Source organism: Streptopelia decaocto (assembly GCF_964273445.1).
Source record: "Streptopelia decaocto genome assembly, chromosome: 4".
Lineage (NCBI taxonomy): Eukaryota > Metazoa > Chordata > Aves > Columbiformes > Columbidae > Streptopelia > Streptopelia decaocto.
The window spans coordinates 38,479,219-38,551,307 of NC_138658.1; the positions used below are offsets into that span (position 1 = coordinate 38,479,219).

General features: G+C 38.7%; 1 protein-coding gene across 7 annotated transcripts; it reads right to left on the reverse strand.

Annotated features, from left to right (window-relative positions):
- Window positions 1-820: 820 nt before the first annotated feature.
- AADAT (aminoadipate aminotransferase) lies at window positions 821-21,699 on the reverse strand. 7 transcript variants are annotated; one of them, XM_082051157.1, is made up of 14 exons: window positions 21,651-21,699; window positions 20,147-20,215; window positions 18,400-18,568; window positions 17,206-17,338; window positions 16,490-16,564; window positions 14,876-15,085; window positions 14,438-14,503; window positions 13,170-13,252; window positions 11,820-11,916; window positions 9,416-9,477; window positions 7,030-7,094; window positions 5,386-5,492; window positions 4,621-4,722; window positions 821-3,471 (listed from the first exon to the last, which is right to left on the reverse strand). In XM_082051157.1, exons 2-14 carry the CDS (start codon window positions 20,211-20,213, stop codon window positions 3,430-3,432), a joined length of 1,278 nt encoding a protein of 425 aa, XP_081907283.1. In that variant the 5' UTR covers window positions 20,214-20,215; window positions 21,651-21,699; the 3' UTR covers window positions 821-3,429. The 7 variants fall into 7 exon arrangements, 6 of the variants coding, with proteins under 6 accessions (XP_081907283.1, XP_081907282.1, XP_081907280.1 ...); XM_082051156.1 differs by lacking the exon at window positions 21,651-21,699 and adding an exon at window positions 21,440-21,547; XM_082051154.1 differs by lacking the exon at window positions 21,651-21,699 and adding an exon at window positions 21,122-21,360.
- Between the last annotated feature and the right edge of the window lie 50,390 nt (window positions 21,700-72,089).

Below are 72,089 nucleotides of genomic sequence, written 5' to 3' on the forward strand. Positions count from 1 at the left end.
TCAAAACTGAATGAAGTATTTTCCTCAAAACCGCTATAAATTCTTGGACACCACCACTGGTGCTTGGGGAACTGACATTCAATTAGACAAAATAATTCTCTGTGTGCTCACAGCTTAATGTAGTAACTGTCATATTGTATATACATATACATTCTCTCTTCTAATGAATTCCCCATATATGTATTTTCTCAATAATTCATTAATCACAGCTGTGCTGAAGGGCTCTTTTTTGGAAGTAAGAGGGGATATTTTCTTTCAGATCAATGACCTGTGTGGACCTAAAATTTCTAAATGTATTTTATGTGGAAGATGAAGTTAAAGTTAATATTTCCATTCTTCCAGGAAAAAATCTGCTCCCCCTTGCTACATCTGTACCATTCCCAAAGGAAAAGCGGGATGCGTTGCACAGTGAATCTCAATGTGTGCGACAACACGGGCACACATGATGTATGTAGGATGGCTTGTGAGTTATATCCCTTGTATGGCAGAATTGTTTGGGTCATGTACTGTGGTGATTTGTCCAGAACTTCTAGGTGTTTTTTGTCAACCAAAAGCCTGAAAATCCAGTGGAACCGAAGTGTAGGTGCACCAGAAAGGGCAGTTAATTGCCACTCAGAAGCAAGTCTGGAGACCCAGCTGAGGCAGCTCTGCAGCACTGCTGTCAGCTCTCCCACACCTGCCCATGTCTTGGTACCATCACAGGATGTGTCTACCACACCAAGTCCTTTCCTTCCTGTGTCCTCTCATCCCCAAAGATAGATGGTGTCACTTGTACCACATGACTTAAATCCAGCTATGAATGAGAGAGGTTATTTGGTCTTAGATGGATGAAACGGAAAGGGAAAACTATACTTTAATTTGCAAGATCATTTCTTCCTATGTGAACATGTTGCCCAGCCTTTTCCTTTTGTCTCAAAGTAGGTTCCTCCAGGAACGTTTAATCACAGCAAATGCTCTGTCCTAGGAGACCAGACATTGTGCTTTAGGAGGTTCAGGGAACCACTACGTGCATACAAGATTTCACTGCCATTGTTCAGTTTGCATTGTTCGGGATATTAATTTTAGATGCTTCACTACAGTCAGGGAAAAAAACAAAATCTCTCTAAATTAAATTAGCTGATAGCAAAAGCGTCTAATGTGCAGCAGATGGAATTACATTTTGCTTACATTGAACTAAATTAACATTTAGAACTCTGGAAGTTAAGAGATGTATTATTCAACACATCAGCAATATAAAGCTTGCTTAATAATTATATTTTGAATACGTTTACTAATTCAGGTCTGGCTGAATGACAATAGCATTTGACAATGACAATAGTATTTGCGTGAGAACTAAAATCAGTCTTAAATGATGTTTAGATTTATTCCTATGTAAAAATATATTAATTAAACAGTCATGTTAAGTCATTCTGTTGGATAAAATGATTTTCTAAATTGAGCCCAAAATAAAAATTGCCTTACTGATGATAGTGAAGAGCTTCCAAAACTTCTATATGTGGTTAAGAAACTGAGTTGAAACATGAAAACCTGCTGTTAAGCAGCACTGCACAGAGGACACTGCTAGTTTAGACCCTTCCTTAGCACCATCAAACAGTGTAAAAAGGGACCGGTTAATCTTCAAAGACAGTGTTGGTGCCCTGAAAGCAACATGGGGACTGCGGGATCTCCCCACACCACGTCACCCTGTGGGTCCTGGCTGCCCAGACCCAGCGCAGCTCCACGGTGGGGCTGGTCTTGTCCACAGCACCAGCTCACCCGCCAGCAGCAGCCCCAGCCCTGCTGCTGACAGGGCACCTTGGAGGGGAATGTGGAGATGCAGGTTGGGTTGCAGATGAGGTGTGGTGGGACAACAGACCCAGCCCCATGTTTGCAGAAGGAGGGCGGAAGTGACAAACTAGCTGGGACCATATGAAGTAGTTTGAATGGGTCTGAGAGGAAAGGCGTCATGTACTGATACCAAGTCGGAGAAAATTAATCCGAAAATTATGTGGACTTCACTAAAAGTGGCAGTAATCTGGGAAGAGGGGAAACGACTGAGTTTGGATATGCTGCAAAGAGCAGGGATGGCTCACATGTGTGACTAAATTAAAAGGCTTGAGATAAACAGCGATACTGGCTGAAGGCACTGGAATGATCCTGAGGATACATGCTGGGAAGACACGCATCTGTGCTAGCTTGTTATAACACATGCTATTTATAACTAAGGGGGGAAGAGGTAGTTGAAATACTGTTACTACTAAAACCATGACTCTTGTGAGACTTCCAATTAAGCAAGGTTTTACCTGGCCCATGTTTGGTTTGGTCACCCAAGCTGCCGACGGTTTGGCTGGATCCTTGAACACATATTTTCACTTCAAAATTCTGAACACTTGCATATAAAGAAACAACCATCTACTATTGGTGGAAAACTACAGCGCTTTCATGAAACAGTAAATAAAACTGAAGTCACTAAACAAAATGGAGAATCTATACAGTTAAAACTTACTGAAAGTTTTGTACATGCTGCCAAGTATCAAATGTTTCTGATCACAATGACGAGGGGTTAGAGATCAAAACATTTCTTAATTTTTTTCATTTTGCTTGCTTTGTACATCTGGCAGTGTCAGGTTATCGTCCATCTGCTACATCCCCTGTTCAGTTACTTATGCTCATGGTTCAAAGCCGCATCTGATGAACTAAGAGCACAGAGCAGTTCTATTAGCACATCTACCCTACATGCATTTGCACACCAGGGATTTTCTAACACAGGTACTGACATGGATGCCAGCAACCAGAAAACCTTTTACAAATTAGAGAAAGAGCTGCAAAACCCATGCAAACTGCAAGGGACCTTAGGCCAAAGAGTTTCATTTGTAATCATAACCTAATTTTGCTGGATCAGTTTCTGTTTCTTCAACATCCTTACATCAGTTTTATCTTAAAAAAAGCTTCAGTAAAATTAAATACTGATCTTCAAATATTCCTGATGCCATACAGCAAGTCAAGAAGGAAAGTGGCACACAAAACCAATTCCAACATAATGTGTTGGAGGAATGTATCAGTTGGCATCAAGTGATAATCCCTAAGATCACCTCAGGTGCAACTTCCTAGGTAACTGATTTCCCTGTTTCCCAACCCAAATGGAAAACAAAAGCCAGAACAAAAATAAAGTCAAATCTAACAAAACCATGAATTTGATGGGAAACGGAAATTTCTGGTTTTGAGTGTTTTAAACATTTCTGAATTGGAATAAATTTAGGAATGCAATGTTCCGTCAAAAAATAAGCAAATTGTTTTTCAGTCTTTCATTTTTTGTCTTTTTAGCTGAAATGATCAAAAGAAACATCCACTGTATTGTGCTTGCTTTTAAAGAGTTCTGATGAAATCCAAATGTTAACTACTATTTTTTGGAGATGATTTTGATTGTTGCAAGAGCTCTGTTTAGCTTTTTCACAAAGCTTCTCTTATAAGGTCAGCCAGTCTCCTGAAGGCCTGCAAGGACACAAATACAGTTCACATTTATATTCAAGTATCACTTAAATAGGCAACACACCAAACCTGTAAAGCTACGAAAACAACCCTAACCATATACAAACTCAGTATTTTATACTGCAAAATGCTACTGATACTCTTTGTTTTCCTTTTATAACAACAGGTATGGGCTTTGACCGGACAAAGCTTCCACTTCTCTGATACAAAACAAAAGTCTTCTGAAACAGGAAGATACACATATTAATGGTCAAATGTTATTTGGGGTTCAGATGCAACTAAACAGGTGTTACTTTTAATACAAATAGTGATCTCTGCAAGAGTGTCTCTTCTAACTTAATATAATGGCCTAGAGACTCACAAGGTGAAAGAAAAGGAAGAACAGTTGAGTGAAGTGTAGAAAAGATACAATTTGACTGTCAACAGTGTGGTTGTCAGTTACTTTTACAAAGAAGGAGGAAGAAATAGGCAATAGAAGTGCTTATGTTACAATCCTTCACAACTGAATGATAGGACAACGACAAATTTTGAATTGTTTCAAGCACCTGAGTCAAATTAGTATTAAATCTGCACAAATAAATGTGTCCTATCTTTCTTCCCAGTGATTTTACAGACATAGCAAAATAACATCCAAAATGTTCCCAAGTTACATAAAATATTTGTTCCTGAGAAAATAAATACAACATATATGTCAATTGTATGACAGAAAAGCAACATTCTTTCTCATAAAGGACTTATAAGACACAGACACAAAAGAAAGCAGGTAAATCAGCCTCAGGAATGGGAAGTCTGGAGAATAAAAGATACATGATGCCTGCTAATGCTAAAACAAATAGCAAAACTTACTGTGACTTCAGTAAAGCCTTTATTAGTAAAGTCTGTTAGGATTAAACATTACACTCCACATGTATGAGATACACAGAAAAATTTTAAGTGGTCCTAAAAATTTGGTACCTTTCAGGTCATTTGGATACGAGTATATTGCCAAAGAAATAGATGACTGCTTCAAAAGTACTGCTTAATCCCCTACGTACTAGAAAAAACTACGCTAACATTCAAGAAAACACATAAGGAGAAATAAGTATAAGTAAGGGAGCATTATTATGTCAGAAATTGTCTTCATAAGAATGTAAGAAAAAAAATCTCACTTACAAGATCCATCTGGGCTGGAGAAGACAGAGAGAAGGAGGCTCTGACATATGGACTAGGTTCTGAGCTATCAATATTGAATGCTCCTCCAGGAACCAGTAACACCTAAGAAAAATTGATGAGCCACCCAGTTATCACAACTTCTACAGTTTTAAAACACTATGTTAAATTAAATTTGAGAAGGCTCACTGCAGAAACACTGGTATCAGAATATGGCTTAATATATTCCTTTTCTTCAAAATGAAAAGCCAGAAATATGCAACCTGGAATTGGACTTTTCATAACAAAATCAAAGGGCTCGTAGGTTTTGGTTACGGAGGCTGGTGAGTTACCAGGTCTGCCTTATGATCACAATGTTTAGAAGCACCAGTGAAGTAGTCTACTCAGTACACAGTACTGGCTCTTATAAATTGTAGAAATAAAACCACACTTATTTTTTTCTCGTTGAAAAGATATAGTGGACAGCCATCATTCATATAGTTAACTATATTAAAATTATACATATATATGTTGTATACATGACATCATTCTATAGATTATAATGGCTTAAATCTAACTAAGCTGATTACATATCCACATCTGAATATAGACATTAAAATATTATGAGTCATTATGCAACAATGCCTGACTTGCAGATTCAATGATGGTGCACAGCAAGTTCCCCTGCCTTTTTAAGTGTGTGCATCTGTGTAGATAGATATGGTAAATTAACTTTATCCTTCCCTCATTTCATTTTAACATTGAAAGCCATTAAACCATAGGTCATACTTCTTTCTGCAAAGCTTTTTCCATGATCAACTGCTGTGTATCGGAAACACCCTTAATTTTGATCCATAAGAACATGCCAGCAGCAGGAGGGTACCATTCTGCCAAGTCTGGAGAAAGAGAGAGAGAAAAAAAAAGGGAGTAAAGAAGAAAACTTCTGCCCGACCTTTAACTGATACATCGTAGATTCAGTGAGGTTGTAGAGTTGTTGTTCCAATGAACTCAAAGGGAATGTGGGCCACAGAGCCACGATGCCACTTGCCAAGAGTAATGTACTCATAATCAAATCTGTGTGGGCTCACTGTACTTGTGTTGGTATCCTCAGTTCTTTTACTGAAGTGATTGTTCTGGATTACATAAATCCCAGGCATTAACAAACTATATTTGTTGATTAGTTTCAGATCAAGTAAACAATCGAAAATAGTTTTTCTGATGCAGTTTCTCCTAATGTCATACTGACTATCAATATGATTTAAAGTGTAGCAAAGAGCAAAACTGTTTTGCTTTAAGTTACGATTATAGATTTTTCCCCAAAGAAAAGGAGAGCCTGGGAGTTATGAGGAGGATGGAAAGGCTTGGAGAAGATTTGTCTTAAATTATATATGCAGACTTACTGATACCTTTTGTTTACCCAGATTTCTTTTTCTGGTTTTGGACATATTTTACAATAAACTATTTATTTGACTTGACATCTTCTCCAGCTGTTCCTTGATGAATTTAACCATTGCATAGCTACAAAAGAAAGGTCTGCCTTCCATAATATTATGGCTCCTATTACTAGAGAACATGAAGACCCTATAGTCTTTTACGTAAGAGTATATTCTCACAATACACTTTAAGGTTGCCCAATGCTATCACATTGTTCTGATACTTGGGGAATTCGGACAAAGAGGGACTACCTAGGTCAACAACCCATGGTTGTCCACAGCCATGTAGAAAAAGAAGAAATATCTCATATATAAAAACCTGGAATTAGCAGGACTAAGTACCTTAATGACTGTGTGGTGCCCACATACCCATGTCCCATGGAAGTATCATCTGAGGTAGGTGGGCAGTTCTTAAGCAGTTATTGCTGATTCCACTTAGACTGACAAAATTGAGTGAAGTCACTAACTGTAACCGCATTATTGTTGATCAAATTATTTCTATGCTCCACGAGTAACACAAAAGAGGACATTTAAAGTTGATTTCTGACAAAAAAAAAATATTATCACTACTGCTATATTAATTGGTTCTATCTTCTTTTAAATTAAGGCCACTAAATTGCTATTTCAGACAGAGATCTTAAAGACAGAGATCTTAAAGACTAAGATCTTAAGGACAGAGATCTTAAAGATAAAAGGTATAAGAAAATAGTGGAGTGAAATATATGCCCTTTGTAAAATTGTTTTATACAGTAATGTGGTGAGCTTTTTTCTCATTACCATCCCATCAAAATGGGATGAATCATCCCATCAGAAAAGCATGAAAACAGCAGCACTAGATAATTTGTCCTAAGCTTAATATTTAATGTCATTGATTTGCTTATAGTGCTTATCTGTCACTTCAGTCAAGAGATGAAGAGAGATTTAGTGATTTTTCTTGAACACAAAGATGATAAATAGCTAGAAAAAAAAAAGAGTTATTAGCTGTGTTGCACTTACTGACCTTTTAACCACTTGTCAGCAGCAATGAGCATTGCATTCCGCTGGGTCCTGTAGAACTCCACCACTCTGAAAGTAAATTATCAATTCAAAGTCGTGATCCTGTAGCATTTCAGAGTCCATTTGTTTCCAAAGCTTTTCTACTTGAACAACCTAAGTGCACATTTAATGGAAATATGAGCATATCCTAGATGGGCACAAAACAGTGTGTATGAAACTTTGTGTATGTATCAAGGAATCTTGAATGCTTCAGCGTGTCTCCAACAAAGTGCTGATCAACTAGACAGAGGAAATGCCTGTGTGGCTGCTTTTTAAACTTCACATATGTCATGGAAACTCTATATTATATCCATTCTGTCTATTATAGCACTGGATACAAGCCCTGCTAGCAATATTTACCACACAAAACAGACATACTGAAGGAAATGAAGGACATACATATGCAAAAGCACAGACTCAATATTCGTGCATTTGGGTTGAATTTGCGTAATAGGTACACAAGGAAACAGTACTTCACATGGTAAAAAGCAAATCATATGATAAACATGTCATGACTATTTGATGGCTTCCCCTTTTCTAAACTTTTGAACCTATGTCCTTCACACTTTAAGTAAAACTTCCAAATAATTCAATGCCTTAGTGGGGAAAATGATCCTAACCCAGTTTTCAACATGGACAAGTCTTGTGCAGTGACTTTTGGTGACATGAAATGAGACACCTGTGATTCTGCAGTGGGAGACACAAGAGAAAGCCCGATACAGAGTTCATCAGTCAGATGCAAATGTGTTCCCTTCTCTGTAGATACACCATAGCCAGTAATTTAGATTTTTTTTATAGTCTCTGAAACAATAGCTTTGATTTCTGGATGTATTTTACTACATCTGATAGACAAACACTAACACCACTGAAGTTTCATATAGTTTTGGGGATTCAGCCTATACCAATTGCTACATTCTGCATGCAGTGGTAAATCTCACACAGTTTTCACCATATCACAAATTCTGTTGCCAGTTTTTTGCCTGTTACCATTTTACTTTTGCATTGGAACAAAATTCTAAGTGTTAGTGAGACAAGACTTCCACAAAAATGTAGCTGCTCCAAAAAACAGGCTACCTCCTACTCAAAAGCATGATCTACCAAGTCAACTTTGTCTAAATGAAATCACCTACAAGAGATAGCAGTCAGCTGTTAGGCCTCATCAGTAAGTCACCTGATAAGGGTCTAGAAGGTTATAAAGGGTTGTGGCTACTCTACCACAGGACTATTTTCATTAGCTCAAGAGGAAGAATGGTCTTCTGGTTTGAGTGAGGATGCCTTCCTGCCTACAAGACAGTAAGTCAAGAGGTGCACTTAGGATATGTTTTTCTAACTGCTGGAAGTTAAGCTGAAGTGTGGTCTGAGTGTCCCTGTAAAACTTTTTATGCTTCTGTTTCTTAGAACAGGGCAAAGCCAGGGCTGGTGTGTTTGCTGGTTTTTGGTGTGGTATGGTACTTTTTTGTTGTTGGGTGTATTTTTGTGGGGTATTGGGCTTTTTGTTTGTATTTATTTTGGGTTTTAATACGCTGGTGTTTATGGTATGGACACCAGGCAGGTGCTCAGGGGACAGAAGTGGCTGTTATAGTCAGATGTAAGAATTTTTTCCGTACTTTGCTCACATTCCAGTTACAGGGCTAGGCAGTGTCACACACTACCCACTGAAGCAGGAAGTATGGGATCCTAGTATGGCATTTGAAATAAAGCAAAAGTACTCCAAAGAAACTATGCTTGTCCAGCATAATAAATGAAAACCAAATGTGTGCCAGCCAGTATGTAAAAATGCTTGCTGAGTTAGACCTTAGCTCAGGGCTTTGTCTCCAAGTGTGGTAACAGAGGTAACGTTCAGCAGATGTAGGTAAACCTCACTACTCTCTGTAGATCTTTCCATCAGCACCCATAACCATTAGATTAAGGATGTTAGAGGGTGAATCCTGGCTGAGTTAGGGAGGCAAGAACTCCCTTTATAGAAGCTATGCTGACTCTTAACAGATTACATACTTGGTGATGTTACTCTTTGCTCTAGACCCCACCCCTTTAGCAGGGATGAAAATTTTATTCACTGACTTGGAGCTCTCAGGTTCCTCTTGAGCTCCCTTCAGATGGGAGCTGCACAATGACTGTGCCAGTGGACTGGCGGGTTGTCAGTCAGTAGTGGTAGGTTATGTACCCTGACTGCCTGTCTGCAACTTCCCACTGAGATCCTGTGGGACCCTTGTGTGAATACTGTCAGTCAGCCAGGTAACCTGGATTATCTGACATACCTCTTCTGACCTCTTTACTGAAAAGAATGTTTTCTGTAGGTAACAAGAAGCAGAATGACAGATGATGGGATTCAGCATTTGACATGACCCTACCTGTCTACGTGCTCCAAGAAACCCTTTTCTCCCCATTGCTGAAGCAGTTGTGATATCATAATCTAAAGAAATAAAACACATCATCAATACCATATTTTAAACAAGGCTATTCTGCAAACATCAAAAGATACACAGTGTGATGCGTTATTCAAGATTCCACACAGGCAAGAAATTGCATGCAGGGTTTCTTGGAGCTCTTTATAGAGGTAGCAACAGCAACAGGCCATGTAGTCCATGTTCCTGCTGTCTCCAAGGATCATAGCAGTGTTTGGGAGTTGTGGTGAGGGGAGGGAAGAATGAATGGAGAGCTAAATATGGTAATCAAGGAGAAAAAGGAAATGTATATTGGTTTACCTTCCTACCCATTATCAGCCTCTCTGCTTTAATACTGCCTCTATGATGAACTAATAGAGCTGGAAGATGGAAGCCATGTCTGCATGTGCTCCATGTCTGCATGTGCTCCATGTCTGCATGTGCTCCATGTCTGCATGTGCTCCATGTCTGCATGTGCTCCATGTCTGCATGTGCTCCATGTCTGCATGTGCTCCATGTCTGCATGTGCTCCATGTCTGCATGTGCTCCATGTCTGCATGTGCTCCATGTCTGCATGTGCTCCATGTCTGCATGTGCTCCATGTCTGCATGTGCTCCATGTCTGCATGTGCTCCATGTCTGCATGTGCTCCATGTCTGCATGTGCTCCATGTCTGCATGTGCTCCATGTCTGCATGTGCTCCATGTCTGCATGTGCTCCATGTCTGCATGTGCTCCATGTCTGCATGTGCTCCATGTCTGCATGTGCTCCATGTCTGCATGTGCTCCATGTCTGCATGTGCTCCATGTCTGCATGTGCTCCATGTCTGCATGTGCTCCATGTCTGCATGTGCTCCATGTCTGCATGTGCTCCATGTCTGCATGTGCTCCATGTCTGCATGTGCTCCATGTCTGCATGTGCTCCATGTCTGCATGTGCTCCATGTCTGCATGTGCTCCATGTCTGCATGTGCTCCATGTCTGCATGTGCTCCATGTCTGCATGTGCTCCATGTCTGCATGTGCTCCATGTCTGCATGTGCTCCATGTCTGCATGTGCTCCATGTCTGCATGTGCTCCATGTCTGCATGTGCTCCATGTCTGCATGTGCTCCATGTCTGCATGTGCTCCATGTCTGCATGTGCTCCATGTCTGCATGTGCTCCATGTCTGCATGTGCTCCATGTCTGCATGTGCTCCATGTCTGCATGTGCTCCATGTCTGCATGTGCTCCATGTCTGCATGTGCTCCATGTCTGCATGTGCTCCATGTCTGCATGTGCTCCATGTCTGCATGTGCTCCATGTCTGCATGTGCTCCATGTCTGCATGTGCTCCATGTCTGCATGTGCTCCATGTCTGCTTTCCTTATTGCTAACTATAAAGGGGCTGTAGTTGGCAGCCTGCTTTGTAATGTCTCTGTGGGCTGCCAGTATTGTTCTAATTACAAAGCAGAATGAAAATTATCACAGAATCACAGAATGTTAGGGATTGGAAGGGACCTCAAAAGATCATCTAGTCCAAGCCCCCTGCTGGATCAGGAACACCTAGATGAGGCTACACAGGAGTGTGTCCAGGTGGGTTTTGAATGTCTCCAGAGTAGGAGACTCCACAACCCCCCTGGGCAGCCTGTTCCAGTGTTCTGTTACCCTCACTGAGAAGAAGTTTCTTCTCAAATTTAAGGGGAACCTCTTGTCCTACCATTGGTTGTCATCGAGAAGACCTTGGCTCCAACCTCGTGACACTCACCCTTTATAAATTTATAAACATTAATGAGGTCACCCCTCAGCCTCTTCTTCTCCAAGCTAAAGAGTCCCAGCTCCCTCAGCCTTTCCTCACAAGGGAGATGCTCCAGTCCCTCAGTCATCTTTGTTGCCCTGTGCTGGACTCTCTCCAGCTGTTCCCTGTCCTTCTTGAACTGAGGGGCCCAGAACTGGACACAATATTCCAGATGTGTCTCACCAGGGCAGAGTAGAGGGGAAGGAGAACGTCTCTCGACCTACTAATCACATCCCTTATAATACACCCCAGGAAAAAAAGCCCTAAGTGCTTCCAATGTATCCTTTACACTGAGGTTTTTCAAGTGAATATACTAGCAAGAGATACGAAGTATTTTGAATCTTGATTCTTGAAACCTGAGGGTTAAGTCCATACTAGTTGTGCTTTCCATGTACTGAGATACCCTCCAGCTCTGCCTGTAATTTCTATGTTGGTGTCTCTTCTTTTGGCAGAATTGACATTTTTTTGTGCTTATCATAAACATAAGTACAAAAATGCAGAGCAACTGCAAAAGTGCAAAGCTGTTCATTTGTGGTTTTTTACAACTTGGAACATGTTATCTTTTCTAAATACAATTGAGCTGGCAGTTTGGTACTTGCCTGTGTGAAAGTGCTGGTGTGCATTGTTGAAACCTGAATGTGTAGAACAACTCTGTCGATAAGAGGTTTGGGACCTGTCAGAAAACCTATTCTTAACCTAGAGAAAAAAAGAGAAGAGTTACTAGAGAAATGCAATGTGTTAATACTTTGTGTGAGTTATGGTTTAACTTAAAACTGGAAAAATGTGTAACTGTTGCATTAATACTGTAAGGATCTTTTGTGCATTTATCTGTGTCCTAATACTGCCCTAAGCCCTAGGCTTATGCGACTTATGAGCTGAGTATCAAAGTAATGAAATAGAAACATTTAAGGATCTTTAATGCTTATAGTAGCTTCTTAGTTCTGAGACTTCGGGCCATAACCCCCACTTCTAAGCTTTCCTTTGCAACCATAAAGATTACATGAATCGAAGGCAAGAAAGATAGGTTTTCACATAATGAAAAATCACAAATGCTCAGGCTTTATGAAAAACAGATGGCAAGTGGCAAACAGCTTTACTTTTTTACTCCTTTTCATTACTCCAGAATAAATGGAATTTAGACTGATAAATCAGATTCTTATTCATGCTTCAATTCTTATGACCAATCTTTAGATCGGCTGAAGTTTTTCTTTGGAGAAAAATAGAACCAGTAAGCTCATTTGCATCTCTGACATCATGCATTTTTGCAGTGTCACTTCTGAAAGTGCAATCACACGTAGCATCATGTTGTCTCTTCACTTTCTCAGGGATGCGGGTACAATCCACTAGCTGACAGTGCAGAATTCACATTACTTTCTTATGTCTATTAGGATAATAAACAAAAGCAAGTTAAAAATCAAATATGTTGCCTTGTGTGAAATGGAAAGCAGCCAGCTTATTTTTTCAGGCAGGTGAAAACAACCTGAAAGAACTGTAAGGCAAGAAGATGAGATCACTTTAACCCTATGAATACTTTGTGGAGAATTATGCCATCTTTTATCTTCTGTCTAACAAGTTCAGGGAGTCTGTGGGAATGGTAAGAGATAGAAGGAGAAATGGAAGAAGAAGAGAGAAAAGCTCCTGGGAGTTCCAGGAACAGAGCTGGAATCCAGCATCTGTCTTTCTGCTTATGTGGTGTCTGTGACAATAGGCTGCCTGGGGAGAGTGGCTTAACTATCAGTATTAAAAGAGAAACAGAATCTGGAGTTAAATGACTGCCAAGAGATGACATGAAAAGTGAGTGGACTGAGAAAAGCTGTGGATCCAAAAGTACAGAAATTGATAGGTGTTAGATGAAGAAACACTATGACATGACTGATCATTTTGTATAAAGGATTAGCCTTGTGCATTAGCTGAATAGGCAATGCTGAGCAGCCTGATACTGGCCTTACCCAGATGAGAGGACTTTAGAAAAAGAGTCAGTTCTAATAACTCGGCCGTCCACATCCATTGAGAGGAAAGTTGGAGCCCATGGCTTGGAAGAAAAGAAAAATAAAAATTCAAGGTGCTAGTAAGGGTTACGATGGAATTATTTCATTTACAATGAAAACATAATTCCTTAAAGAAAGACTTTGATAGTAAATATTTTACAGATGCACGTTCCAAGGACAAATGCAGTAACTTGCTGACAAGTAATGGTTTAGGCTACCTGTCTGAGATGTGATTACAATATTCTATGAAAGTTATGACAAAATCAGCCTTATTTTTTGATGCTTAGCCCAGCATATGAATGTTCTGTTCCGGTTTTAGTATGACGCCATAAGTAGGAGACAGAAATAATTATTTCCTGCCAAGATTTTTTTTTAAGGAATAAAGAGAAAGACAGTGTAATTTCTAAGAAGAAGCCCTTTAACTTTTAGGTCTATCTTAAAGGAAATCAGAAGATATAACTAAGTTTTGATGATCTGAGTTCAGTACACTTTTTCCTTATCAGGAATTCTACTTTCATACCCTCTCTCCTTTACACTCTGTAACAAAGCTACACAATGCTATTCAATGTGAAGTGGTTTTATTGCTTTCACAAAAACATATTTCAAAACAGAAAATACCTGAACTTCAGCTTCTATTGGTGTTTTACTGCTTTATAATACTAGCTTTTATCCCTGAAGGTAGGTACTTTTGCAGACTGTGCAACTGTAGATCCCTGTGCGAAGACAGGTCAACACTGTGTTGTCACACGTTCTGAGGAAAATTTACATGGAGGGAAGCTGCCCATCCAATACTTCTTCCTGTGGTATCTGAGAGAACTCTCTTCTCCAAAGGCAAAGAGGTAAAAATAGGAGATATAGTGGATTGGGAGTAGGCATTGTTCCACTGACTGTAAGAGCCTGGGCTGAAAGGAACATTAAGAGGCTGCTGTTTTCAAGTGCTGCTTGAGTGGCAGACTTGTTTTGCCCTGGGAGGCAAAGTCTTTGCCATTTCTGACTACTTAAGGAAATTCTGTCCTGTATAAGGCTTGAGGAACTTGAACTACTGCTTAACGGGACTGATGCAATGAAGTGTCATAAAGGGGACAACAACTGAAAGCAGCATAAACTTGAGGCCTGTAACTAACTTGGCACGACATGAAGAAGCTGCTATGCAAGAAGACTCATAACTCAAACCTTAGTTCTTCCTGGACAAGAAAAGATGATACTAAGGAGTATGGAAGACAAATTACCTTTTCAAACTGAAGAAAATAGTAAGGATCATCTTCTATTATGAGGAAATCATATTTTCTTGCAAGCTAAATAAATGAATAAAAAGGAAAGATTTGTTAAAATGTAAAGACACTGTAAATTCAGTTCTTCCTGTACCCTGGACCTATTACCAGTTCCATGTACTGTTCTGACTGTGCAGAAAACTTGCAGTAAGTCCAGTTTGAAGCCCATGGCAAAGATGTCAGACAGTAATAGGTTACTATTGCAAAAACTATCTAATGCATAATCCACCTCTGAGGAGTTGTCATGAAACAGGTTCTGCTAGAAACAAGTTCTAGGAGGAATGCCTACTGGACCACTAATGGATCCAAACACTGCACATGGGGTATCCTCAACTGAAATGGGATTGACATTTATCCATTTCCACCTACAAGATTCACAAGGCCCCAGTCACATACCTGGTAAATCTCCTTTTTGCGCTCTGTGGTCAGAGAGTTTCCAGTTGGGTTGCAGCCATTTGGAATAGTGTACAGGAATTTGGGGAGGTGGCGGCTATGAGTTTTTACATCTTCTGAGCTCCAAGCAGACAGAATTTCTTTTAGAGCTTTTGGAATAATGCCGTGTTGGTCACTAGGAACATTAATTATGTTACAACCCAAAGGTCTCAGCTGTTAATGGAAGGAACAAAACTGTCATAATCCCGTAAGTCAAAGGTCTACCTTTTCTCATTGTATCAATGACATTTTACAATGCCCAAGTATTTCTAACTTTATAGCTATCTCAAACTCCATTTGCTCCTGATTCAAAAGAAAGTTTGCCTGAATTTCCTGTGCAGCTTGTCAAACTTACCACATTACTCTGTTTGCCCTGTGAAGCCAACTGAGAGCAATGGGTAGCTCCCATGTCCAATTGCTGCTCTTCTCTAGGAAAACACACATGGTTTTGCAAGCAGAAAGGGATTGTGTGAATTCAAGCTGTATTCTCTCAGGACACCTCATGCTCTCACCACAGATAGTAAGTTCATAGAACCTTCATTTCCTACTGACAATTTACACTCTACTTCAGTGGAAGTGCCAGAACTGTAAGCCACTCTTCACTGACAAAGGGCAAAGAATCTGTTCTCAAAAGATTTATTCAGCAATACATGGGAGTGAAATGATGCTATTGCAATGACACATTGACAGCAGTATGAAAAAATACAGGTAAAATACTAAAGGAAAAGCATGCTGTCTCCCCTCTCTGGAATTTCAATTTGTATCATGCAGTGCTCTGCATTTTTAAGTAAAAATGCAAGTTGTTGCACTGTCAAAATATATGCCTAACAAAGTATATTTGATTAGACAGATATACTCAAACTTAGCCAACAAAACCAAAAACCAAAATTCCTTTTGATGCAGAGGGAGACTAGACTGACATTTTGGTATATTATCTATCCTAACCCTACTTACAGTTCTTACACATTTTGAGCTGACACTTAATTACGTACTGATTACATTACTTTTCAGAAGTGAACATTGCTATTTTTGTACAGTTCTTACTAATTCACATCTTTATACTCATATATGGAAGTTTCAGACCTATTCCAAGTCTATACTATTGCAAAAAGTATGTAAGTGTATATAAGTATCCATTCTTATATATAGGTGTATATATAAGTATAATCAGACCACAAAATCCTTCAGTTGCATGTGTTGACATGTTGAAATACCCACTTATAAATTTACTTCAACCCAACTTGGTTGTGATGGCTTTCTTTCCAATGCCAAATGTGTCCTTAGCCCTTGAATGAACTAGGATTTGGAAGAGGAACTTCTGTCCTGGGAATAGCTTTTATTGAACATCTAGCAGAAAAGCTTATGTGAATTACTATTTATGAACTTAACTGGACTAACAGGAAAACCCTGATTCTTAGATATGTTTTTACAGTGTATATATTGCAATATATATACTGTATTAGATACATTATATAATATATTATACAGACAGTGTATATAAGCCTGCAGATCAGGTACTAAGTTGCTATTTAGGTCAAATGTAACATCTACAATGTTTTGTAGCCAAAAAATACTTACAGCTGCTAGTGTCCCAGGGTATGTAGGTGCATCCAAAAGGATGTTGTCCCCAGGATTAATGAGCATTTCAAACACCTGTGAAAGAAAATAGTCCATATTAGAAAGATTGTGCCATTCTTGTACAAGTGCTTCATACTTCTGACTTCTTAGTGGTATTAAAATTCTTGCTTAGACATTGGTAATTTCCTAACTATTTAATTATGCTGTCTGTGAGAAGAGCAATTAAGATATGAAAAAAAAAATATCTGTTTTCAAGCCAAATGAAGCTAGATAATTAGCTAGAGAATATCAATTTGAAATGGAAGGACAGATCTTGAGGAAGAGAAATGGTCTTTCAGTTACAGAAAGGATCAAATAAGCAGTGGTGAGAGTGGAGTACAAAGGGTAATTATTTAAGAAGTCTAATATAATTAGAATTGAGTTATGGTAAAGTAAATAATGCTATGTATTTATTAGTGCACTACCTGAGTAACATGAAAGGTTACCTTATAGCATATTTTCTGACAGGCTCTTTGGTTTACCCAACCACTCCTGGAGTCCTGACAGATTAGACTGCTGCACCAGTTTTACTTCAGTTCTGTTATCTTGTACTGATAATATCCTGAGACATGTATTTAACAAACTACAGTGGCACATAATGTTGAGTATAACTGAACTGATAGAAGAAAAAATCTCTCTCTGAAAGAAGCGCTTTTAACATATGAAGTTGGTCTTACTTTACACAAGCCCTCCTGGCTGCCGGTTGTGACACACACTTCCATTTGCCCTTGTTCAGGACTGTAGTTGGCTGTGGGAGGATTATGTAGACTCTGCTGGAAATTCTTTAGCCAAGACAACAGCTCTGGAATCCTGAAACATTAATAAAATAAGGTGTATCTAACATCTTACACAGACCAAGGCTAGGCTGTTCCTCTAAGTCACTGCCAAATCTAGCACACAGTCTTGAGTCTGATTTCAATTTCCATACAGATACATGTAGATGCTGATTTTTATGACTGGTTTATCAAATGATGAAAATGAGAGAAATGCTTCTTGTGGAAAAGCAGAGGAGGTGAGCATCTGTGGTTCATACACCAAATGATCATACTGAAATCTGGGTGGAAATAGTTCTTCAAGGATGGAATAGGGGCTGGATGCTGAACAGTATCTACTCCTAGGAGTCATCTTTCCATACTCAAATGTGTTGCAATGTGACAAAGCTTGTTAGTAACTGTTAGTAACAGGCTGCGGATAAGGATTTCTAAAACAATTTTTTCAAAAAGTATGTCTTAAGATCTCGTAGCATGTTCACAAATGGCTAGGCTCACTTAAATATTAAGAAAAGTCTTAACTTCACTGATTAATGAATGTCCTGTATGCCTCTGTAGGTAACTAAATATTTTTGCAAACTTGTCACAAGCCTGACTCATTGCTGTCTGGTGGGGAGTTCACATAAGTGCTAAAGTAACTTAATGATATGCAATTTTCATACTAAAAATAACAAAACTATAAATACCTCCATTCAACTACCACAAGTAGTACATACTGACTTTAATGTATGGAACTGCATCAGAGCAAAACATCCTCCAGAATGGGGAAATTAGGTATTGCAATGCAGTATATTTCAACGAATATCTTATTGTAAAACACAAAATGATGCCTCCTAGTGATTTGGGAGTCTGGATTCTCAAATACTAACAGCCAGAAAATGTCCTGGCTTGAGAATTACTAGTATTAGAGGAATTCTTAATTACTCATATGCTCAAAACTTTCCACTTAAACTGAAATGTAAATAGTGAGGAAAACTGAAAGAAGTTAAACCTGGTTTTGTAAAATAGGTTTTAAAAATAAGTTTTAAAAGCATAGATGAATAAATGCAATATGATCTTTTGATTCTGGTATCTTGAAGTGCAAGCAGCTGTGACAGATACCCTGCTGAGGCCGAGTACTGGAGAGCCCTCTTCATCAGATCTTCCCCAATCTCAACAGTAGTTCCATGTCCAATGGCAATAGTAGCCCTCTTAAATGGAAAAAGTTCAGGGTTTGGTGCCCCTCCAGCCAGAGAGATGAGAGATGGTGGAGACTTCTGTAGCAGTTCAGCTAGAGGAAAAGGAAAATACCTTGGTTACAATTTGATTATTTTAACACCAATCACATCCTTTAATCAGTGTATAATAATTGTCCAGAGAAGTTTGTTCCATTTTTTATTTTATTTTTTACCTGAATTCAAAAGGATAATTATTTTAAACTCACCTTTCTACTTGGATTAAATAGGGGTGTGTGTGGAGTGGGGAAGGAGACATGGATGGGGCAGACCAAAACATAAAATCATATTTGTTTTAAAATAAATGACAAACAGCTTTATAAATTTTATCTAGACTGTTCTACTATTGTAAATACTTTTTATATGTCTGTCCTTTAAGCTTCAAGAATATAAAATGCTAATGAACTTCCAATTAGACTGACTTGGAATGATAGGCTTTTTTTTTTTTTTTCCAGCCTCATTTTAGCTGATGTGGCAGCAGTACTAGAGCTACAGTCAGTGGGAGTGTTTCTGGCAGCCCAGCTCTAGTGGCAGAGACACTGTGTAAATAATTCAGTATGAAGGAAATGTTAACAACTCTTGCTTTGAAGTCAGTTTTGCAATCATTCAGATCCAATCTACGCAGTGCAGACTGGACTTTAATCCAGTAAGGGCACTTGCACTGCATTATGAAAGGACAGGTGACACCAGATCTGGCTTAGAGACTCCTGTTATTGAGTTTATTCTCCGACTACCTATTAATTAATTCTCCATGCTCATGTTTACTATTATCAGCTCAGCTCTATGGGTCAGACTTTTGGTCTGGTAAAGAGAGATTTACTTTGTCATCAAAACTGCAGCCTCAATGTGTCTTTTTGCACAAAGTGTGCTAATTAATATTTGTATTATAATGCATATCAATGTATCACTTGACAAAGTATGAAGACCGACTAGAGTGAATTAGTTGACTTAGCTGTACCTGTATGAAGCATTTTAAGCAGAACAGCAAATAGCAACCCCATACCCAGAGAGGAAATTGACCCCTGAAGGCTTAACAAGTGATGGATGTCTTGTGTTCTGATTCTGTCAAGTCTCTGTAGGTTTCAACTGAGTAATCAACTAGGCAGTTAACCTTTTCTATCTGTCACACAGAAGACTGGGTAACATGGTAGCATAAAGATAGTGTAATATAGAAAAGGAAAGTGTAGTAACACTGAGGGGGTGGGTGTGGTGAGGAATTTATGGATGTTAACAGGATATAGGAAAGCTAAGTGGAAAGAAACATGCTGTGACTGAATCTCAAGCCATTAGCAGTTGCTTGTTCCTGGTCAGCCAGTGTAAATTCAGTAGCAAACTGTGCCAGAAGCCCTGCTTCAGTAGCAGAGATTTTTTCAGGCACATGTTGAAGTGACAATACTACTTCTTCTGTCTGGATGGGTTTCTGAAATGATTTGAGGCTATTCACTTTATTCTTTATACCTGTTTGACATCTCAACTTGACAAAAGTCAAACAAGTTAACTGACTTTGCTTGTCAGCTTACAGCATGGCTGTCTTTCAAGCACTTTCAAGTCTTTAGCCATGATACCCCCAACAAAATCCAGAACATGGAATGATACCCCTCTAGAGAACCTGGGAAGAACAGGCATATACTCACTCAGAAGTCTTATCGGAGATGCTTTTCTTGCTGCACTCACAGTGGTGATGAACTGAGAGTAATTCATACCTATGGAGAAGAAGCAATTCATTGGACATAAAGCTCAAAAAGTTAATAGGAACCCCAGTGCTTTTGGTATATGCGTCTCCTACAAGTAATGCTTCCAAACTGTCATTTCCGTAGATGTGTTCACTCATAAATTAAATGTCAACTTATTAATGTAAAAATCAGTGCTGGGATTTATTTTCCTTTCTGAATTCAGGGAAACATTTCCCCGTCATACAGGTTCTGTCATGGCCTCTCAATGACACTGGCACAGTGTGCTTATGCCAGTAACACAAACAGCAGTACAGCTTTGATGTAACACAAACAGCAGTACAGCTTTGATGTGGGGCATTTGTTGGTCTGCCAGTGACCAGGAAAAAGCCTTTTCCCCCTGCTTTGCTGCCACAGCTGCCAGCTGTGGAGTTTTAAATGCAGATTACAAATTTGAAGGTCTGACAGAACTTGAATGCCCATTGGCTCTTTTCTAATGATAATCTGGCTTTATTTAACTGTATGAAGTATTGCATTTAAAGTACTGTAAAAATTGCAAGCCATCATTACAAGTCACAACACTTGTTAAGTTAGAGATTTTTTTTTAGGAAGGGTAATTAAGAATGTCTTTCAAAATGCTTCAGATTAGTGTGTTCTCCCTTTTCCTTGGTGCCCACAGAGATTCAGTGGATGGTGAACTGCAGTCCTGTGGGAAGCCTGGAGGCCTGTTGCTGCAGGAAAGCTGTCTGCTCTTTCCGAGGGACGGGACGCACAGGAATCCAACGACAGGCACAGATACCCCGACATTTTGACTGCCATTTACAGGTGTGCTTCTACTGAATTCACAAATATAATCCTGCAGCAACCACAGCAATGTGCATGTGCTGACGGTTATTAAAAGCTATTTGTTGAGTAAGACTGCTTAAAAAAATCACTTACGCATTCTAAAAACGTTCTTAGCTCTCCTCACCATCAAGAGCATTTCCGCAGCAGAAGCACACCGCGGGCCCGCCTGTACACCCAGGCTTGCTCAAGCGTTTCAGACACGTCTGCTCCTCCTACCGGGGCCACCAGGCTGGCTCCGGTTCTCTTTTAGGGGATACCCGAGACACCCCACCGCTGCCCCGCGAACGGAGCTCTCAGGGCCACCCCGAGAGACGCGACCGCTCGCTGCAGGTCCCCACACCGCCCCCTCCCGCTGCCGCTCAGGGCCCGGGGCACGGAAGCGGCCGTGGGCCGGGCCGCCCGCGCACCTACCGGCGGGACGGCGCGGAGCCGGCGGCGGCGGCCGGGCGGGCTGCTGGGCCTGTGTGGGCTCGCCCGCTCCGTGTGCGCACGGCCGGCGGCTGGGGCGGCCTCTGGGCCCTGGGCGGGGCGGTGAGCGCTGCCGGGGGTCCGGGGCGCTGGACAGCGGCCGGGCCTGGCTGGCGCGGGGGTCGGGGAGTGGGGCAGGCAGCCGGTCCGGTACCTGCGGGCCGTGACGGTAGCTCGGCTGCGTTTCGCTGAGCGGGTCTGGACGCCGATCTTACGTAGATTCGTGCAAGAGTCGTAAACCGCACGGCTCCCCCGTCGGTTCCTTTTGTGTAGTGCCCTGAAAACAAGGGTTGAACCCTGAGGAGTGCGGGGCGAGGGGAGGTTGTGGGCAGTCCGGGGTGAATCAAAGCTCGATGGTGGGGGAAAACAGGAGACAGTGAAACCTCTTATCACTTTCCTTTCTTCCGGAAGGTTAGGACTAGTGGAGCTGGCACGTTTGGTCAACGCAGCAGGTTTTCAATAAAATTATAAACAGATGAAAAGAGGCAGCGCTGTGCATCAGAATTGAACCCGGTGATCCTTGCAGATCTTGCTAGGGCGCTGATACTGGAGTAACCGGGGGTACGTTTTTCCTTTTGCTCTAGGTTGCATAAAGCAGCAGTGCGGGCAGCGTGTGCTCCCACCACTGCTTGGGGCTTGCTCTTTGGAGCCACACGGGGTGAAGGAACTTGCTTCTGTTAAAGCACAGCAAAAATATTCTCATTTTTCCACTGAATCATGTGTAGTCCCCTTTCTCATTGTGTGGCAGTTGCACCCTCTCCAATGAGATCCGGAGCTTTTGATAGGCCGGTTAATGGCTCTTTAGCACTTTTGTGCCCCCTGTGTCTGTCCCCAGGGTGCCGCGGTCACATCCCCCCTTCCCGGGGCTAACTAGGAAAACCTACAGATTGCAAAGCATGCTTGATTTTAGATGTCCTTGCATTGTTTTTTCAGACCACTTTTTTATACCCTGTCGTGATTGGGACGGACAAACGACATAGACAAAGTTCTTTATGTACAAACAGCAGTCTCCATTTATTGCCACAAACGACTTTTTATATAGTCTTTACCAGTTCATGTGTCTTTTTTCTATTGGTTGCAGGCTGCAATAGTAACATATTATTGGCTAATTTTGTTAACGTCAGTGTTACTCTTTTACTCCTTTCTTTCTCACGGGTACACCTTAATATCTCCAGATACTCCTTTACTCCCGTCTTTCTCACGGGTAGGCCTTAGTATCTTCAAGGCTATTTTCTGTTCCCATACCCTCTGTGAGGGAATCCACGGACCTGCTGTAGTTTCCCACAATACCCAGATCTGTGTCTCTTCCATTTTGCACTAAGGAGCAAGGACCATGGCAGTCCTGAAGTCCAAAGCCATGACTAGACATGACACGGTGTCTCCGGACCTAAGTAGCAGCAACTACAGTCACATGTGTGGCCCAAGCAACAGCGACACCCAGAGAGGAGGGGACATGTCACAACATACTTGATCCTGCTTTTCCTTGCACCGATCCTGTTCATGTGTGAACAAAATTCACTTTCAAATGTCCTGTAGGTTTTCAAAACCTGTAGGTTTTCCTAGTTAGTTTGGAGGCAGGAAAGTAATAATGCTGGAAGGGTTGACACTGGAACGTTTCTGGGCTTTAAATAAGGATATCGCTAGGCTTGAAGGTATCCAGTGCTTAAAGCACTTTTTAACTGGTACTTTCGAAAACCTGTTCAAGACAAAGTGGAGATATGAGAGCGAAATGGTTCTAGAAAAAAAGAGGAGTTGCCATAGCAAGATAGGAAAGAAAGATTAGAAAGACTGGAGGAAAGCAAGTGTCACTCCAGTTTTCAAAAAGAGCAAGAAGGGGGACCTGGGTAACTATAGACTGGTCAGCCTCACCTCCATCCCTGGAAATGTGATGGAACAACTTATCCTCGGTGCCATCTGAAGGCACATCAAGGATAAGAGGGTCATTAGGGGCAGTCAGCATGGCTTCACCAAGGGGAAGTCATGCCCAATCAACCTCATAGCCTTTTATGAGGACATAGCCAGGTAGATAGATGATGGCAAAGCAGTGGGTGTGGTCTATTTCAGTAAAGCATTTGACACAGTCTCCCACAGCATCCTCGCTGCTAAACTGAGTAAGTGTTGTCTGGATGATCCAGGTAGTGAGGTGGACTGTGAACTGGCTGAAGGAAAGAAGCCAGAGAGTTGTGGTCAATGGGGCAGAGTCCAGTTGGAGGCCTGTATCTAGTGGAGTGCCTCAAGGGTCAGTACTGGGACCAGCACTATTCAATATATGTCTTCAAGCAAACACAAGTGGAAAGATACTAAACTTGGGTGGGGAGTTTGCTGTGAAAACATGGAATGAATCTGAGCTGCTTTTTGTTTAATCTTGTGTGGTTTTTTTGTGGTTGTGTGGGTTTTTTTTTTTTTTTTAATTGTGTGTGTGTGTGTGTGATTATTTATTTGTTTATTTATTTTTCCATTTCCAGGCTGTCAGTGTTGCAGTTCATGGCACCAGAGAAGTGAAATGGAAGATTTCTGTTGATTTCTGTGGGCTTTGTCTGGTCTCCTAGCTAATTAAGGTGTCATCCTATCAAAACAAATTTAAAAGAAAATTAGAAAATCTACAAATGTTTGGATGCTTACCCCTGCTGGATTCAAATGGCAGATCTCTGCATCACTGTTTATATTCCCTAGCAACCACAAGTTGAGTGCTCTATTTTCCTACTGTGTAAGAGTAGTTATTTCTCTGCCGTCTTTGTGTATTACGTGCACACTTAGAGCAATGGCTGTTTGGTGCGAGTCTTAGATAATTCATGAAGCACTGGAAAGGTATGCATGTGGTTGTTTATAGTGAAATATATCTCCTGTTGTCTTAAAATGTATATACCTCTCTCCAAAACCTCTACATGCTGAGGCTAAGCTTGGTCCAGTTATGTGTTAAAAAAAACCAACCAATAAACAAATAAAAACCAAAAGCCCCCAAACCAATTTGATTTAAGAGAACAAGAAGGTTAGGGAAATAATGTGTCTGCACTACTTCCTTTTCCCTTAAGGACTTGCAGAAATACCAAAACAGTATTCCTTTTGAGAGAACCAAGAGGAGAGCAAAAAATTGAGACAGTAAATGCCAAAATTCAACTGAGATGCTGTTTTTGCAACTGTATCAATTTTAGTGTAAAGTGCAAATAACCTTAAGAAACTGCAATGTAGCCTGGGGTACTATAATTTTTATAGTTCTAAAGCATGTTTATTTTGTGAGATTTGTTGAGTGCCCTATTTAAAGTGATAATTTCACATCTGTTAAACGTGAGTCTACGGAAAATATGATACTGTCTATAGGGGACCTAGTCGGGAGTAAAGCTACTAGGAATGTTAAAACCTCAGCGCTGCCTGAAAAACGCGGTTTGTGGGCTCGCACCGGCTGTCGTTGGCCATAAGATGGCGCATTCGCCCTTCGTTTCCAAGTAGTGAGATCGAACTAAATGAAAGTTTCAGGTAAAATCATATCGGCATATTTCATTTGACTGTAATTGCTTCACTGCAGGCAGTTTCTGAAACTCGAAATTAAGAGTCCCACCTGAACAGCTTGGCTATCTGCATTTCAATTCATGGGTTAAACGTTGGCCAATGATGTTTGTTACTAGTTGGAGACAACAGGATTAAAAAGTGGCACTGTCAAAATAGCGTTACAATGTGAAGGTAGAAATTTAAACGTGACAAATTGGAATGGCTGCCTGTGAGAAAATCGCATAAGACCAGAAAATGGATTAAGTGTGAGATCAGTCATTTTAAACATCAGAAGCAAATTTTTACTGCCAAGGGCTGCCTTCCACAGGAAAATTGCTGACTCGGGCAGTACCTTTGTGTTTGCAGAACACCCTGTCTGCAGCAAACCATCACAGGTGTGCAGCGGCCACGAAAATCTCAGCAGTGCAGAACAGTTTGAATCTGGGATGTGAACATCTGCTGACGCAGTTACTGTAAAGATCAGAGGTACCTCTTTTTCCTGTGGGAAGCCAAAACTTCTAGGAGAGTGCTGGCTCTATGTTCAGAGAGAATTAGTAGAAAAGATGTGATGTTTCTTGTCCTTCGGCTTGCAGATTACTTGAGTAATTTCCTGATTCCTTGTCTTTCTTCACTGCAACCTCTGGGGAAAGTAACTCTTTTATTTATTATTTGTGTCGTTCTTTTTTCAGTGGGACCCCAATCTTGCTGCCCCCTAATCAGAGCTACTGCAAAACAAGTAGAATGCTGTCACTTGCTCCTCTCCCTCTCTTTTGAGGCAACTGCGTAGTAAAATCTGCTTGTAGTGTCTTTATCTATGGTTTTAGGACTTGATGCATCCCCAAAATAGGTGAGGGCTTAGGGAACAGTGAAGAAAGATTCTCAAATGGTTACAAATCCTGCTTCTTATCCAAATAAAAATAAACAGTGGCCTAGGCTAGCTTATATGCTGGTACTGCTTGTTGACCACCTCAGAGTGAGGACTCGTTATGTCAGTGTGCTTTCTGCTGGTGCTCATTTTATTACTTTTTTTTTTTTTTTTTTTTTAAGAAATATATATTTTTTGTAACTGCTGTGTCATTATGCTTTAGAGACTGTCAGACAAAAGTAATGGGACCTCCGTGGTATTCAGTATAATTTGACAGCTGTTATGAATATTATGTCTTCAAGCAAAAGACTTATGATTCTGCAGAGTGACAGCTGTGGCTTGTATGTGTTTGAAGCAGCCCTCTGCTTGAAAGATGGTTGCACCCAGATATGTGGCAGTATCATTATCTGATTGGCAACCTTTTTTTCTGTACCAGGGTTGTCATTATTGCTTCCATCTTTGCCCTTTTCCAATCAAGCAGAGTGTAAAGAACTGTCTCTAGAAAACCACGATTTTCTAGAAATTTTAGTATAGATTTTAGAAAATCTGGCCTTCACAGTAACTTATTCCTCAAGAGCAGTTGCTTGTTCCAGAATGTATTCCTCTGATAGGATGTCTAATATGATGAAATGTTTTCCTTAGACATGTGTCAGACACTCCTATGTTTAAAAAAAAAAAAAAGGCTGGGAGTGGTATTTTTCAGATCACTTTGTCCGTGCTGTAGAAACTGAAATTGGATGGAGCAGAGATCAATAATGTATCCAGTTAATACACTAACCTACAAATGAAATGAATCATAAGAAATGAAATTACTTTCCTGACAATCTTGAGATAAATGCTGTTCCCTAATACCTCAGTCTTGTCAATTTGAATTTATATTATAGGGAAACAGTTGCTGACATGTGAACTCTATTGTGTAAATCTCTCAGGAAGCAGGTACTCACTGTTGTTTGCAACATACGTTATTCCCTGGGCTCAGCCTTTATTGCCTGTTTTCATTTAGTAGGCGAGAGAGTTTTTCCTCCCCTGGCCTTGCATGTTCTTCTGTTCCTAGCAAGGTCATACGCTTTAGTCTGAAGCAAGCGCGGCATGGAATAAGGAATGATTCGAAAGGCAGAATGAGATAATGCAAAAGTGAAATTGTTGCTTCATTCTTGTCGTTGCCTGGAGAAATTTCTCAGGTCTGGTGACAACTGGTACTAGAGGTGTGTTTCTTTGTGTATATTGAAGTTCTGTCTATTCTATTCACCATAGAATATATTGCTGCTTTTACATCTAGTCATCTACTATTCTTCAAACTGCTGAAGATAATCTTCAGCTTTTGTTAATTTTTGATTAGAATCTGTCATCTTGTCATGAGTCAGTTTATCTTGAATTGGACCTTTATCTTCACTTGAATGTTTATTCAATTTTAATGTTTGGGGTTTGCTTCTGTAAACATCAAAAATAGTTCAGAGTATTCCTCTGTATCCTACTGCAAGCCAATCTTTACATTCTGCAGTTGTGATAGAATTATGCTTCTGTTCCATTAGGTTTTGTTCCTAAGTTGTTTCAGTTCATGTTCAAATTACATCTGTAGTAAAAAGAAAATCATGTCACTTCTGAAAACAGACGTCCACATGTGTTATCAGAGTGGGGTGTGGATGAGCAAGATCCTTATATCAGTCAGTCTTATGGTTGTTATCTGCCTGCGGTCATTACACGACTCCAGAGATGATACAGAATTCCTGAAGCAGCCTGAAGGTGCTTCTGTCACTCTGAATATGCAGGGAACCCAGGGAGATTGCCTGATGCAGCTATTGCCTTTGAAGCATGCAAATTCTCTCCTGTGTTATATACCCCATAATATCCAGTCTTAGCTTGATATACTTCACAATTATTGCATGTAACTAGGAGTCTAAAGATCCTGGAAAACCATGTTGGATATTAGAACTGTATTAAATGGACCAGCTCCATCTCCTGCTTTGCTTCATCATTGTTCTCGTATGTTTGTTTTGACTTATTGTTTTACCACATTTGACTTATCATACTTACTTTGCTGTTGGCCAATTCCTTTGAGATTCAAACCTAAAATAAATGAGAAGCTTCAGAAGCTGCAGAGTCTATCCTTTGACATAAAAAGTTTCTGTAATGTTAACAACTAAACGTCTAGTGAAGGCTAAATATTCTTCAACACTTGAAGAAAGGGGAAAAAAAAGAACTAGACAGGAACGAGGAGAACTGAGGTGGTGAGTGTGAGCTATTTATAGCTTTGCTTTATGGGTATTCTGTAATCTAACTTTTTTTTTTTTTTCTTAGGCCATCTCTTGTTTGTTCCTCCTTGTCTCTCATATTTGGAGAACATCACCTCTGTCAGAACATGCCCAAAGCATTGATTTTCTCTTTTGTGGACAATTGCTACATGTGGCTGCTCCTTTCCTAATGGAATTTCTAAATGCACCGTTGTTCTGATAATGCTAATATGTTAATTCAGGTTGAAGCAAGGTCTGTTTTAATTATGGCATCTTTTTCTACTCGGTAATCCTTATTCAAACAAAATGCTGAGCCCTGCAATTCCAAGAGTGAAAAATATGCATTGTTGCTCCGATTCTCAGGCTTCTATCCTTGTAGGTGGTCAAGGTGAACCTTCTTCATGAAGTATATTCATGTCTGCCTGAATTCTGCAATGCTGCAGGATCTTTAAGCATCTTTTAAATTTTTTCTACCTTTTGGACTCTTCATTCCTCAGTCCCTTTTTTCTCTGTCCTGTTTTTCTCCTGTACCTATAGCTCTGTCCTTGGTTCCTTGAGCTTCCTTCTCATTTTGCTGTCTTTTGTATCATGTTCTTTCAAATTACATGAAACAGCTCTCTAGTTAAAGCAAATCCAATTTCTTCTCTCATTGCAGAAGAGATCCTTAACCAACCTGTTTGGATTATAACCAGAGTCCATTTTGTTGTCTATATGCTACTTTGTACCAAATGGGGTGTTATGTCTTTGTTTTTTTAACTTAACGTTTCCTTAGACAGTGACAAACTGTGTTGCTGCTGCTGTGTCTAACGCTGTGATGCACAATGTAGCTTCCGTAGGACAATCAGAATGATGTACTGTCTGTTAGAATAACATGACAGATGGAAGCAAAATTGTGAGTTCTACATGACTGGTAGATCTTGGAAATGCTTCTTTAGTGGTGATGAGTGCAGACTGAGTAAGTTTATATTAATTCATCATCAAATAATAGAAAGTTCTAGGTGGGATAGTTTTATTCCATTTTTAAATAGTACATTTAGTTTCTTCTGATGTTGAACTCCTCGCTCTCACTTTGTAGAACAGCTTTATTCATGTGTCAAGTCAGTCTTGGTTGTGCTCTCATTGTTTAATGTATTTTGTACTTCAGTGTCTGTGTCCCAGACGAGTTTCTCATCCTTTTTCCTTCTGGCTTATCTGGGGCATGATTCAAAATCCTTCAAGAGACAGGCTCAGCCAAGTTCATTTTTATGATCTTGATTTGTAAAGCACACTAGCTTTCTGTGTTTATTTTTCATACACCACTAAATTTAAAAAATGATAAGCAGTTCTGCAAGCATCAACAATCTGTGGACTTGTACCTCTCTGTCAGCGTATTCAGAGGAAGCACTTACATTCACGGGAAGAATGATAAAATTGACTGTATCATATAGACTATGAACAGCATTTTAATGACGTTTTAGCATTCATCAAAAGCTCTTGGCTCTGCAGTTGCTTTTGTTTTGCTCCCTGTTTGCATTCATGTTATAAATCACTGCTTTTAAAATGGATTTAGAAAGTGCTTTTCTAACACAGTCAGCAATTAACTGTGAAAGTTAAATCCTCAGGAATTAAGTTATAAATTAGTCCAATTAATTCATAAAAATAAAACAGATTGGTACAAGTAAGATGAACTGTAGAATGATTGAAGTAAACACAGAAAACAAGAATATTCACAAGCCAAATTCAATAGATGGCATAATGAAACAGTTTATCTTCAAGTGTAGAATATGTATGAATGTACTTCATTTTTCTGAAGCACTGAGTATAAGTACCTTTTTATGCAACCAGGCCGTGTTTTTAGGGTAGTTACAGCTAATGCCATGTCAGTTGTCATGAAGCTGAGGGTAAAGACAGAGGGAACAGGAATAAGCAGATGCTTATAGGTAGATGATATTGTGCTTCTATATTATCTATACATAGTTGTGCTTGTGAGTGTGTCCTTGGGATCCTGAGAATTATGAGTCAAAATTCTAAGCTACATATGAGTTTAGAGAAGTTCCTTGTTTCTGTGGTGTGCAGGAATTCTTAGAAGGGATTATCTCATTGATGTGAGACTGGTAGTTTGTTGGAAAGATTGATGCATCTTCTGGGATTCCCTGAAGTAGCTGGGGTCAGGATCTGACTGAATATGCTTTTGCTTATAAGGTGGCTGCATATTGCCCATGGAGGTAGTTCAGGCTGAAATTTGCAGTATTTTTTTAGAAAACTGTCCTTCTGTTAGCACTCTCACCTTGTGCCTAACATAAGGAGATGCCAGCTTTGCTCTGACTACATCTGCCATAGGCAGATGTAGAGGTGATACAAATATCTAAAAATATTTAGAAAACTAATCACTTATTGAGTGTTCTTGGAATTTGCCCATGTTCTATGGTACAGTGTATTACCCGTGAGGCTTAAGCATTGATTTTTATCTAAAAATCAGTAGAAAACTAAATTGTCAGACTGAGAAAGCTTTAAAGTTTTTTCTACCTTATGCTGCAAGAAATACATGATTCCAGAAGGGAAGCGTGTGTCTGATTCCTGGCTTACCTGTTTATGAAAGACTGTTGAGGTGCTGTGCTGGATAATTTATGTTGGACCTTAGACTTTTCAAGCTTGTTAAACATCAGGGGTTTTATTCTTTTTGCTGTCTTGATACAGTTGCAGGTTCTGAGGCTGCCAGGGCTGAGGTGTGTTAGGTACATTTTGAGGTTTGCCTCTTGAATGGCATACTCAAACTTTCTCCAGCTGTCAGTTACCTGGGCTGTTCTGACTTCTGTGACATGAGTCTCATGGCACTAAAGCATCTAGAGGTGGCAAAAGGCTCTTGAAGATTCCATAGCTGAGCTTTGGGGGAAGAAAACCATTATGTATACAAAGCTATGAGCCTGTAAGTGTCGAAGGAGTAAGACTCAAATGCAAGAGTCATAGAAGAGGAGCCATACACGTCTCCTTTTAGATGGCTGGGTTGAGGCCAACAGGGAGTGGAAATAAATGTGAGTGCAGGAGGTGAGGAATAAGATGTATGAGATGTTTTTACATTTGTTTCTTAAATGAGTTCCACTGTCAAATACTTTCAAATATTTTTCTCTCTCAAAAGGAAAATTAACATCAGTTTCAAGCTAGAAATATTACCATACATTGATTTGTTTGAGAAGACATTGTATGCCCTGTCTTCAAACTTATTTATTTGGATGTTGCTGGAATTTTGTAAAGGTTTTTTGAATTACCTATTTGAAGAATTATTATTACTAAACTTCTTCTGTAATCTAGCAGTGGCATGTCAAAGGTCTTCAATTTGGAAACAGCTGCATCAGCTTCAGAAATTCAAAATTTTTGACTTAGTTTTGTATCATGTAAAATAGAAAATTTTAATATCATCCACTGCACCCCCAAGCCTCACTTCTTGGTTTAATGCGGACTCTCTGTATCTTATTTAGTTTAATATTAAGTGATCACAGATTTTGATAAATTTATGGTTTTGTTTGCTCTTATTAGACAAATGAAAGTGAAAGATTTTGTCACATCGTATTTCAGCATGATTCTAGGCGTTTACAGATATGCGTGGATGTCACCAAGACAACCTGAGCACCTGACCAGTTCTCCTAATTATTCCTTGTCTCTTTCAGGACTGATGAACATACTCTAATTCTGGGACTTCATATAATGCAAATCTTGCAGAAGTAGCAGAAAGGCCTTGAAATCATGAAGTATATATCCAGCTATATATGGGCTTAATGAGAGAGTTTAAAGCCTGAAACTGAACTGTGGAGTGCTGTGCAGTTTGGAGTGAAACTGCTTACTTAGCAAAAGCTATTGTATTGAAGCAGAAGTGGGAAAAGTCTTAACTAACTGGCATATTCCTCAGATCTCTATGCATCTTTGATTATTTCCCAATTTACAGAATAGCTGGAAGAATGCAGTATTTATAATAACATTCTTTAAAAGACTTTTTGCACAACTGGTCACTTCAAAGGTCTTTTTTCAGCTTTAAAGGGTACCTTTTGAAGCTGTGGAAGGTGTAAGCCAGCTAATGGGATTTCCACCTCTGCTCTAAGGACTGATACGACTGATATGACTAGCCTTGGTGGCAGCAGTTCTTTTAGTGTTCCAGTCACCCTTAAGGGAATCTTCCTGTACTTCAAGGCAGAAGCTTATTTCCCCAACCTGCAAATAACAGTTTGAAGGCAGAGAACATTATGGTGCTAAATATTCAGAGAGCTGAGGTCTAATCTACTCATTTTCTCCCTGTAATTTGTATCCACAGCATTTCATCCTATCAAAAAAGTTGCAGAAAATGCAAACTCAAGCCTCTTGAAATGCTGAGATTTGCATTGGAAACTAAATTGCAGGTTAAAAATCAGTTGTCATTGAAAGAAGTTGCTTTGAAAATTTGATCTGATAACTCATGAAGATTTTTGATTGCTAAATAGTATGCATACAGAGTGTAGGAATAATATATTCTTCTAGGTTTGAGAATCACTTGTAAACTGATTGCAGATCTATGAAGACACTTGTGTCAGGGTGAAGGAATTTAGAAACTGATTGTACTTCCAGCATTTTAGACAAGACTCGCTCTGGATGTTTCAGACTCTTCTGCTCAAAAAACCACCACTGACAAAGCTAATATTAGTTTTGTGACTCTTTAATATAACTGCCTCTCCTGATGAAGACCTTCTCTAAGTTTTGCCATTTATTGCATTTGTCTGCTTTAGGGGCTGACTTTCCTAACAATGTCCTGGTTTAGGAAAAGTCACTTAAGAAGCTGTTGTTCCAATGAAGTTTTGAATAGTCTGAACAGTTTTGTTTTTTTTTTTTTTTTCCTCTTCCTTTTATGCTGATACTAACTTTACTGTATCTTGTAATTAAAATTTAACACAACTTTCTTTTCATCCCCTGGGACAGTTTACATTGCTGTCGTTCACCAGGTAGTTGTTGGCTGTACGGTGCTCATAGACATGATATTTGTCAACTCCCAGACTAGACTGAACTGAAAGTGCCGAGTTTTCAGGTTTGAAGTTCTCTCACTATTTTATAAATTGTACTGCTGTCCATGCAAGAATAACTTTGAAAGATCCTGTAAGCTTCTTCAATCTTCAGAACTTGTCAAAAATCTGAGTGATGGCCTTATGTCACTTTTCTGTCTAGGAGGGAATGGTGTCTGCAGTAGCTAGAACAAGAGAGAGGAGACAAAGTATTTGTTGGAATGTATATACTAACTACTTGTTTTGCATTTGTTGTGGTATCTGAAGTACCAAATGCTGATGACTGTTGATGACCGCATGCCAGAGGCTGAACATCAGTTCTTATGTTGAAGCCATGCTTTGTAGTTAATTTTCTGTCTAAATTATTGAGACCTCCTACTGTATTTCTAGTCTGTCTTATAAGACCTGAGTAATAATCCAACAAAAATAATTAATATCTGCCTAAGCTGCAAAGGCTGTATTTCATAGTTGTTTGGACTCCAGTGTTTGCTTCCAATTATAAAGCATAAAATGAGAAGGCTTGGTTTTTAAACTCGTGAAATCAGAGTAGTTTAACATTGAGTTCTCTCATCCCTCAGTTCAGTGAAGCAGTGTGGTTCAGTGAGCAGAAGACAATTTTTAAGGTAATCTTTAAACAGATTAACAAAGGCTCTAGATGCACATAAAAGCTTCCTCCCTGCCACCTTATTTTCTTTTCTAGTTTTTTTTGTGCACACTTAAAATTAAATTTCTGAGGTAGAACTTGTACAAAAATACTAAATGGTGGAGAAAACATTCTTTTATTATACTTTACATACAGATCACACTTCATGTCATCTGAAGATGCAGCTGTTCTTTCAGATAGTTGATTCATGTCACCCACAATTAAAATGTCCTTGCTATTTAAAAAATGTTTCTCAGCATGTCAAGAAAGATTGTTGAAACAATGGCTCATTCAGTTAGAGAAAGGCTCATAATGCTTTATAGAAGACTGATGCAGTGAATTGATTAGAAAAATTTGGTTTTTTCTGATTTTTGGATGAAGTAATGTATTTTCTTGTATCTTGGCAGTTAATTTAAAACCAGATCTTCCGGATTTGGAACTAGAGATGGTAAATTACATTGTTGTGATTCCTGGGTTATACACCATATTTACAAGTACATTCATACTGATGTCATTCAACATTGCTGTTTCTGTCAGTCACTGTTTTTCTTGCACCAAATGTGTCACTTCACTTGTTATAGGTACTCAGGGATATGCAGTCCAAACTTTCTAAACTCCAGAACTTTGATTATTGATAAAGGAAGTTGCATTCTTTCTGAAATTAATGGGTCCTTTGAGGAAAGCAAAATCATGAGGCTTGTTCTTGCTTAGTAATGGTTGGGCATTTCTAAAAATTGAAAAAAACCAAACCAAAGCAAAACACAAAAAACTTCTGTTAATTGAAACTGATGAGAATATTGAGTTGTCACAGCTGTTAACATAATAATAAAATATTAACAACATAATTTTAAACTTCTTGCTGCCTTGTAGAATTCACCATCGCAACTTAGAAACTTAGGTATCCTGGATGTTGTGTGGAGAGGGTTCTCCTGCTTGTGAGTATGGGATCCTGGTGTACAAACCTTTGACTAAATGGCTAATGGCCATATTTCTGCCCTTGGTATTTGCTGGGATCCTTACCTTGTAGGCTTGCCTGGCTCCAGATTGTGGCAGCCTTTTTTTGGCTGGGGAGTGTTTGGCAAGCAGTGGGTAGGCCACTTGCTGGAATACTGGAGAACAGAATCTGATTCTTGGTGAAAGGTCTTGACTGCAAAGTTAGAGATGTTTGTGAGGTCTTTTCAGTCTGAAGCTGTTCCTCTCTTATCAGTATAATTTGGCATTCACAGATTGGATGTCTGTTATTTTTGTGGATGGAGGGTTATGTAGGTCCTTCTTCAGTGAAACAGAAGCATGCAGTGGTGCAGGAACTGGAACCCAGCTTGCTGCCCTAATTGGCAGGACTGTGATGTGTACTTCTAGGTTTAGGCTGACAGAATCTGTTATTCCCTTCTGAACTGCAACAGCTTCAACTGAAGTGTTTCGAATTTTGTAGAACTGGTAGGTAAGAAAGATCCCTGCAGGCTGGACTGTTGTAGCAGTTGAGTAGCTAGAGCACCCACCAGCCATACATCAAATGAAGAGACTTGCATGGTTGGTTTGTTTTTGAACTGTTTCAAAGCATAATTCACAATTAAAGGTTGTGAATTAGAAGTAGGGGAGGCCACCTTTTTTTTCCAATGCAAAAGCAAGATATCTGAATTGCACTGCTAGGTTGAGTTTAGAGTAAAGGTGTCTATTTTGCTTTTTTTTTTGTGGTCTAGTCAGTGTGAAGAGGTTTGTTAATCCTTCCTATATATTTGTAATTATGACCTGTGTTACTAAGGGAGAAACAGAAAAAGCCTGCAGGGCTAGTGTGATTTGTTGCAGTTTCAAGATGCTTAAAAAGTACCACGGTTCTAATCATTGCTGTGTCTTGGTCCTGTGAAAAGACCAGAGTACCTAAATTCAATTAACATTTGATCTGGTGCACCTGTGCCACTTAAGCCTGAAGACTTTTTTTTTTTTCTGCTTAGAAAGGGCTAAGCCATTCATCCCTTTCCCATTATCTGTTCTGTGCACAGATGTGCTCAGTGTGATTGTCATTGTATTCCTTGGAGATGGCTGCAAGTCGGTGTGGCAAAGGGATTATGACATTGATGTGAGTTTTACATGAGGACTTCTAACAGTCGAATGCTCTTGCTACTCTCTGAGTCCCAGTAACTCTTCCACTTTCATGTTGCATGTGGAAGGAAGTTTATTCCTACAAACACTACTAAATAGTCACTATTTATCTTTTCCCTTTCCATCTCAATCTTCTCCTTTTGATAAATACATGATATGCCTGTAGTTTGGCCACTTTTTGCAGCTGGCATCATGGTGATAGAATCCCCACCCTAATGAAATAGATAGGAATTGGTTTAAGATTTCATGTTAACCCAGCATATGTTTTTGATAATATCTGTTACCTTTGGAAAAATATGCAACTCATCTAGGAAGATCTATTTACATGCCAATCTTTATGCACATTTTCCACAGTTATTTTTTCACCTCATTCAAAACAAAGATATTCATAGCCTCATTATATTAAATGTCTAAATCGATCCCTTACCTGTCTGACTTGTAATGTGCAATAGCAACAAAAAGTATCCCTGTTCATGCAAGCAATACTTTGAAGCATAATACAGGCTGCTACAGGCAAAAGGAATTTTCATTGTAGAGGAGTAAATATGATATGGTCACGAAAACAATAGAGATGTTTCTCCTCCTTCAGAGAGTACTTTCTATAAAATATATGAAATAAACCAGCATGAATTTAGTCAGGCTTGTCTCGCCGTATCCTAGGATGCCAGTTTCTTGGTCTCCTGTGCTTCATTTCTGTCACAAGATTAAGGAAGGAAGGATCACAGGAGAAACACAAAATCAACATCTAGTAGGGCAATTAACAATCTATTCAGAGCTCATCACTGTACAAATTAAGATCCATTACATTTTGCTACTATCTTTAATTTAGTGAGAGTAGCAGCTGCTTGGCTACTCCTTCTAGGAGTCACAATATTGCAACACTACGCAGAGGGGCTTTGTTTATTTTTATCAGCACAGAAGAAGGCAGTATATTCAGCAAGTAGTATTTCAGGGGAAAAAACTGTCTGTATTAAGAGACTTAAAATATTCCCTCAGCTCCATGTGCCTTCCCCTCTTAGTCTCTACTAGGCTTTATTATTCAAAAACTCATTTGCCATTAAATTATAAGAAAATATTTTCCACAGGTAACAGAAATTAAATGAAGTCAGGGACAAGTCAATAAACCGTTATGATAATCACAAACAAAATAATTTCACAAAAATGACACATAGCTTGCTCAGAGCTACAGTTGTGTCACTGTGGTTTATGAGAAGACTAATGATTTAGCAGTTATCTGATTTTTTTCATTTTAGCGGACAGTAACTTAACATTTCCAGTTAATTTTGAAGCTCTCTGCAAGAGAGGTTCAGGCTGGTCAGATTGAGTCTGAGCTGACTAGACTTTGTTAATTCTCAGTTGCTAAGGAGGAGGCAGGTTCCTTCCAGTAATAACTGAAAGTGGCTAAACACAACTTCTGTTCTGAACTGACTCCTGGGGAAGGAAGTTCTGTCTCTTTGTAAGTGGAACCATTTGAGCATTTGTAAACACAAGTGAGTTTTGAAACTTTAAGTTTGAGGCTCCTTAGTACTGAGATTCCTGACTTGAATGTCAAAACACATCACTGTTACTAGGGGAATAACACCAACAATAGTGTAACTGCGGGAATAATTGGGTTTTGGTAGTGTTGGAATTTGACAGGTAATATTTGGATTAAATGGAAAATTTCCTCCAAGTTTGAGCAAGTCAGAATGAAAACCAAATTGTGTGAGGTTGACTTCAGTGTTTAATTAACATCATGTTTAAGGATTTTGTTTTGGTGCCAGATGTTTCTCAAAGTGTAATTTATATATATTACAAATAATACATGTATATGTATATTTTAAATACTAAAGGTTACGGGGAATTACAGCACTTTCAAAATGCTGGAATGTTCTGCTAAAGGTTTTTATAGTATGAAAAAGTCGATGTAGCCGACAAATTTGCAAAGCATTTTATATTCCAGTCAAGATGCATGTTTTGCTAAAAGCTTGGCCAATTTATTTCTTATGTTGTCTTATATTTTATTAGGTTTGTGTGTCTCAGTCTTAGTCTTTAGTCTATATATAGTGCCAAGATAGTGTAGATATATTTCTATACTGTGAAAGAAAGGCATATTCTTCTGATATCAGCTTATTTTATTTGTACACATAGTAATAAAATGTATCAAGTGAAGGTTGTATAGGACATGGCTGAGGAGCGACTACTTCAAAAAGAGCTGTCTCCGCAAGCTGAGAATAATAAAAAGAGAAAGTCCATTTGGCTGGCTGTTGTCTTAGAAAGATGCGTTCTGAAATGGGCAGAAATTGTAAAGATAGGAGTTATAATATTGCATTTCTGTGCATTAAGACCTGCCTACCCCGTTGCAAGTATTGTTTCTGTTTGGAAAGGTTATAATGAATTATTTGAGTTCACTCGTATGAGTAGTTTCTTGTATCAAAAGAAGCCAGTGGTGGGGCTGGAGTCCAGGCCATGGCTTGCACAGTCCAGAAAAGCCCAGATGCAGCCTGGGCAGATGGTTTGAGGCTGGGAGTTTTGTTGCTTTCCCCTGTTGTGTACACTTATGTTGTAGTAAAAACCCACAAAAAGAGGTGAGTTATCAATTCAGCATGAGGTTGTCAGGCATCAGAGGAAGCTGCATTTTTAAAATCTGTTTCTTTACTTCACAGACCACAGGAAAAGTCCAGCCTGGAGGGGTGGGTTCGTTGGCCAACATGCTTTTCAGTCCTGATTCCCCCAGTCTCTCACTTTAGGGATGTGGCTGATGAATACTGTTTCTTCTCTGCATGCTCTGCTCATGTTTCTTTCCTGTGAAAGTGTGAGGGTAGGAGCAGTGTGGCAGGTAAGGTCTGCGTCTGGGGAAACACTCCAAGGACCTTCGCTTGGATTGTAGTCAGAAGGAAGTGAATGGTGGGCCTGAAGATCCCAGTATGTGTGAAGATTTGTTATTCAATATGTAGGAATTCTATCAATGTGCATGAAACTATGTTTTGGATGAAATTAAGATAACAATTGAGCCCAGACGCAGGTAAAATACTCCAGTATCCACCATTGAGGAAAGAAATTGCTTCAATATTGGATGAAAAAATGCATGCTTAAGTAGAACAAAATAGGAATTAAATGTTTTTCACTTGATCAAAACTCAAGTGTGGGATACATTTCCACTTGCTTCTCTTTTGTTAAGCAAAGTAGCTGTTCCGATTGTTTGTTTAACTGTAGATTTTTAAGTCTGGGATGGACCATAACGCAGACTGATGACTCCTGGAGTAGCTTCAGTCTCTTCCTGAAAATAAGTCTCTTGCATTTTACACTGTTGCATTGACCATAATAGCACTTGTATTCAGATCATAGTCCTTGTAGCTAATCACACTGTCAAGTGAGTCTCCTCTGTCCCTGGAATTAAAATGTCAGGGTACTCCAAGTGCTCTTTTCCTACTTGAATTAGAAATGGTAGTTTGCTTCTTGAATATTTTCTTTTTCTATGGAAATCTTTGGGTTTTTAAATGTAGCTTTATGTTGTGGGATTGCACCTCCTGAAAATTGTCATCAGGCTTGAGGCGTGTCCTGAAACTTCTCCAGGCAATTAGTTTTTCAAAATGGCATGTAACTAGGACAGAGCGATCTTCTTTTGTAACAGGGGAAAAACCAAAACAAATAAGCACCCCCCACCAAAAAAAACCCAACCAACCAACAACAAAAAAAAACCCCAACCAAACATGTAATGAGTTTTGAATTGGTGTGATTGTATTTGCATTTATAATACATACGGTTCTGTTTACATACTTTGTTTTATGATCATACTTGCTTGACCAGGAATGGATTTCATGCATGGATTTTGCAAGTCTTATGGGTTCCCTCTTAATTTTTTTAACTCTCCAAAAATAAGAATGTCATGCATAAAATTTGTTTTATGTGACTTAAATATTTACCTTAAACATGGTTTTCTGTTAAATATTTTTGAAATTGTGCAGGGATCTGCATGTTATCCCTTGTTAATTTTGGTTCCAAGGGAATTAAATCATTAAGAATGGTGAGCCTTGTGCTGCACTGTTGAAGTTAATGGGAGGTTTGTAGTTTATAGCAATGGACTTGCAGGATCAGTAGTCACCCAAGTACTTTTAAATAAGGACCTAATTACAAATAGAAACATATTGACTATGTGTAGAAACGTTCATCTCTGCTGGAGTAGAACATCAGTGCCTATTCATTTTGCTAGATAACCATCCTCCCACCCTGTCATCTTATATCAGTGTAATAACAGCACTGCAGAGAAGGATTCAATTTCTGGCCAGTGAAATTCATCAGGGAGTTTCTATCTTTTTAAAATAATGAAATTAAGGACAAATTTTACTAAAGAAGCAGCTGTTAAAACACTTTTTCTCCAGTGGTGGGAGAGAGAAGGCTAGCTTCGAGCATTCTTTGTGCCATTCTCTGGAGGCCACTTGACTGTACAATGCTGTGTCTGTTTTCCAGGAGCTGTGGAGAACATATCTCTTTCAAAGAGTTTGCAACCTAATGCCTTAAACCTGCATTGGAATTCAATGAGCAGAAGACTGCAGACTTAGAATCGTAGAATATTTTCAGTTGGAAGCGACCCTCAGGATCATCAAGTCCAACCATAACCTAACCTAACTCCAGCATTAAACCATGTCCCTAAGAACCTCGTCTAAATGCCTTTTAAACACCTCCAGGGATGGTGACTCCACCACTTCCCTAGGCAGTGGGTTCCAGTGCCTGACAACGGTTTATATGGAGAAATCTTTCCCAATGTCCAATCTAAATCTCCCCTGGCTCAACTTGAGGCCATTTCCCCTTGCCTTAACACCTGCTACTTGGGAGAAGAGACCAACACCCTCCATGCTGCAACCTCCTTTCAGGTAGCTGTAGACAGCAATAAGGTCTCCCCTCAGCCTCCTTTTCTCCAGGCTAAACAGCCCCAGTTGCCTCAGCCACTTCTCATAGACTTGTGCTGCAGGCCCCTCACCAGCTTCGTTGCCCTTCTCTGAACTCTCTTCAGCACCTCAATGTCTTTCTTGTATTGAGGGGCCCAAAACTGAACACAGGATTCAAGGTGTGGCCTCACCAGAGCTCAGTACAGGGGGTGATCACTTCTCGTCCTGCTGGCCACACTATTCCTGATACAAGCCAGGATGCTGTTGGCCTTTTTGGCCACCTGGGCACACTGCTGAATCATATTCAGCCAGCTGTCAATTGACACCCCCAGATCCATTTCTGCCAGGCAGCTTTCCAGCCACTCTTCCCCCAGCCTGTAGCGCTGCCTGGGGTTGTTGTGACCCAAGTGCAGGACTCAGCACTTGGCCTTGTTAAACCTCATACAATTGGCCTCAGCCCAACCATCCAGCTGGTCCAGATCCCTCTGTATGGCTTTTCTACCCTCCAGCAGATCAACACTCCCACCCAATTTGTTTATTATTTTGGTACGTGTCTGCGAAGATGTCTGTATAGGTCAGGCTTTCCACACTGATCACAGTATAAGGTGGGGGGTGGGAAACAGAGGAAATATCAGTGCTTTTAAAGGTTATGTTTTTGTTTTTGTTTTTTTAAATGCTACAAGTAGCATTGTGACTCCTTCCTTCACGGTTTCTTCCAGTAGACAAAGGGTTGATGATCTGGCTTTGTCGTTCCCTCCAAAGGTGGGATGGTTCAAAATTAGGTAAATTGGTAAAAAATTTGTAACAAATTTCACATCATTGTATGAAGACATGGGACCTGAGCCTATACTTAATGGTATGTAGTTATGCAGTGACTATGTTCTTAGAAATACCGATGCTCACCTGGTTTAGGTGACCACGTGAAGGTTCTGTGGTTTTGATCAGCTTTACCAAGCAGCTGACATCTGTTAAGTCCTTAGAGTGACTACTTAGGAAAGGCTGCATTGTGTGCTTTAAATCAGAAATCCGTATGTGACTTCTTGTCAAGGACTTGCAGCAAAAATGGCTAGTCATTTTAGTTTTTGGTATTAAGTAGTTCCAGAAGTTAGGTTATTTAAATCTGCAGTTTATTTCCAATCACAGGAAATAAGAGCTGTCGTCACAGGAGAAAGAAATAGTTAAACAGGTTAAGTGAAGCTCTTAAAAGAATTGAAATTGGCTGACAAACTAGTAGATGTATTTGATTCTTCACCTTGGACTTACTAGTACTTTCCTGACTTGTAGTTGAATGAGAATAGCAGATACAGAAAAAAAACCCCACAAAACCAAAAACATTATATGCAGCTGGTATATTTGACTCAGCTGGTTGGAAAGAAATTTTAACCAAAAGAGAAGTCAGTGAAAGATCTGCTGACATAATGTAATTCTGTTACTTTTCAATAACATCACTAATTCATGCAAGTCCCACTCAGCTGAAGCATCTTAGTTGCAGTGAAGCTGGGTAACAGAGCTGTGCTTTTTAAAAAAGGAGTTCATTTGGTGATGTTTAAAATGCTATTCCTGTTATGACTAAGGATTCTGGTGATGACACTATGACACTAGTATGCGACACTGGATATTTTTGAGTAATGCTGTTAACACAAACGTTGACTGAATCTTTGAATATGATGTGAAAGGTACTGTAACATACATGGTGAGATTGTGTATACCCGTTATTTGTTTTATAGCTTATATCCAATATGTTGGTAGCTTCAGCCCTGGGAGGAAAAGTCTTTTTGGCAAGGAGTAGGAAAGGTGCTCAGTTTGCCCACATAACCTTGGAAAACTGCATTTAACCTCTTGTGACACAGCATGACTACTTAAGCTGAATGTAAAATTATATGTGAATGTTACTTGGTTTTCAGATACCTGACATTCAAGGTAGATTTTAAAGCTTGTCTGTTATGTTTCAGTAAATCTTCTGACCTGCTGCTCTCTAACCTTTCGATTTACCCAAAGGCATACTTGCTACTGCTTTTCTTCTGTTTTTCATATGTGAACAAATCGCCCTATGTATGAATAACCCCAGCCATGCAGAAATCAAGATAGAGACCTGCTTTTTTCTTCACTCTCTGTCCCCTTGGGCAAATCAGATACTGAAAGGCTCACCATCATTTTTATATACCTGTAGGGAAAATGCATGAAGAAATTGTGCTGGGAGGATAACAATTCAAGCACAATAAACTGCTGAAAAACAAATGATTCTCTTCCAGTTACACCTGCTTTCCCCTCCCCCTTTTCATTTCTGGAGAAGTTAAACGGTGAAAGGACTGTGTGTTCCCCCTTCCCGTGTCCCATTAACATTGGGGAAGATGGTTTCTGTGTTTTGCCTTTCAGTTTTGCCTTTGCCTTTGCAAAACAACTATGAAGAGTAAGCCCATCAGAAAACAGAGTAACTAACCTTCTCTGGTGGACAGTGCTTAACAATTGCTTATTATAGGAGCTTGTAAGGAAAGTGTCTTTACCTGTAATCATTTAGTTGTATACTTATAATGAAGCTCATAAGGAAAAAGATGTGGATTGCATAAGTTTTTGATCTGAGACTTAAACCATCTGACTTAATAGTTCTCATAACTTAATTCTGCCAACTATGAGTAGAGACAGTGTTATTCTTGGGTGAAATATGTTATCCTTGCATGAATTTTATAGAGGGTCTCTGAAGACATTTAATCACATTCATATAATTTTTTCTTGGAATTTTACTAAATTATTCACTGAACTGCTGTGGCAGTAAGTCTCATGAATTTATTTTACAGGACATAAAAATACAGCCGTTTTTATATCTCTAATATATATTGTAATTTTGTTTCACTAGTTGAGATTGTACAATACCCTAGCTGGCCACCATTTACCCAGTGAGCGTCAATAAGTTTTCCAGTATTTTCTATCTGCATATTGTGTGTGTGGAGTCATTGTTTGGCATCACTACGGAGCTTAACAAGTTTGAAGTAGACACATGTTTTCAGAACAAAGTGGTGGGGTTTTTTTGTGTGTGTTGTGTGGTTTTGTTTTTGTTGTTTGGTTTCTTTTCCCTTTGATAAGCTGAAATTTTACATTATTATGCTCTGTAGTTTTTTGTTTTGTTGTGTTTTTTTTGTTTGTTTTTGTTATGTTATAGTTTTAAATTATATTTATAGACATTCTTACATCTGTTTATTTATATCCATAAATATTCATAGGTAATCTGTGCATGTTTCTAAGATAATGCATAATCAGTAAAAATTCTGTCCTAACACAATTTTGGTATCTATTTTACAAGTAGGTAGAGTTGGAAACACCATGATATCTACTTGATATGTGCATGGAGAGTGCTCAGACTAAAGTAGAAAACCCTGTAACAGAGTTGGGGAACTGTCTTATTTTCAGAGGCTTAAATCTCAGCACATGAAATGTGGGTGGAATCCAACTGTAGATTTATCAAGGTCTGTTTGTCAGTGTACATGGAGGTAGATATATTCCAAGATCATAGGGTCATTTTGGTTGGAAGAGACCCTTAAGATCATCTTTAGCACTAAACCACGTCCTTAAGAGCTTCATCTAAATGCCTTTTAAACATCTCCAGGGATGGTGACTCTACCACTTCCCACATTTGCTTTAAAATGCTGGTTTTGGGGAAACGGTTGTCAACCAGAGTTGCATTGAACAGCAGTGTCATATCTCCAATTGTTTTGCCTTTTAAATCGCTTACTTTTTACCTATCTGACCACTTACTTAGGATAACATTTGTTGCAAATGAAAAAAAAAAAACCAACAAAAAAACCCAAACAAACAAAAAAACCCCAAACCAATACAAACCCTAACAAGCAAACAAACCCAACAAACCAACATTTTATACATAGATTAGGGAAGGAAGCAGCCCAACTGATTAAATCACATTCCAGTGAAGTTAGATATCTAAGAGGACCACTTTGGGTAAGTCATTTTAGAAGCTTTAACTCTTGAATAAGGTGATTATTTTGGGAATAAACAGATGGATTTCATATTGATTACAGGTTATCCCTTATTTATCTGTTCATTAATAACAGCCACTTTGAGTGACACAGGATTCAAACTGAAAGACAGTTCTCTTAAGAGTCTCTATGCAACCAGGCTGTTCTTGGAAGCTTCACTACTTACCATCACTGACATTGTACATACCAGGAATGACAAGTCCAGCAATATTGTTTGGACAAATAATATTATTTGACAGTAAACCTCTGTCTTCCTCAAGAACACCCCTTTCCCAACAAAGCTTTCAGTGTTCACTTGGCTAAGAATTATGAGGGTTCCTGTGATCACAATTAGCATAAAACTCCTATGATGTTAGAAGGATGTATCTATAAATACCATGCATAGTATCTGCTACTTACCTACATTTGGCTTGTGACATACCCACTGCTACAAATGATATCCATCATTAGGGATACATATATTAACTGATGCATGTTCTGCTCTACATTTGGAGTCCAACTCGGGTAGAAATGCACATGGAAGCATCAAAAGTGTGGCAGAAGAGCATTAATTTGGCACTGGTTGTCAGTGAGTTGTGTTGATGGGCTCCTTGTGGTTGGTGCTTATGGCTCACAGTCAGTGCATGCTGGGGATTTTTGTTTGTTTGTGGTGTGTGCATGTGGTTATTTTTTGTGTGTGTGTGTTTTGTTTTTGTTTTGTTTTGTTTTTCTTCTGCTCATTCCCCGTTTACAAACTCTGTCACTGCTACTGATTTTACACCTGTGCCTCAGTTTGTTCTGCAGGTAGACCCATATATGTGCTTTTGTTCCATATATGTGTACCAATTCATGTCTGTGGCCATTGCTTATAGATCTGTGTGCAGGGGTAGAAGCAGCAGCTGTCTGTGCTTGTATGGGGAGTAGGCAAGAAAAGCAACTGAGGTAGCTGGATACTTATGTGGGGAGTGGGTGATTAAGAAAGGAAAGGTAAGAAGACAGCAGAATTGATCAGGGCACACTTGCCCTTGATCCATAAGCTGTTGCTTGTCCCCTCAAACCTAAGCAGATTTATCCAGGAGCCCTGGAACAGTGGCGGGCTTAGCCAGTCTGTTTCCCTGCCAAAAGTGAAAATGCTCACTGCAGCACACTTTAAAAACTTTTATCTGTGATGACCTGAAACATGAAGTGGTTTCACAGTATAATTATTTCACTGATGGAACATCTGAATAAAGAAGTTCTTATCAAAATTTCTCTTTTCTGGTCCTCATCGTTTTGCTTCTAAACCTTGTGTGTCACACTAGATAGATCTCTTCCTCTTTGGAAGTTACATCTATAAAATATTAATGGATTGTCATGCTCGTTCTTCACTGTTACTTAGCAGAGATCCATGTGTTTAACTTTTAATCTTTCCCCATAAATCAGTTTCTCAGTCTTGTAATTCCTCCTGCCCTTCACAGCCTGGTGGTGAATATTGCCAGATCTTGCACACAGTGTTTCAAGTGGGATCACAGCTAACAGAAGCAATGATTATTGGTTTTTGCAGTGCGGTTTCCTCTCCTGTGATCACCAGGAAGACTTTATTAACTTCTAGTAGCACATTATTTATTTCAGGTGTTGCTTCCTTCTTTGTCTAGTTGGATTTTTTGGTTTTGTTTTTATTTAACTTAACAACTTATATCTTAGCACGAAACAAAATTTTTGCCTTTGAACTCCTTCTGTGCATAAGTGATTTTGCTAATAGTGATCCCCAGCCTACAGCTCTGAGGTGACACATTGACTGCAATACCCTAAGGTGCTCCTTACAGCAACAAAGAACTAGCACTTTTATTGTTCAAAATGGCATTAAATGCCCCCAAATCAAAGTATTCTGTATCAAGTTTCAAGAGAGAACCTATTGTTATCAGCTGGGAAGGTTTTCCTGTAGATTTTGCAGCTTATGAATGAAAAATCCTATATTAAATTTTGTCAGTTTTATTGTAGTTTTGTATTGGTGCAATTTATAGTTGGAAAAAACTCACTTAGGCTTTCAGTGTGCTACCTTTAACTCTGTGTTCCTGTGTTTATAATGGGTCATTTTCCTTCTTAAAAGCTTACTATTAAAATGTTCATAAACATGGATTCTGTAATGGCCCTAGTTTTATCAATACATTTCTGAAAATGTGAAGAAATAAGCAGTCTGGGTTTTTTTTTGCTATTTCTCAGTTAGTTGTATCCCAAAGATGACAGCCACTTCATTAGTAATGTTAATGTGTTCCAGGTGTTCAGAGCTGTTGTGACTGTGATAATTTTACATGGCATTTTACAAGGCATTTTACAACTGTCTTTCTATCATTCCCACTGGTATTTGCAGATATACATCTTAGAAGCAGTGATTCCTGCTTGTGTAATATTCCGAGGCAAGTAAAGAATGACTCAAATTGAAATGCATTGTCAATTTGCTTAGTACATATTTTGCAGCTGATAGTTTGTGCTTTTAACCTTGACATGGCAACGGGTAGAAGAACTTGAGGCCATATTCACAGAAACTCCATCAGTCATGAAATAAGTCAGTGAGATACATCCTCCTCTTTGCATACTGATTTTCACTTTTAATGCTCAACAAATATCCTATCATTTAAAATATTTAACAGTTTGAATAACACTTTGCAGTGCACAAAAACTTGGTAGTAATTTTTACCTTTCTGTAGGTGTTTTGGTATGTTTGTCACTAAATCCCAGTTTTTGACAAGGAATAAAATTGTAAAACATTGGGGGCAAAGAGTGAATCTTTGAGAGAACTTGTTTCTGGTTTGAACAGGTCAAAATCTCTACTGAAAAGTAGGGAGCAGAGAAAGCTTATTTGGTCAAGGAAGAGGTGTATAATCTGACTGTTGGACTAAAATCCATGTCTTTCTGCAGACCTTTCATAAAGGAAAGCAATTCCTTTTCAGGATCTCATAAATCGTGTGTATAGTAGCAAAAGTAGCATACCACTAAGAAAAGATAAAATACTCAAAGAAAAGTCAGAGTGCTGCTGTATTATTAATAGTGCTCTAGAAGTTGTTGAAGTATCACAGTACAATTGTTTAGTGTTGGGAAGAACTCTTGTAGCATGTGTTGAGAGAATTATTTAATGGAACAAGGAGGCTGTGTTTTTGCTTGTTACTCAAGCCTTACATGTACCATGTAGTGAGAAATTTAATGAGAAAGTACTTTCTTGAGTGAAGTGCTTCATAACTACCAGAAGGGTGTATAGAAATATGCCAATTTCAGTGTCTAGAGCACATCAAATAGACATGGTGCCTTTGGGAACATTTTTTCTCATGCAGTATGCAGTCTTTTTCTGAGCTCCATGCTGCTGACTCTCAAAGGTGGAGTTTGCAGCTCTGTCTTCAGTAGTTTAAACAGAAGAGCTTGGGCTTGACCTTTGAGAGTCATTGCCTTTCTCTTGGCACCTTCTGAGCAGGATTGGTGAAGGTAGATTCCTTTCAATATAAAAAGGGAAGATATGACAGGCAGGGGATTCTCAGTGTTACAGGATTCTGTGCCTGCCTTTGTTGGTGTAAAACTCTGACTTTTCAGACATGCTGCAAAAGCATGGGGGTGTTTTGTTATTGTTTTCCAGATAACCAGCCCTTAGCTCTCATGCTTATTCCACAGCAGGTGTATGCACAAAGGTGTTTCTCTAGGTGCTGTTTCAGTCAGTTCCTTTGAATGTGATGTTAAAGTTCTCAGTTCTGGTTCTTTGCTTCGCTACAGCTCACAGCTACAATTGTAAAGAAATTCCTGATCGGCTCTGTGCCAAATTAGATCAGTGCAAGTGGCATCTATCAAAGTTTTGGCACTGAATGTCTCGCAAATCTTTATCTTCAAAGTGCACAAACGATGGAGACAAAAGCTTTATTTGTCTTAGAGTCTGTTGCCGTGTTATAGCAAGTCTTGGCTGCAGATCATGTGCATGCTTGAGATTCTGAGTACTGATCTAGATTTTTTTGACATGAGGAAGGTGTCTTCAGAATGCGATTGCATTGTTTTAGAAGAATTTTTTTTTTTTAAAAGAAAAAAAAAATCTTATGATGAAAGGGAGATCCTAGATATTGCCTTCATAAGACTGTTTGTGAAAAACTTCAAGCAATAATCAAGGAGACCGTTACCTTGGAAGCTGGCAGAGCTTTATCAGAAGCTCATGGATTGGCAACATGAATGTGTATTGCTGACACCTTCCTCTTGGGAGATGCCCGCACCAATGCTGATAAGCAATGCTGGTTAGGAGACAGAATGGAGGAAGTCTTGTGTAGTGGTGACTGGGATCTAAACTTTGTCTCTGTTTATTTATTAAGAAAAAAAAAAAAATGTGTGAAGTGAACAGATTACTGTGTAAATATCCAAGGAGCTGGGACAATTCACTTGCTGACAATTGCTGAATTTGAAAGTTACCGCTGGTTAACAGTACAACAATGCCTAAATATTGCATCTGTTTTTTCTTGTAGGACATTGAGTCTCTGTAGGAAAATCTTGAATCTTCAGTAGCATGTGGTAAAGATGAGTGGGAGTTCATCTGGCTGTCTAAATGTGGAAAAACATGCTGGCCTGCTCATTCTTCTTGATCTAGCCTTAGCATTATAAGAAATTTGCTTTGCGTTATGAAGCTTGCTGATGTCAGAAGAAGAAAAAAATTAGGCCCAGATGGCATGATGCTAAATAGAGCTGAGTACGAAGTGTGCGTGTAAAAAGAGGCCAATCAGTTTTTGCTGATCCTTTATAAGTGTGAGGAGAGGAGGAAGAAAAATATTTGCTTTCCGATTCATCTTCCTTAAAGAGAACCAAACTCTGTACATGTTATAGCTGAGCAGAAACCTGCATGACAAAAGTCTCTCACTGCTTTTAGCTGGACAGTTCTGTTGTCAGTTCTCAGATTTCCTGTCTCCATCATGTTTTAAAACTGGCTGTTATCTGGAAGCTTAATTTCACAGGTAAACAAAGATCAACCCTCTAAAGATGGGAAAAATGATCAGTTGATAACAAGTGTAGTAATTGCTGTTGATTTGTTAAAATTTTCAGTTAACTTTCAGCTATCCTGCTAATTAAAATTGCCCTAAAATATTTTGTCTATAAGGTCACTGCTTGTAAAGGTCATTGCTTCTTAATAAGAGGTGTTTTATCCTTCCCAGACATGGAGAAGGAAATAAAATAAAAATACATTAAAAAAAAACCCCACAACAAACACCAAAACAAATAAAAAAACCCCCCACAACCAACCAGCACCTCAAAACAACCACCACCACAAAAAAACCCAAAAAAACAACAAACCAAAAAAACCCACCTTTGCACTGCTTTATCATAATCTTTTAGTGTGCCTTTTTTTTATCCCTCTGGTGTGATATGGATCTTTCTGGTGATACTTATGTGCATATACTTGTGTTAGATATGTTCTATTTTTTTCATAGAGTACCTTGTATAAAGATGGTTGTGGGCTGAGAATTCCCCTCTCCCCACCCCAAAGAAGATACCCCAAAGGATGAGGGGAGGAGGAAGCCTCTACAAAAATGAAGATGACAAAAGGTCTTTCATACATCCTGTACGTCATCTTTTTGGCTTTATTTAGTGTTTTATAATGTGTCTGAAACTTGGGGAAGTAAACAGAAGCAAGAAGGTAAACTTCACAAGATGTCTGTGAACTGGAAGGATTCAAAGAGCTTCTCCATCCAATTTCTTGTCTAAAATCTAACTGCACCCCTAATATTCAATAAGTTGCATTGATACAGTATTTTGTGGGTGACAACCTTATCAAAAGCACTAGGGAAAAAAATGTGGGAAAAGAATTTATCCTATATCTTCCTCTTCAGTAGACACAGATGGTATCATTGCTCTCTGCAATAAAGGTTTATGCTTTCTTACTCAGTAGAAAACCTTTAAAATACCACTGTTCTAATAATTCTCCTCTTGACTTTGTTACTAAGAATTGACCCCAAAGGAACAAAAACAAAACAAAGCAATAGGCTGCACCTGACACACAAGTGCTCTTTTAAATGAGTAGCTGAAAAAGTCTGGTTTTTGTCTGATATAGTGTTTGCATATGCATCTGGAAATTCATTTAGACCTGGAAACAGGTGATGCAATAAGCCCTTTTATTAGCATTTATTTTTTTTTATTAAGAATAGTCCAAGCAGCGATATAAGAATTGCTTCCTGAAGCTTTTAAAGTCATGACAGCTGACTTTCACAGGTATTAATTCAGTTTGCTGTAGCATTTAGCATCCTAAAGTCTTGTACTTTTCCATCCAAATTTTGAGTTAAGTTTTGCCTCCTCCTTACCCCCACTCCCTCCCCCTCCCTTCTGTCCCCCCTCCCTGAAATGACAGTGTTTAGAAAATGGCATGTACAATGTGTTGCCTAGGTTCATTTTGAAAGCTACTCAGTCTGTTGTAGGATGGAATATGACTCTAAGGAAATACTCTGTATAATATAGTGGAGAAAAATAGCTTTTGTTGTGACCTTTAAGTTGAGCCTTTCTGTTCTGAACCACATTATTTTGTTAAATACAAGGGAACTGGAGCCAGCCTGTGACCTTTTGTTATCATGCAGCTTTGAGAAATGGCAAAAGTCATTTGATGCTCAGAAGTTGTATGACAGAGATACTGTTCTTTTTTTTTTGTTTGTTTAAAGAAAAAAAACCCCACACCCTTAAAAGGACTTAGAATTTTAGTCCTATACCAGAACAATGTAACCATTTTTAATATTGGCATAAATTAAAGCTGCTTCTATAGAAACAGTAAGGTCAAGTCAATTGCAATACGTGTTGTCCTCAGCCTTTTTTTGACCCCAGAGGTGCTCAGTACCTCTGAAGAGTGGATTTTCACCTCATCAGTCCTTTCAAGTAAGGAAGCTGTAGCAGAGAAGTGATTAAATGATTTATCCTGAATTTTCTAGGACTTCTGTGAATTTGCATTCATAACCCCGTATCTTTGCTGTCATAGGATAGTTCACTTTCAACTGGTGTCTCATTCATTGCTTGCTAATTAAGAGATATAGCGTCCAGAGGAAGCAGAGGTGTGCTTTATTTTAAATATTGATGTTGCAATTTAATCTTCTTCCTTTAATCCCTTTTCCCACTTTGCTGCTCAGTGCTAAAGGAGACTGATTTGTTCCTGTTGCTGAAAAATGTCTTTGATCTTTACAGTGCAGGGTTACCGCTGGATAGTGAGGACCTCAGCTAGCCCTGTATCTCATTGGTGTAAAACCACAATGTATTCACCCTGTGCCAGAGCCTCCATTTCTGGTAAGAAAGGCATTCTGGATATCACTGAGTTTAAATATATTTTTCTGGGTCATGTACAGATTTAGAATTAGTTGTATACACCTGTTAAGAGAACAGGGAATCTAGTCATTAGTATCTCTTCCAAACTACACCCAATCAAAACCGGATGTTTTTGATGATAGTGTTAGAAGTGGAGCTGTGGAGCTATATTAGTGATTAATGGTTCTGAGTGGTATGTTTCAAGTGCATTTGGACCATGAGAGATTGATTGCTTTATTTTGATTGATGTGGGTATGCTTTGTAGAAGGAAAGGACTTCAGAAACACTTATCTTTTTAAAGCACAGTCTAAAGACTGAAGCCTTCTGGATAGGCAAATGGTACTGGGTAGTTTGGATCTGCATCCAGTTTCCTACTTGGGCCTACTGCAACGTTTCCAGCAGATGGGCTCTGAGAGTTTGTAGATGATGAAGATAAATAATGGGCATCCACTGTGTCACTGACAACTGGTGCTGTTCTGTTTTTAAGCCTCGGTTCCCTCCATTACCACTGCAGTTCTCTCATCTCTCTATGCCTTCCTCTTCTGCCCTGGGCTCTCAGGAGGAGTGAAGCCCTGCAAATCCCTAGGCAGATACCAGAGCCCCAGCTGAGTTGTTATCTAGGATCAGGTAGATCAAGGGATTGGGGAAGAAAAACAGTCCTAGGCTATCAAGTCTCCTCATACAGTACTGACTGGGCAAAATCTGAAACAGCTTGACTGGCCAGCCAGTTCTCCCAGTTAGGGTACACACAGCACTCAATTAATGCTAGCTCCATAAAGCTGTATCCTGAAAATGCCTGAGAGATGATGGGGCAAGGCAGACTCATAGCAATTGTTAAAGGATTATGTTTTCTGTTAACAAGATGGTTTTGCAGTGCTTTTGTTCACTTTTCGGGAAGCGGACAGGAATGGAGCAGCACTAGGAAAGCTGGGAGACTCTTTCCTGTATGGGACAGTGTACTGCTAAAGGTGGGGGAGTAATCTCTAATGATTAACACTGTGTCTGTATTGAGGCAGTGGCAATACAAATAAAGTAAGGGAGAGCAGTAGTGAAGTGGCAATGATGCATGGTGGCTAGGCAATAAAGTAAAATTTAAGGACAGGGTTACAAATGTAGGTCCATTAGTTGGAGCCTTCTGGTTTGCTGGATTAAGGGAGCAATATATTAGAGAATGCATCTGAAACTTCCGGATGTGGGAATACTTTCTAAGCAAGAAAACCGAGAGGCCTTTCTGGCAAGATCCACCATCTATATGATGAAGGAAGCAGTACCTTTGGTGTGTTGTGGAGCCCAGCTCCCTATTTTTATTGATTCAGGCAGAGTTGGCTAGTAGCAATAGTGATGTGTTGCACTTACACAAATCATACCAGGCCTCAAACTGTCTGAGCTTTTAGTTAATCAGTTATCAGAGCTGCTTCAGTCTGGTCTCATTTACCTGTTCATTCGGTTGAAACATTTTATGAGGACATGAGGTGCCTGTCTATTGATCTGCTTGAATCTGTATGGTGTGGAGAGGAGACCTAATTTTTATTAGTTGCTATTTTCAGCTCTAAATGTGGCATTAAAAATTGCATGAGATGTGTAGTCCTGAAACACAGGTGAAAGGCCAGAAAACTGTTTTCCACTCATCCCTTTTCATCTTGCTTGCTTTCTTGATGACCTTTCCTGTGATGACAGGAAAAAAACAAAACTGTTTACATTGTCACAATGTTTTGCTTTGGGATTGTGTAAGATGTATAGGACAAAGGAAGTTAAGTGAGACCCTGAATAACACCCTGAATAATGAAGACCTTTTTGCCTAACTGAATTCTTGTCCATAATTTGGAATTTTCATGCTTTTTTGTGAGACCACTGGAGGTACCATGCGGTCCTGTTTCAACACAAGGTGATACGTAAATTCCTATCAAGTGGCAGAAGAGTACTTACTGCAATAACTACAGCAATTTGTTTTTATAGCTGAAGTATAAATACGGGAGCTGCAGCTATTATTTCACATAATTAATGGCGCCTCACTCTGTTTTCCTTTTGTTTGTTTTAATTTTGTTTAACACCCAACAGCAAATTGAACTCTGAATTGTTTGTTTAATTTGTGTGAAAGAAGTGAGGCAAGGATAAGTCCCGTGTTCAACTGAAGGTTAGCTAAAGTTCTGGAAAAACACAGACAATACAGGTTCCACTGCATGTAAAAACAAAGCTGATCTTTGGAACATTTTTAGAAAGGATGTTTCATGTCTTAGTTCTAAGATTTCCAGTCCTGTTTGAAAAACTTGGATAAAATTTTTTCCACTTACCATGATTAGGTGAAAGTGCATGTAATCTGACCACCAAAAGTGGATATCTGATAAACAGTGGTGTTGCTTTTCATCTTGCTGCCAAAGTTCTCTGTAAATCTAAGTTGTTGTCTGCCTTCTGTATATACAGGCTTGTTTGGTAGCAGAGCTTCTGTTTTTCTTTCAACCCTAAATATCAACCCGTGTTCACTGGTATTTTTGCCTTTATTAATTGTTTCATCCCCTGTTGACACCCTTTGGTTCTTCCAAGACTTTTCTTCTTGTTTGTGATTTGACAGGAGGATTGTTATGTTTGTCCCAGTATCTACTGATGATAGTTAAGTCTACATCATTAAAAGATAAAGCATTTCCAGCTTCTCTAAAATTAGGTATTCTAAGGAGAAATCTACCTATTTGCTACTGTTTGCTTGATCCAGCTGGCAGCATTGGAAATCACACTGAAATCTTTCACGTACTTTTTTCCTTGTACGATCATGCTGCAGCTTCCCCATTTATCTTGCATTGTGCTGTGCAGACATACCTGTTCTCACAGACTGCAGTCATGAAGATAAGGCAGACTCTGTTCAAGAGTACTAAGGTTTGGATTTCGTTACTAAAGTCAATAACTGTCTGGCACTGAAAGGGTTTCCCCGTTTTATCAGAGCAGGCAGTTAGTCACTCATGGACAACAGGGGCTGGTTTTGCTGTTTGTTTGCTCCATTTCCACTTCCCCTTGTTTGGGTTGTTTCAGCATATTGCATCATCCTGTCCAGAGCTCATGCAGAAATGTTAGCAATTCATCTTAGCATTTTCTCTATGTCAGCTGAGGTTGCAAACAAAACTAACATCATTTTTCAAAATGCCACTTTAGGTGGCAAAGAACTGAATTCTCTAGCCCTTAGCCAGCCAGGGGGAAAAAAAAAAATCACGTTTGCTGATTTAGCATAACAGAATCACTCAACTGTCTATAGAATTAAAGTGTTCTGAAGTTTACCACTGATATTGGCAAAAAACCCCACAAATATTAAGAACAAACTGCATTACACTGTAAATTGTTTTGTGCATGCTTGTAATGTCTGATGGTAATTTGAGATGTGAAATCCTACATGCTTAGGTACAGATTCTAACTCCACAGTTGACTCGGAAATGTTACAAGCAGTAACAATTTTTACTTATGTCAATGGTAATAAATCTAGTTTTGAGTACTTTTCCCTGTCTGTCTGGGGATTGTATGGGATTTCTTTTTTTGACCTGTAGTCCTAAGGTAGCCAGAATTTTGACTGAATTATTTGACAGGGTGAGGAACTAGAAGATAATGATTGCCTTCAAATTTCATGAAACAAAGTAGCTCAGCAAAGCAAACATTGTTTTATGTTCTGGTTAACTGGAGGTTTGCAGTGTCAACTTGGCCCTATCATTTACCACAGAATTCTCAAAGGGGAATTGTTAATAATGACAGACTTTTTAGATAATGTGCTGTATTAGAAGTCAAAGACTGCAATCCCCAGTAAAGTATGTTTTTATCATTGGATTCTCTAGTTGTCTAATGGGTGAACTTCTGTTCGTAGAAGAGCTTATAGCTATTAGAGTTGCTATTAAAATTGTAACTGACATGACTGAAGCAGTCGTACTTATTGAAAAGTACTGCAACTTCATAGTTTTCTTAATGAAAGGAAAAGCTATGAGAAGGCAGGAATTGCTCTCAGATCTGTGGATAAAAGAAATGTCTTTTTAGATTTGTTTCCCACTTCCATAGTTTCGCAAGCATTAAGTAATCTTTCCTCGTAGGTTTGTAGAATGGCTGTCCTTGTTTTATAGATTAGTAAAAACTGAAAGGTCAAAGTGTGGGAGCTAATTTTGGCAGGCTGTACTACAATAGCGTTTTTATTTGGAGAGAAAATGGTTTTGAGTGAATCCCCTCGCTGTGTCCCCACTTACTGTTATGGGCTTAGTTTGAGGGGCAGTTTTGGGGTGCACGACTAGATACCTTCCAGTACAGCCTCTTCTGAAAAAGGAGTCTTTTGGTTATCTCAGTGAAATCATGGCTTACTTTATGATTGAATATCTCATTGAAATGGGTTGAAACAGCCATACCCCTAGATATTTTTGGTCCGAGTCCATCAGTCAGGTGCTATTGCTCGGCTGCTATCTCACCCTGTAGGTTATTGTGCTTCTGCTGTCAGTCGTGGCTAGATGGCTGATTGATCATCTCAGGCTTTTGCGCTACTGTAGCTCAGACTGAAGCCTGAGGTTCCCTGAGGAATGATTCTTGAACTCTGGGTTTATTTTGGCCAAATCCGCTACCATGGGGTAGTTTAAAGGTTGTAACAATCACAACTGATACGTGACCCTTTGGTTTGATGGAGGTTCAAAACCAGCTATGTAATATATGAAGCGGAAACTTGTAGTGGATTTTCTGCATTCCAGATAAATGCGTTAAACACCAATGAAAGATGTGTTATGGAACACACTTTCTCATTATCTATCAGCTTTCCTTTGTTTTAAATGTATAGGGCAGGGTCTTGAGCCTGTTTTTGTGCCTTTGGGGAGCTGCTGTCCATAAAACCAGTGTGACAGAGTCCCCTTGGCTACCATATATGGGTCAGAGGCCATACTTTGCACCCAGTTTTGTGACAGATGTTTCTTTTGTTTGGTCTCTGTTTAGCTGTGGGGAAAGTTGGTTACTTGCAATATCCACCAGGTGATATAATTGTTCTCCTTAGCAGTTGCAACAGACAAAAAACCTTTTCTGATTTTGATTGTTTTTCAAACAAAGCTGAATGGGCTGTGGTGTGGTGTTGTTTTTTGTTTTGTTTTGTTTTTTTCTTCTAAAGTGCAAAATTAAAGGGAAGATCTTCTGCATTTGAACTGAAAGCAGAATGTTAGATGAAACCAAGCCAGGTTTGTGGAGGTTTGTGTGACAGTAGATTTTGAGTTTTCCTGAAGTGTGCGGTGGGCAGAGCTTTTCTGCTGCACTAAAATAAACAGTCAAAGGGCTCAGTAGTCTGAAAGTCCCTGTACTCAGTGAATGTTCCCTTCCACTTTAGGGACAAGGGGTGGTTAGCCATCCTTAAGTTTTACTGTTGTGTATGCTGTAGTTCTTTCTATAGTACATCCGGGAAAAACATTCATTTGAGGATCATAAGTGATTGACTCCAGTTTTGTATTGAAGGCATTATTAAATTGTGATGTCTAGAATAATTGAATATCTGTTGCTGACATTTTCCAAAGATATTTAATGTGTATGACTTCAGCTATTGGAATAATTCATTGATTAATACCATGCAGATGTTGAAATTGTTTGGTGTGAATCAGGGCCTAAGGGAGATGTTTAGGAACTAATCACGAGGTGCGCATCAGCCTCAAGTTCCGTTTGGAAGTTCAGTTTAGATCATTATTTGTTATCAGAAAAATGGAGAATTAGCTGGAAGCAAAACATGTCTCCACCTGTGGAGTGCTGTTCTTGTTTGCTTGTGCCCACTTCCCTCTATTGCCATTCTTGTTCTTCAGTGCTTGTGCCACTTCTCCAAAGCAGAGACATTGCCCCAGTAACATGAATAGTATTTAATAAAACTTGATGTTCTATGACAATTAAATAGTGAAAATTTATAAAAATTACTCAGGATGATTCATTGATGTTGTTAGACATGGGTGTCTCACTGTGTTCACCTGTGTTTTGTTTCCTTAGCCTAGGGTTACATACACGGGGTAAACTGAAGGATAAGGATTATTTAAATCTGGTGATTCTGAAACCAGGACGGGTTTGTGTGGGTGACAGTAGATTTTGAGTTTTCCTGAAGTGTGCGGTAGGCAGAGCTTTTCTGCTGCACTAAAATAAACATTCAAAGGGCTCAGTAGTCTGAAAGCCCCTGTACTCAGTGGATGTTATAGACCAAGCTATTATTTTCTGTCTTCAGAATAGAGAAATTTTATTATTTCCTGCTTATTCCCTCCACAGGGTGGACAGATTATCTGTGCTGGCTTTACATGAACCAAGCAATGTCTCTCCCAGCTACTGCAATTGAAGCTGATCTTGGCTTTCTGCCAGTTCCAGGTCTCTTGGGATTTGATTTCATAGTGAAGAGAAGAATAGAACAAAGCGTATAGTCTGTCATGCTTTAGCATGGCTGCTGCTTCTAGGTATGCTCAGGAAAATTTCAACTGTTTGAATTGCAGGAGCTGTTTCCTTTGGTGCCATATAATGGTGTGAGCTCTTCACCTGAAAAGGTTGTCCTAGATATCCCTCTGACATGAGGTCATATTCAAGGTTCTGATTCTTCTTTTGAAAACAATTAGCAGCAATGTGTCCATGGCGGTACTTCTTCTTGGTAGCCAACTGACATAAAATTCTGCAATAGATCATGACAAAACCATCAAACCTCTTAAGAGAACAGTTGATGTGTTTTAGTGCTGAGATGGTTTTGGGTAGCTGCAGATTCGCTGCCTTAGGAACCTAGTTTAAAACTCGCTTCTTTTTAAAATTATTTTTCAGTGTATAATAAAAAGTATTTCTAAATGTGAGCTCCTGTCTTACCCCTGAGAAAAAAGGAATAGCAACATAACAACAGTAGTACTAATGTGTACTACTAATGTGTACTAGGAGGTGTCCTAATGATGAACCTGGTGTCATACCTGAACAGATGAACTAAAATGTACAGAAATCATGCAGGATGTAAAGCAAGCCAAGACCTATATCACATCTTCCATAAGAAGGTGCAGAAAAATAATTCTGTATCTTCTGTAGGTGTTGCAAGACTGAGTACTCCAGGAGTTTGTTATAAAAAAAATGTAAGCTCAAAAAATTGCAAAGCTTTGAGACTAAACCCATAATCCTCCACCAGATGATTTACCGCTGTTCACTGATTCCATGCTCTGTACAGCCAAAAGTGTTGTGTGCTGCAACTTGTTCTGTTCTTCCAGTCCGGTTTTGGTGCTTTTGGGAACACAACTTGGCACTGTCTCTGGGTGCAGACTGTGATAAGCTGGGAAACACTGAGCAGCTTTGTGCTCCTCTTGCATAACATTGGGATTGGGAGAGCACTCATGGAGGTCAAGCACTGATGATCAAATGTAAGCTCAGTCAAAGTGGAACTGTTAAACATTCTTACAGTGCAAGAAACGCTAAACAGAACTTTGCCCAAACATTAGAAGTGTCCTTCCCACATATTGGTCAGCAATGAAGTAAAACTGACAAGCAAGGGGTTCTGTTAAAAAAAAGAAAAAAAGAAAAAAAAATGTTGTAGTCTTTACAAAGGAGTTAAGATGTGTAATGTAGGGTCATATAATGTTAGAAGTAGCCATGCAACAGATTCTGCCTCAGAACATGCCAGGGAGAAGGTTGAGGTCATTTTATGGTGAATATGTGACTTTCCTCTGTCCTAAATATAATATCTGAAAGCTTAGAAATCCTTATATTGGTTCTTGAGGTTTTGTTGGTGTGGTGTGTTTTTTTTTTTTCTGGTGCCTTATGGGTATTTTTTTCCCAGGCATCATCTGCATTCCCTTTTCTTTAAATATTATTTTTTTTCTGTATATCTGACACCAAATGACTATAGCACCTTTTATGTTACATAGCCCCCTTAATTTTAATGTAATTGTCCAAGGTACAAAGTGCTACAAATGACAAATATGTGAAATACAGGTAGGTAAAAAATAAGGACAGGCAGCTTAAAAAAAAAAAAAAAAAAAAAAAAAGGAATGTGATCAGCAAAGAGCAAGTCCCAACATATCTCTGATGACTTTTATAAAACCTGTATTTTTTGCACTTTGCTCAATATTTATCAGTTTCATCAGCCTTGAAATGGGAACTACAATTGCTTTGAAAAATGGATTCAGGTTATTTAGTTTCACTCTGCACTCTATAAGCAGCACTTTGTCTTCTGCTGAGATGCTATTTGGTAACTTCAAGGAGGATTCCAAAATGTAATAGTGTCAAGCCTTCATTAGAGGAGCATGGATTCAAAGTTTTAAGTGCTTTGGTCTTGCAGTGCTAAGGGTAGTACAGTCTAGACCTTATTTGGTAGAAATTAAAATTTGGATGAAAACTGTCAGCTCAGGTGTAAATAATCTATTTTCCCTTGCTCATAGCGAGCCAGTTATCTCACATTCTTCCTCTTTGTTGAGGGGTTTGTGGCGTGGGTATGGCATGTGAATATGACGTGTGCTGAGCAGTATGGATGAGTGCTTAAAAAAAAAAAGCTGGTATGAGAACTGATACAGGCTATGACATTTCTAGTGAAATGCTCATTGAGAACCTTTTCCACAGACATGTAATCATGCCTGCTAAGAATTTGTCAGTTACTCAGCTTACTCTGATTGTCTCAACCATTGTTTCAGAACCTGTAATGTTAACACTGAATGAGCTTATGTTGAAAGCCTGTTGTTGAAGGAATACTAGATGATGTTTTAGTCTCTTAAAATCACTAGTTTTCTAATTAAACACAAGTGACAGCCTCGACTAGGCTTGAGGGACAGGCTTTGTGCAAGAAACTTCATGTTGAGGAGATAACTTGGGGCTATGCCACAAATACAGTTCCACGCCCACCCAAGGGTAACTACAATGGAGTTAAAGAATGCAACATTGAATGTATTCTGTATGTATGTGATATTGTCTGTAAATACAACCAATCCCATTTATCATGCAAATTAAACATGTCTAAATCTGCAGGTTTCATTTCTTTTTTTGACAGGAAACTGTTCAGACTTGTTTTAATTTGTACCATCTTTACTACTCTTTCTTTCTCTAAGTGGTTGTGTACTGACAACATAAACCCTACTGTTCTGATGAAGCACCTGTAATCTAAATATTTAAAGTTGTTTGCCTTTGGTCTGGGAATTTACCTACCCTCTCAATCAATTTTTATATTACAAAATATTGAATTTTTGCATGATGTTTATCATCCTCCAGATGAAGGAAGAAAATTCATTACTGGCAATAAATGGATACAGCCATACTACTATCACTCATCTGCTTATGTTGGGGAAGCTTTGGTCCTGTGTGTGTGTATCTATCTATCTATCTTTATTTTTTTTTTTTACATCAGTAGGATTAAATTGGGAACCATCTGTTTTTTTTGTTTTTTTGTTTTTTTTTTCCTGCATGATAATGCTAAATATTCTCAGTGACTGAAAATCAGTAACATTTTATAAAGGAGCATATCATATAAACTCAAATATGTGTTCCTTTGGACCTTTAAATCCTGTTTTCAGCATAAAGACAGATTGTTGGTGTAGTTAAAGCTGCCTCACTGCAGCTATTTTGTCCAGTGTTCTATCACCCATATTAATATTTTATCCCCTTTAATATTATTACATGATGCAGGCTTTATTTAAATGGATTTGACGGGCCTCTTGGTTGGCTTGACAACCAGAGGAAAAAATTAATGTTCTGCATTTAATCTCAGCTCAAGGCGCTAAATTATTTTGGAGGTCGAAGCTGTCATGCATATCATGCTAAATTATTGAATGTAATAACTATTAGTCTGTCTATTTATAGATTTTTTTTTTAATGGTTGTTTACTTCATCTTCAGCTAATTTTGAAGGGAACATCTCTTAAATTTTTTTTATCTCATACAGTAGTTCTGTGTCTTTTACAGATACAGCACTGGAGGTTACCTAATCAACAACAGAAAAGGAGATGATGGAGTCAGCAGTCTTTAAAACTGTGAAATAAAACAGCATTCATGCTCATGAACTGTATCGTATACACAGCCTGTATAACACATGCAGTCTTAACTACTTCAATTCAAATACATTTAACTTTAAAAGTTCATAAAGCAAAGAATTTCCTTGTTTTTAATACTGAAGAGATGAAGATCCCAAGGAGGAATGGAACCACTAAGCTTGTAACAAAAACCCAGATTTAAAGCTTAAGAACAGTGACTTCTTACCTTAAGAATCCCGGGTGCTTTAGGAAAAATGTAACGTGGGATAGACTGAACTATAAAATATAATCAGCAGTTGTTAAAAGAATGCTACGATAGGAATTGTCACATTAAAGCTTGAGATAATCTGATTATACTCACTGGTGGTACACATTTTCATAGCTTTGCATCTCTCCTGCTGTCTTAATTTGCCATGCTAAATAACATCAAGAAGTGTGACAATACTTACACTCTAGAACACTGTTAGGCTTACAGCCCTGTTTGTATAGCGAGGGCCCTGAGGAAAACCAGTTTCAAGAAGTGGGCATGTATGATATATCACTGTCTTCTGAGTTACGACTTCTCTCTCCTGGCACAAGGATCAGTTTCTCACCTCTGTGTCTTATTTTCACCTTCTGAGTATGAAAATAAGAGGTACTTTGTCTTTATCATTTAATAACAATTGCTACATGATTCTGTAACTGTTCCTCTTGAAGCAGCATCAATTGTGACCAATGGATTGTGAGGAAGCACTAACATTCAGAAGACTGTTTATTTTCCTTTCAGTGAGTAGTGTTGGACCAAAAATATTTCTGTGATAAGCGTGCACTATTTGAGAGCACAAATAAAGATGGAGACCATTGTACTGGTTGTATATGAATTGTCACGTTTTCTATTTAGATGTATAACAACAGAGAAGTCACCCTGTGGTATGTATTCTAGGATCCATTGATTCAATATTGGAAAAGTTATTGAAATAAACTGACTCCTTTTAGGTATTGTTATGACCAGAGTAACTGCAGCATAGCCTTGTCATTCTGACAAAACAAAATTAAAAGAATCCTTGTGCAAAATCCACTTGCCCCCCCACCCCCGCCCCAACATTTGTGTTTCTTTGAACCAAGGCAGAATGAACAAATACCTTTTTTTACACTACTCTAATTTAGATAGTTCTGCTGTTCACTATTTTGACTCAGTAGAATGATATGAGTGTTCTTAGTAAGTTAAATTTATCTTTCTGTGTGTGTTTTTGTTTGTTGTTTGTGTGTGTGTTTTTTGCTGGTTTTTTTTTTTTTCTGTCTACTCTTTAAACCCCAATCCACATCCATCTTGTCAACTTTTTCTTTTCTCTTGACACCTTCTTTTATTTACTTTTTTTAACCTGATAGTTATCAGTGGATAAAATAACTCTAATGATGACTATGGACTATTTCCCACTTCTCTCAAAAAGATGTTGGAAAAGAATCGGAAAGATAGAGGGCAGGATTTTCTGACACAGGGTTAAATCCATAGTCCATTTAGTGTCTTGAGTATTATGTTTCTGATGCTAACAATTGCTAGGTACTTCAGAGGGAGTTTTTGTAAAAACAAAATGAAACAAAAACCCTTTCCCCCACTCCGCCCCCACCCAGTAAAGGGTTTTTTTAGTTATAGCAGGTCTCCATAATGGATGGGTGAACAGACAAAATTCTCAACAGAATCCTGCTTTAGCATCCATATGTATGTGAACTTGGTACTGTGGTTTAGGTACATTCCAGCATTATCTCATTTTTGACCTCGACACTCTCCCTCCATGTTCTCTGCTCTCCAGATCAGCAGGGAAATAGAGCATCATACCCAGTTGCTCAGGCTTCTAGGATCAGTGCTGCTTCTTTCCATTACAATTTCTCAGTAACAGAAACTGTCATTTGCCAGCGCTTTCACTTGCTGGTTTGTGCACTTCTCAGTGGACTAGAGAAAATTCAAGAATAAGTATTTCTGTATTTTTGCAAAAAGATATGCCAAACAAGTATAGCTGATATAAGACGCTTGCAGATCCAGACAGACCATATAGGAGCCTGTGTATGCTTTGTTTGTCTGTTCACCATTTTTTATTTTTATTTGATCCGGATTACCTAGAATATTTATTCCCTTGAAGATTTTTTTCTTTTTTCATCTCCAAGTCAGGTAGCCATTCCTGCTAAAATTGCTGGTTACCTGCTGGTGTGTATTACTAATAATAATTTTGCTGAATTATTTCTTATTTGTATCTTATTGTATTACATTTTGTCATGTTGCTACTCTTTAAATTGCTGATCCAAAATGGAGACATAAAGGCACACCACTAACTCTATGACTGAAGTAAGATTTGTAGTTTTAAAAGTGCAGGAAGTTCAGTCTTGAACCAGAATTATAAATAGTCCATAGGCTCTCTTATTCATCACAGCTTGCACTTTGCTGTGCACTGTGAAATGCTGATAAAAAAAATGTATGGCTGTATAGCAGACTAGAATAATTTTCTGGGTAGAGTATATAAGTCATAGCTTTCTTTGCTGTGTTTCTGTCACTTTATCTTCCAGTGAATTTACATGACATGCCACTGTTAAACAGTTAAGGTATGTCTTCATAAGCAAATAAGAGTCAGTCTTTCAATCTTGAGCTAAATTAGACGAATGTAATATGATTAAACAGTCTCTTCTTTAGTTTGGTCAGGTAATATGGCTTTAGATTTTCTAACCTCTTCTTAAATAGAGCTCTTAAATCATATCACATCATATTGTACCCATTCATTTGAGTAAACATGACTAAAAAACACATTCAGTTTTTCATTGAGATCCAGCCTTGGAGAAATTAGTTGGGAAGGGGCCCAAGGATGCCAAGTTCAACCCGATTTGCTTTAAAGTCAATGGTAGCTTTGCTATTAACTTCCACAGGATCACAAACATAGTATAAGAACATGATTTCTCAAGCTATTTCACTAATTAAAAATTGATTTTTGGCTTTGTATGGATTAAAGCTGCTAGGTACAAAGTTGTAGGTAGTTTATGTTTCTACCCTGTAAGCCCAATTGACACACAGCTCATACAAGAACTGAGTTGGAAATAGTGGTAAATCTGATTCTGCTTTAAAAACAACAAAAAATACTGCCCACAACCATGTACAACAGCTATGTACACAAATGCCTGGTACCTGAAGACTTTCACTGACTTTAATATAAAGGACTTAATAAAAGTGTCAGAATCAATGTCAGCTACAATTTTTTCTAGGCAAAATCCAAGTTCTGATTGTATATTATTTTTTTTTTTCTGCTAAAATTCTGTAGCTTATAAGTTCTCTTCAGACTGCCAGTTCTTACTATCCATGATGATTTAAATTAGTTATTCCTGAAGGAAAGCAACAAATGCCTTCTGGATTTAATTGGTTGTTTCTTCTCACATGGAAAAACCTTTCAGTTGACAAGTCAGCTTTCCAGGAGCGCTGGTGCAGGATGTCTCTACCTGCATCTGTCCAGCAGTGTTTGGAGTCTGAGTAGATTCATTCTGATTCTAAGCTGCTCCAGTAAAAATTTCTAAATGAAGAACTTTTCTTCATGACTGATTTTCACTTGGAACAATGCATTGAATAAGTTCATAGCCGAACTCAGAGGTCTCCCTGGACCATTAGCTTATATTACCATTTTACTATTGAACAATTCTAGTTATTTCCTTAGTAGGTTCCAGGAATGAATTAGCTTTATGATGCTGCTTTATTTTTGGATTCCTTTCAGCCAGGCAAGTGTACAAGAAGCCTACAAATCTGCAGTAGGACTGAAGCATGTTGAGTGTATGACTTGCATGCAATGACTATGGACCCTAAGACTGCTGAAGTGACATTAAAGGAAGTTTTCCTATTGAGTGAAGTGGGAAGTTCACAGCTAAGCACTCACACTTAGAGCTTCATTCAATGTATCTACCATCTAACATTCCACTGTTTTTCATAATTGTGACTTGCACTGTAGTGAGGAGAATTGAACTGAAACAACAGGATGAGATTTCTGGTTGTAAGCTTTGAAGCAAAGGAGCAGACTCTCTGGGGAAGCTCTGGACCCTTAGGGAATGTAAGAGGTTTGACATACAGCTGTGAGTGCTTCAGGCATTCTTGATTCTGGTTTAGGTCAAGGATGTGGCCTGGACACCCCCTTTTTAGCACTGCCAGTGCTATTTCTGGCTGAACTGTATAATACTTTATAGTGAGCACATCAGTATGGATGGGTGTACTATAGCAAGGAAGAGAATTTGAACTTAACAGAATGTACTTAAACCAGTGGATGTATTTATTTGTGTCATTCAGAGGTAGAAAATTAATGTGTTTCTTAACTTTCTACTATTGTAGATATATAATAAGAGGCTGTGCTTGCTCAGATTATAGCATTCAACTGGAAAAACAAAACAATTTGGCAAAAGGCTACTGTTGTCTCCTTACAGTGCACAGAAATCTGATGCACAGTGATAATTTGAATTATTCAGTGAGCCTGAAGTCCAGATTATGAACCAGTGTCTTTAAATCAGTGACCATAAGCACTGTTTGCTTAGCTGTGCATGCCCTATATAGCAGTAGAATGTGTGAGTGGCCGGAAATGTGTCAGAGTCATTTTCCTGTTGTGGGGATGTAACACATGCTGTCCCTTTAAGTATCTAGCTTTTAATGCTGTTTTTAATGATTCTGTGTATAAGTTAGGAAACACTGGATTTCTTAGTTTAATAATTAAGTAGAAGTAGAATATGCAGGTTAACTTTTATGACTTGTTCATAGGGGGAAGCTGATAAGAATCCTTCTCATTTTGCATTTTTTCCTATTTAAACCCACAATATTTTTCATGTTTCCTAGAGTAGACTGCACCTCTTCTATGCTTCTGTTCAATAGGATAAACTAAGCTCTCTGAGATCAGCAAAAAAGGTGTTTGAATGACAGTAGGCGATTAAAAAAACATAGCTAGCTACACATTTTAATAAATAGATATTTTAATGGTGAAACATTCCTATGTAAGTAATTCTGTTGCCGAAAGTCCACAACCTTTTAATTTCATTATTTTCTATAATTTCACGTCATATTTAGAGTTACCTAGAATTTGGAAATCCTGATGAATAATATCTACCCTTTTATTTCTTAACAGTGATCCTCCTATGCAGTCTTACCTTCTGTTGACCTACATTTGAAGTGCAGCTCAGTGCTGAAAAGCTGCAACCGTCTGTTGAAAAGCGTTGTGTAAAATGGACTTGCTCCTCAACAATCCCATCTTAGAGTGAAAAGTGAGCAAAAAATAGCATTCCTGCCTCTTCCTGTGAGCAACTTGAAGGTGATAGTCTTAAAAAGAAATACAGGAAATTTGCATTGCGTATCATTGTTGTTGAGTTTCAGTTAGAAAATTGAATTGTATAATTGCAGGTGTGATGGTGGCAGCTGCATGGGCCCCAGCAAAGTGGAGTGGGTGAGTTTGTGCCAGCAGAAAGCAGTTTAGGATCTACTCAAGAGACAAATCAGCTGTATTCATTCCTTCATGCTGCATGAGCAGTGCTGGTGAGTAGCATGGGAACAGGACCCAGAAGAGGTACCAGATTTTTTTAGCTTTCCTGGCTGGGGCTGAATTCTCCTTGAAGGAAGTTTATTTGCAAATGGTATTTATGTATGTGTTGACTAAACACTAGCAGTTGCAGGGCTAGAGACATTAATTTCTCATCTGATTGACTTTCTGAATGTTAGCTTTCCTGTCGGTAAAGGCTCTTCTTTGGTATCAGTTCTGACTGAGTTTTCTTTAACTGTTATCAGAGTTTGAAGTAGAAGTAGAGTGGTAGGTGGAAAAGAGGATGGAAAAACAAACTTTGGAGTATCTTAATCACTCAAGAATCACTCTAAACAATTGGAGAAGGAACAAGGATAGAAGTAATCTCTTAAGTCAGTGAAGTTATGGAAATTGATTTATTTAACTGTAGAGTGATGTGCAATCCAGCCATCAAACTGTAGTAAAGAAAGAGAAATGATGCTGTGCTTTGTGGAAATAATTTTCTGAGAGGGATTTCAAAGAGAAAGAAGTTGTATACACTTTGGAAACATTTTTTAAAGGTTTGACACTTATTCATGTATGTAGTTTTTGAGGCTGGTGGAATCTCTAGTCGAAGTCATGTTATAACGGCACACCACGGTAAGGAAAGATTGCTGGAATATCCTGATCAAATGTGGGAAAAGCAGCGAGAATTTTCCTGCTGCAGAGATCAGCCTGTTAACTTGGGACAAAAATAGAACACTGTTATCCTTGAACCTAAGAAGGAGCTTATAATTTAATCAAAAGAAGTGTGTAAGAAATAATGCAGAAGATTTGACAAATCATGAAAGAAAACACTGTCTTCATCTATGCTCAGTTTTTGGATGGATAACTGAGATGTGAGAGAGGTGTGCCAGAGCCTGAAAGTAAGAATAGAAAATACAGAGGAGAAGCAAAATATATCTTGTGCAGCAGAAAGCAGAGGAAAGTAATTGTTAGAAGTTTTCCATAGACCTTTCTATCTAGTGACTAAATTATCACCTTGAACACAAATGGAACTTATATGCTTATAAAATTGCCCAGTCATGCAGAAACCCCAATACACTGTAGCTAAAGTTACAATACAAGATATATGACCCAGCCATGTTGAACATAGACTGGTGTTTGTGACTTAGCTTGCAAAGCAGAGGAGCATGCTCACCAAATATGTCTGTGAGTTGGATGCGATTGCATCAGGAAATGAAATTACACATACTAGAACTAAAAATATGAAGAAAAAACGAAAACCAAGCACAAACGAGCCCCCCCCCCCAAACAAAACAAAATAAACCCACAAAAAAAAACCCCAACCGAACAAAAACACACACGACCCCCCCCCAAACCTAAGATATGGTATCACAGAATAAAAGGAACTGCTGTAGATAAAGGGTAGAGAAAAAAGGCAAACTGAATGGGGTTTTATTTATTGCTTTCACATAAAATACTGCAGGATGTTATTTATAAGGCTGGTATGTAATAGTACAGTGCTAAGTGGATATGTTCTTTTCTCACCTGTATTTTCTCTACATATCAGTGAAGTGCCTTTAAAATGTAAGTTGTCAAATGTTACAACATTCCCTCCATACTTTGTTTTTCTGTGTGGTGGGGTTTTTTTTTGTTTGTTTTGTTTTAATATTTTGTGTTGCCCACTGGTTCTAAATCAGCTAACTGCTGCTCCTATAACCAAGATAGATATAGGCAAATTATCAAGAGACAGATGTGAAACCTCTTTCCTGCTTGTGGCTAGTCCTCTCTTCATTACTGTTAATTATTATGGCAGTTCCATCAACAGGACCAGAAGGCTGTTTTGGACTCAGATTAATTTGGTCTGTGAGTTGTTCCACTTAAGGATAAACAGCAAGCTAATTTGTAAGAGAGAAGTTTGAAGCTGTGTAGTTTGGGACATGTTTTTAGCTGCTTACTTCAAATCTTTCGGTCTCCAGTTTTGATTCAGATTTATGCTGGCACATGAGGAGAAGCCAAGGGACCTTGAATTTTACCCTGCTGTTTCCTTGATCCTCTGGCATGATAATGTAATAATGTAGTTCTGAATCTGGCTCATCAAATGCTATTTGTACAGTACTACTATATATAAATGCAGAATCTTGCAATTGCAGGTTCATGTAACTCAGCAGAAGTTTAGTCTTCTATTTCATGGCTTTTCTGTGCCGGAATTTGGATTCTCTTGAGGAACCAGTTCATTATCAACTTTTTGTTTTAAATCATCTAAGTTGAAACACATTAAAAACCTACATAGAGCTTTTTGTATCTTGACCATTATAATGTATGGATTTTTTTTTTTTTTTTAAATAGTCCTAACTTTTAAAAAGGAAACCTGACACTTTCCTTCTCGTTGTGGCACAGCAGGAAAAATGAACTGTGATAAATTGATTTTGTAGAGGAAGCATCTCTAGGTTGCTAAATTGCTTACTATGTTTTTACATGTTAGAAGCTGTTCTTTAAGCACACATCAATGCAGTTTAGGCTGTTGGAAAAAAACTGCAGATGAGTTTTGTTGTTCTGAGAAGCTGATGTTCTATTCAGTGAGGAGCCCTATGAAGTAATGTCCGTGGCACATTCCACCGTTCAGTGGAGCAAAAGTATTAGAAGATGATTTTAAAGAATAGAAATCTCAAGGGCTCTGTTTGTATTTGAGCCTCTGGGCACATGATTTTGTGCAGCCACAGATGTAGCAGAATGTGTCTCTCCAGGGAAGAGGAATGCAGGGTCATGGTTCACTCACTTTGCGACAATGGATATGACAGATAATGGCCTATGTCATTACCTGCTCATTGACATCAGCCAGTAACTTATTTTCATTAGCAATGGTCCAGTTAGATCCTTTAATCATGCTTTTAATTCAGTGACCTGTAAAATCAGAAATGTCCAAGTCATTGTCATAAAAATGTGTATCTTATAACTGCACATTACAGTTGATAGTATTCAGTTCAAGCTGAAAATAAAAGGTGAATTTCATCTTGTAAGAAGTGTTTGAAAGTATGTTTTAAGAAAAGTGATATGCAAATATGATTGAGGCTGGTAATTAGCTATAAATGCTTGTCTTCTGGGAAACCGAACTAGAGTAGCAACCAGAATGCCAAAGCCATTCTGACCTCCCCCAAAAGGTTATAAAACATCAGTATTCTGAGATCCCAAGTGCTGGTATTTTTGGCTTTTATGGAGATAAGTTGCCTTAATTATATTTAATTTATTGATTCAAATAAATTTAGTTGATTTAATTATATTTAATTATACTACTCAGATTCTTCTTCAGACTACTTTTGATTTATTACAATTGTTGAAAATATTTGTCAATCTCAAGATGAAATTCTGTCCATAGAGATGAGTGGCAGCATTGCCATGGACTTTAAACAAATTGATCTCTTAACTACTAGACCCTCCTGTAAGCAGTAGTTATATCATATTAAAACAAGAAGTCAATGAGCCAGATTTTCAGTGAAAGGGTAAATTATTTCTTAAAACAGATCTTTGCTTATTAGTATGTTACCAGCATGGCTGGCTTTAAAATAATGTGAAGTTTGCTCAGTTAAAGGTTCAATAGCCAGGAAATGGCAAATCTCGGTCATGCAGGTGTGTAACATCACAGTTCCTAATTACATTAGTGTGGACTGTTTCTCAGATCATGCCCTATGATGTTTAACTGGCTAATTTATTCATTAGATTGTCTTTCAAACCCTTGTTATTTGTATAATATGAAATCTATAGTTACGTACAAAATATATACAACATTTAGAATTTAAATTGTGAGAAGGTGAATCTTTCTTACATGGAAAAACATAGCTTATCTCTAGAGATCTTTCATAAGCTCCCTGCAAATGCATCTTTTTCTTTCCCAAATACTTTATGCAATGATGGTATATGTGCTATGCCTTTCAGTCTTCATATATTGTTTAGAAAATACCCATGTGATTAAAGAACATAATTAACATTAAATGATGATGATTCACATTCGATGTATGTAGAGTGAATTTCCTTTGATAGTTTTCTCTTTTTTTCCTGCAGTCTTCCTTTCTGATCTCTGGCATATTAAGGGGGAGAGTGGAAAAAGGTGGGAATAGTTACTTTGCTAATAAACTGTAATTTTATGGTACCAGCCTTCCATCAAGTGATATATAATATTCCTGAAGTGTGTCTCCTCTCTCCACAACCACCTTCAAAGCAGAGTTAAGTAGTAGAGATGGGTGCTAATGGTCATATTACAGTAAATTGTATCAGACTTGGGTAAGGAGGAGTGGTAAGAAGTGAAAAACACATTAATTCTGTTACATTTTATCCATATTCTACAATAATTTTGACCCCACAGTAATAATGGCAAAGGGTAAATATGCTCTCTATATAGTGAATGACTGCTTTTCCCAGTTCTGTTCCTGCATCAGTGCAGGAATTCTAGTTTATTTGAGCGTTTTTCAGGGGTCTAGACCAAAGCCAGGTCTTGGATTTTCTTACTCAGTAGTTTAGAAAATTTAAGAATCTGTTTGATTTGAAGCCACAGACACCTTATTCAGAAGAAGAATCACACTGCTGCTTAAGGTATGTTCGTGCCTGTGATTAAAAGCTTTTTACATATCCATCCATCTCCTTTAGCTGTTCTGCTCCTTCTGTTTGAGAATAGCTGCTGTCAAAGTGACAAAAGGCTAGGTTGTACTCCTAAGGGAAGTAATTATAGCAGCACAGAGGAGAAGGTAA

Excerpts from the sequence above, each read along its gene's own strand:
- AADAT (XM_082051154.1), bottom strand. The coding sequence starts at position 21,164 with ATGCTCTTGATGGTGAGGAGAGCTAAGAACGTTTTTAGAATGC. Across the intron at positions 15,086-16,489 it reads ACCCTGGGACACTAGCAGCT|CTGAGACCTTTGGGTTGTAA; the intron begins GTAAGTATTTTT and ends TTCCATTAACAG. Across the intron at positions 14,504-14,875 it reads GCAAAAAGGAGATTTACCAG|CTTGCAAGAAAATATGATTT; the intron begins GTATGTGACTGG and ends TCATTTATTTAG.